Genomic DNA, 71,266 nt, shown 5'->3' on the forward strand with positions numbered 1-71,266 from the left:
TTTTTGCAGGTACCTCCTGGGAGAGAATAGTGAGAGGTGGAAAGTGTGTTCATTACCGCAGCTGACTCCTCCACATCCTTGTGCTGCATGGGGTTTCTTGATTGCAGGGGAGACTGTGTCACATTGTGGGGAAAGAAGGCTGATGTGGGAGCTCAGCAAGGGGAGCACAGAAAGACCCAAATGCATTACAGGAAGCAAAGCACCACAGTTGGGAAGCACAAGTTAATGTGGAACCTCACCAGATTGACCTCTGGGGTCATTTCAACACACCAAACCATATGAATTCAGACTGACCTGAAATACCTGCCTGTCAGGAAGAATTAGATCATTTTGAAAATATCAGCAAGATTTATTTTTTCCCTTGGAAGAAAATAAATATTTTGTAGTCACTGAATTGCTATCAAATATACAATGCAGTAGTTCTATTGAAGCACCAATGCATAGGGAGGGATTTCATTATAAAAATGCCAGATGTATGATGATCTAGTTTTGTTTTCCATTCTTATCTCTAGCATATGGTTTTATATCCCACCCCTAACCATAATGTACAAAGCACTAAAAACTGTTAGCCTTTCTTTTCTTAATTTTAACTTTCAAACTCTTATTCTTGCACTGCCCTGAATTGCATTTTGCTGTGGTATATATTTGTTAAAGTTTGTTCCTTCCTTCTGTACAATCTTCCTTTTCTATATCACTTGCAAGCAGGTGTATTTTGCAATTTCAGTAGATCCTTTGGATTTGAGCATTTATGTTTCTGTCATCGACTCACAAGAATGTCTTTCCTCCCTTTGCAGTGCCTGTTTTCCTAAGAAGTCCTTTTAAAGGAAGGGTCATTGAGCACCTGGTCAAATTCTCACACTAAAATACCTATTTGCAGTCCTAGCTGAAACAGCCAGGGATTTTACAAGGTGCAAGAATTTAAATGGCATAGTTAGTCTATCCACCATCAATGGCGTTGTCATTCCAGCAACCTCCAAAGTGTTCGCTTTCATTTTGACTGCTGGMGTTGGAGGTCTACTTTTCTGGAAGCGCCCTTTGAAACATGGATCAAGGATGGCATAGTGTGAAAACACTCAGAATGACTTGTTACTTGGTAGGGAAGTGTTTCATCTGGTGGCGCATCCAGTAAGACATCTTCCAGGAGGCATTCCTTCATGGAAAGCCTTACAACCTATCAAGATGCAGCATGGCCCTGCGACTCTCAGTATGGGAACAACTTGGGAGGGGTTGGGGAGAGGGATACCTGATTAAACATCTCCAGGATATCGAATCATAGGCAGTAAGAGGTTTCAAAGACTACTTTTGCCATTTGATTACTTTTTGGATGGATTACACAATTAGTGGATGAAAGTAGCACAAGACATCCAATGTGTTTGGATTTTGTAAGTGAAGAAATTAGTTAAAATTGGCTTGGGAAAAGAAGTATTAACATATAGACTGAAAACTGGCTGGAAGACCAGAAACAAAGGGTAATGATAAACAGCAAGGAAACAAATAGCAAGTAGTGAGGTCTTTTTCTCTCCTGAGGTGTTAAAATGATCAGTACTAGTACCAATGTTATTAAACTGCATTCAGGATGTGACCAAGCATGAATGAATGATCAGGGCATGAATGAGATTAGGGTGAAAAGTAAATACAAGCAAGGAATTTTAATAAAGTCAGAGGCATTAAGGATTTTTGGCTGGCATCCGGAAAACGAGGGGTAGGAGAAGAATCAGGTGGGGATCTGGGCTAGAGCAGTGATAGAGGGAGGATAACAGTACAGAACTGAAAAGTTAAAAATGGACCTGATCCTGGGGGTGCTGAGCATTCAGCCCCCAATCCAGCAAAATCCCTGAGCACAAGCTTAATTTTAGGCATGCAAATAATTATTGAGACATTGAGAATGAAATTAATCTTGCTAAGAGCTTTGCTGAATTAAGACCAGGCTGCTCAGCACCTTGTCAGACTGAGTCCTTCTATATTTTTCCCCATGAAGCATCTTCCATTCAGAACCTAGAACTGGCCAGTAGCTTTTGCCTTCCCACCTCAGCAGAAACTTCACTTACAGTTTTGCCGGGCCCTGAAAATTCTAGACTTTGTCACTTTGTTCAAAACATTTGTGCTATGTACTGTTAAAGACTTCATAGCCTTCTAATTTCTCCTGGTAAAGAAATAGTCTCACATCATAGATCATCCTTTTCATCTTCTCTTGTAGAGTTCTGTTACATATTTTTTTTTTTTTTTTTGGCAAGGATGCCAAAACTGAGCCTGGATTTACTCTTTATCATAATGACTTTTGACTTTGCATCTTTTATTCTCTATTAAGCTCTTAATATTCTATTTGTCTTTTTGATTCCCACTGCATATTAAGTAGGTATTCTTACAGGGCTATGGACAACATGGAAGCACCCAATTTAGATTGCATCATTATGTGTGTGCATATATATAAATGGGTATGCGTGTATGAACACATTTATATAATACATACACATATACATAAATATGTATGGATATTTATTTTTCTTTAAGTGCGCTACTTTGCATTTATTAACAATGAATTTCACCTGCTACTTTAAAAGTTGATGATTTGCTATTACAAGATCCTCTATAACTCTGTGCTGGGTCAACCTTTCATGAAACAAAGAGAAAATAGTATAGCTCTTCCCCTGCAGAGTCAGAATATCTAAGCTGTTTTATCAAATCTCATGGCTTTTTCTTACGGTCACAGGTCCTAGAGTCATTGATTACGGAAGAATCATCACCGTCACCCCCCCCCCAAAAAAAAAAAAAAAAAAAAAAAAAAACTTGAAATTAAGGGTTCAAGCTTTAAAAGGCACAAAATGTACTATTATTCTTAAGTTCATAAAGTTTATGTCATTCCTAATATTTGGGGGATTCTTGTTCAGGGTTCTAAGGTTTGAGTTAAAGTAAAGTTGGCAGTGTAGCAACTATCACACCAAGATACCAGCTAGCAACATGCTATATTACTACATTATCTTAAAAAAAAATGTATGGCATTAGCTACCTAGAGTATCTCTTGAGTTTCATAATGTAGGATGTTGAAGTAAATGTTGCCCTTTGCATGTCATCTGTCTGAATCTATCCACCTCATTTTGGCTTTGCTATAATTCTGCTATGGGATTTCTGCAGACCACAAGTGGTTAAGACATTGGCTGCATCTGAAATAAAATGTTCTTAGGAGTACAGAAACTGTTTRAGCTACTAATGCTTTAGCACTAGCCAGAAAGAAGACATTATTTTCTAAATCTCTAGCAAGATTTCCTCAGCTACCTTAAGTTTTGCTTCCTTATCTCCCACCCAAACAACAGCCAGGACCTACATTGCTTGACTCCCCAGCTCAGCACAAAGGTACAGATGAAGGTCATATGAGGTTAACTGTTTGGTTATATTTCAGAAAAAATGCAATTAGTCAAGCTGTTTAAAGCTTCCTGGGAGATTAAAGCATGTGACGTGTCAAAGTTCCCAAGACAGCTTTGAAAATTTTCACTCATGGCCATTATCCACATTGTAAGCACAATGTGAGAAAATAAATATAAGCATTGCAGAATAAAGTGTCTTTCTTCAGCCCCTTCTGTCCAACAGAAATAAAGCATAGGAATCCTTAAGCTAAAAAATGCATTTGGCTTCCCCTCACCACCCAAACTTCAAGGAGTTTGAAATGCCTTCCCTAGATGCCCTGCAAGAAGGCACTGCCATCTATATTCCCCAGTTCTGCAAAGGAAACATTATGTGAAAAGGGACAGGCTGCTAGCTCAGGAAGGCACAACAGCAGCTTACCTAGCCAAACCGTAAGTAAAATACCTGGTGGTACTCAGCTTCCCATCTGCCAGAGTAAATGAGCTATCTCATTTTTCCTTCTTTTTCTTCCCTCTCTGCCACAGGACATGGGTGTTTTTCATGACCATGCATAGCACAAACCCAGAGCTTTGGTACCTCCTGTGAACCATGCCCATATGCACAGGAGCTGCACAGCTGAGCCCTGTCCTGCAACAGTCCAACCTCACATAGCCCAGTGCAGCCTCAGTAAGGCCAACACAGCCTGAAGCAGCTACCTGGGCATGCAGTCCAATCTGCTACTGTCCTTCCTGCCCCTGGTAGAAGGCTTCCTGATACCACCTGCTATCTCAAAGTCCCCATCACAGCTCTTGTGCTAACATCCAGTGCGCAGCATGACTGCACAAAGAAACCCCTGTAATTCAGAGGAGAAAACAAGCTGGAAGTCTTTGGGTAACTTTTTAGTTACTCTCCAYTTAGTTATTCTCCATGCCCAGCTAATTTGCAGTTGCTTCCACTGTATAGTGACTCAAATTGTCACCACAGGACTTCTGGTTAGAAAGCTTATGCAAATTAAGCTCTAGCACCTGTTACCTCTTAATCACCCATAGATGGGAGCAGAGAGCTCCTTCATCAAAGCAGCTGTCAGTCTGGCAGTGTCTCCCAGCTTYCCTCTGGTTACAGGCCTCCTTGGAGAGGGGTATCTTCATGTCACCCTAGATATTGGTAGATAAAACTCAGTTGCTATTACACTTGCAGCTTCATCCATACTCCACTTAAGGTTGTGGTCTTTAACCTGGAAATCATTGTCATGGCCTTACTAAGGCAAAGGAAAAAAAATTTATATATATATATATACACACACACACATATATATATATATATATAAAAGTACATAATTAAATATCTTAAAAGTGGTTAAAACTGAGTAGGAGTGTAGAAGCCTCACCCTACCACCAAAAGGAGCTTCGTCTCCCAGAGACTTTTAGGGACTCATCGGGACATCTTTTCTTATTCAATACCTTCCATTAGGCAAAGTTAAATTCAATCTACTCTTCCAGTCTTCTTCCCTTTATTTCTCTCCAGTGAAGATAAAGTTCTAGAAACTTATGAAAAGGAGATGTATTGGCAAATGGGATAATTCCTGGAGGAAGGGGATAATGCCTGATTTGAATCCATAGGTATAAACATCTCCATACGCATTTGAAAAAAAACAGTGACTTGTTCTTTGTTTGCACCAGCTGATGAACCCCGTGTTTCAGGTATGGCTGCCTGGGGATCAGAATGAAGAAACTGTTTCCTCCCTTTTTTTCTCCACTGGGTCTTTTGGGTAAGGTGTTTTGCCTTTCCTTGCAGCATTAAAGGTCAACTACAGTTTGAGGGAAGATGAAGGTCTCCAGGTAGTGCTCTTCAGAGCACTGAAACCTCTCACATTCCTGGCTGATGGACATGATGACTTTCTCTGAACATAAGCACTATACTGATAGGCAGAACCTTTGGAGGCTGTTTGAGGCAAGACCCAGCTTTTAAGGATCTTGTTTGTGCTGAAGCTGAGCATACTGGCAAAGTCCTTCATCTTTTCCATGACACAGCCTTCCTGTAGCTTTGCTTTGATCTTTCCTGCAGGTTTTTGTTATGGAGTGCTAATGTGGGTTCATTGAGCCTTTTCGAACTCAACATTTTTGTTCAGTAGTCTGTGATTTGCAGATGACTGATTCTGGTGATCAGGTTATGCCTTCCAATAGTATGTTACTTTTTAGAGCAAGTATTTCATTTCTTGCCTGTTTGCAAAGTACTCTCCCACTAATAAGGCTGTATACATTGTCATAATTACTCAGTACAAATTTTTAATCCATAAAAATTACTCTATGAGTCCCCAACACATTTGCTTCCTTTAAAATTTCTAGCTAAAAGTATTTTATGATGATTAGATTGTCTCTGAAACTGTTCCTTCACCTCAGATCCTTAATTTGCTCAGATCACTGCCAGATTTCTTAATTCCACCTCATGTCAACTGAGATGACGCAGTATCTCTGGGCCAGTACCATGTTGCAGCCTGTCAAAATGTGATGGAAGATGGCCTTGAATCCTTCCTTGACTTAAACCACAGCTGTCATTTTCCATCAGTGCTCACTGCTGTAGATTAGCTCCTGTTGGCACAGCATCCTTTTGCAGAGCCTAAACTGTGCTTTTCTCTGCAAGCCTCCACTTTTCACAAAATTGATAAAGATATTTTGCTTTTAACCCCACACTCACCCCTGCCATTCAGCTTCCTCTTGCTCCTTTGACTTTGTGTCTCYGTTTCTGTTCTCTCTTCACCTAAGCTCCCTCACTTACATTGCTACATCCATGCTTTCAGCACAGCAGTTTTCTACATTAAGCCAGTAGTTAGTGAAAGTAGAAAAGAAAAGGATTCAGAGTAACCTTTTCCTGTGCTCTCATTATCATCATGACAAGTGTTTGCAGTATAGTAGGGCTAGCAGTAACATCTCCCCAGCTGGCAATTCTACCCTTAGGATCACTTCACCTACACTGGCTGGGTAGCACTGTCCCAAGCAGGGTTGGCAACTACAGCCCAGGCTCCTATTATGTCAGGTACCTGACACACGTGCAGCATTATAATGAGAGGCAGCAGGTGGGTCTGAACTGAAAGGCAGGGAGCCCAAGGAAGGAATTAGATGGTACCATTCTGCCTGCTGAGCAGCATTCACAGGACACCAGATGCATTACCTCTGCCAAGTTTCTGTAGAAGCTTAGTCAGAGCGGACCTGCATGGAAACCTCTGAGGGACAGTAAAGAGATTCTGCTATGTTTTATAAGAAGCACTTTCCCTCTGTAAGGGCCAGCAGAGGAGAAAGTATGCCTTTGTTGGGAAGTACTGACAAAGGACCAGCTGTGTCCCATGTTCCACGTACCCCTTCACCCTTTTTTTTTCATTCCTTCCTCTCAATTGTGTGTCRTATTATCACAGATCGAATGAAAATGGGGAATACTCCTCCAGAGCAGAAACTGCTGCTCTGGCTTTATATGAGTCTATGTGACAGCTAGTTCAGTCATAGTATTGCACATCTTCAGTCAGCTGCAAGATAAATGTCTCTCAAGCTTGAACCCTCTCAATAAGGCCATAATACACGTAAGACCTGCACCAATAGAGTAATGTGCCTTGGCAGGCTGGTATCTGCCCAAGGTTGGCCTCACTGTCTTAAGCTGTTAAAATCATGTAATATCTTCATTCTGCCTAGTGTTTTCTATCTGTCCCAAGTATTTTGTACAGCAGGTGAATGCCACGGAAGACAATATATTTCTCCTCACAGCTCTCCTGTTGCTAGGGAAGTGGAACACAGGTCTAAAATGACCAGGCTGCCCTAATAGAAGGTGGACCTGAAAGTAGGTCTCCTTGCTGGCACCTGAACTTGAGTCTCTGGATGTGATCTCCACTGCCTGAACTGCTGCACAAACATAAACCTATGGTATAGTCTTTTCCCCAGAAACCTTGCCATTTCAATGCATCACACAAAGCAAACCAGGAAAACAGTGGGACACCTCAGCCAATTCAGACCAATGATCTAACTAACTCAGTGTCTAGCTTTCAACTATGCCCATCTCTCTCTCTCTTTTTTTTTTTTTTTTTTTTTTTTTTTTTTTTTTTTTTTTTTTTTGCCTTCTTTTTCTCTCCCAGCCCCAGGGTTTGGTACCTCCTCCCATGCCACCATGTTCACCCCTAAGCCTGTACCGGCAGTGTTCCAAGCAGCTGTGACACAGGGCTCTCTCAGGGAGACTAAGCAGTGCTGGGCATAACCCTGCTACCCTCCCTTGTCCATCTGTCTGCATATTTCCCCCTGCCCCTCACCCCAAGCCCACACTGCTCCCCACAACATACACACGCACAAATGTCCATGCTGGCAAAGCCGCTTGGCAGAGAGGGCAAAGGGTAGCCAGCTTGTGCCAAGCCCATCCCACCCTGGCCTTCCTCTTCCCTCCTCAGGAAAGCCTCTTGAGCTTTAGTGGGGGTGGACTGTGCAGGAGTCTCCACCTGGTGCCCCCCACTGGGAGCCTCTGTTGCTCTCCTTGTGCCCATTGGTACAAGAGTGGACACTGTGCTATGCCAACTGAATTGGTCAGTTATTGGCACAGTTATTGCTGTGCTTTTTTTGTTATGTGTGGAAAAATTACAGAATTTCCATTCTTGGAAAAAATAAGGCAAGATAAGGAAATTCAGGAAAAACAAACAAAACAACAAATACAGCTGATGTCCCTAAGGTCCACAGGCAAAATCCAAAGCCCAGTGACTGCAAGGAAATGCAAGTGACACAAGAACAGGACAAGTGTACATGGTATTTCCCCATATATGCACCCATTGCTGCTCTGCACAGGGGACAATAGCAGCCAGTGTGTCTAGCTGGGACCATCCTTCCCTGCCTGCCAAATGGCTGGCAAACTTTGCTGAATTATACCTCCTAATATACCTGAGATGGACATATCTAGAGATAATTAAATCTAGTTTCATTGTAGGCAGAGGGAAGCTATGTGATTTGCACATGTCAGAGCTGGAACAATCTGGGAACCCCTGCCCCCTGCTTACAGCTATGATCACTAGAAATTGAGTGTCCCATTAGAAAGGAAAAATCAAATTAAATAGCATACCAAAATGTAAGCACTGGGCTGTGAGATAATATTTCCCTGTCACATGAAAGATTAGTTCATTTTAGAACATCCTCTCTCAAGCCTGTAGGGAAAAGCTTGGAGGCTCACAGATAAAACACATTGAGTTATTTCTTCCTTCGCTTTAAGAGAGTACAAGGATTTTTATTGTCTGCAATGTTAGTAACATTACAAAAGACCTTGTTCATTTATCAGCTTTCTTAAAAATCTTTTGTTCACAAGCCTGCTTGTATGTGAACACAGAAAAAAAAACCCAGCTCTATCTAGTATCAGCCTGCAGCTGTTCAGTGACAGAAGGACTCAAAAGCCACAGATTTGAACATGGGAAAATCCACCCAAAGCAGAAGGAAGACACTGTAAGCAACAGCTGCATGACAAGAATATGCTGTTTCTGCAGTGTGAGGGGGGAAAAAAAGAAAAAGCTACAATTACAGTAAGCATCAGAAAGTTGTCAGCAAACATTGTAATTGTGATTCAGTCCAGAAGAGAAGCAAAATTACTTCTTCTAACTTTCTCTAGGTATCTGATGCTCTCCTGGACATATGCTATGATTCCCAGCAGGGTTTGGAAAGTCTGAGCCAGCAGCTGGGTCCTACAAACCACCTTCTAGGAGCTGGAGTCAGCAAATTTCAATCTGCCCCTGATTTTCACAGGAACAAAAGGAAGAAGTGAGCAAAAAGGCCACAGCACCAAAAACTTGCCAAATGCTTTCAAAACCCTACATAATTTCTGAATATTCATAATACTGCCGTGTCTGGGTCACAGCATGTTGAACTTGGGTACTTTTTATGCTTCCTTAAACCAAACGGACCCCAGGCACTGCTTTGAACAATATATTTGCAAGCATGTCTCAGAGCCCAGGTCCTTACTTCATTGCTTCTTCCTGGGATCCCATGGACAGAACTGGGGTCTCAGGTTGGCTTTTCTCGAGGGTCTCGAGGAGCTTCAGCCTGTATTTCTCCACGAACTCCATCCTTGCAGGCCCTCCCTTATACAATTTACCACCTCAGGGATAGACCACGGATAAAATACATAATAGACTACATAACATTTGTAAAACTAATCACTGTGTACTTGACATGCACAAGAAGTATGAACAGATAACAAAGTAGTAGAAAAACCTACATATATTTCTCTGTCTCTGGTTCTTTGTCATTTTTTTGTCTTACTTCAGTTCTGTCCAGATTCTCTCAAGAAGACCTTCTTTCTCTCCTGCACAAGATACATCCACATGAAATTGAAGTCTTTCCACTGCAGCTGTCATGCTGAGGTGAAGTGTCATTACAAAGACCCCTTCTTTTACTAAAGTGTGTTCCTCTGTTCCAGTCTTTATTTTTTTAATCCCAAGCTTTCTTAGCATATGGCTTTTTAGCCCTGTTTCTAAGGGAATGCTTTTCCTTCAATCCCAGCCTGGTTCACAGAACCTGAATAACTCCACCTTTCTTTAGAATGAAGCAATTCCTTTGTCTTCCTTCCTTGCTTGTTAAGGAAGCCATTTAGATGCCAATAGTCTTTAATGATCCACCATCTATCCATTGACAGGGAAACAGGCACCACTCCCTTCTTTCCTAGCAGGAGACTTGTGAGATAAGGACAAAACACAGTCCTAAAACATAAGGGTACAAATAGCATAAAAAATGAAATTAGGATTCTATTTTATGCATAGATTCTCTAAAAATACTACCTAGCAAATGCACTCTGATGTATGAGATGTTTCTTTTCAGATACTACTCTAAAAAGTAATACAACATTATTGCAGGCTGTGCTGTGAAGCTCCTGCAGGTTGTTCAGTGCCTCAGTTTCCCATCTTAAAAACAGAAATTATGCCTTCGTTCATTGTGAAGCAGCCGTTCTGAAGAACATGATTGCTACCAATGAGCCTGTAAATAACAAACCCAAGAAAGAAAACGTTCATGTCTGGACATCAAAACAGCCACTCAGAATCAGACAAGAAGGCACTAGCCCAGTGCCCTCACTCTGACAGTAGATAGTATCTAGGGAAGAATGTAAGAATAGAGCAAGAAGATAGCAACATTACCCCAGGAACCCCCTGTTAAGAGTGGCCCTTGCCACATCAGGAAGAGGTGAAAGCCCAGGTGGGAGTTTCAGCACATGGGGATATGAGACAAGGACACAGCAGCTTTGGTCTAGGGGTGCAGGTTTGCAAGTACCAGGGACGAGGAAAGAACAGAGCTCACAATTAAGAGTGGAGCCAAGACAGGAGACAATAGAGGAGCTCTGGAGGCTTCAATGAAACACAGCAGAACCAGTGACGATGGGCATCTTAGCTAAAGTGCCCATTTAATTCCATTTGCTGATAAAATCCACACCTACAGACCTTCTGCACTGCATCCTGCGCTATGCATATGGAGTTACGTCAGTGGACGGTATGCACCTATCACTGCTTCTTGCTGTTCTTCAAACATTCAGGAACCTTTAAGGCAATGGATAGAAGTTGCAACCATGCAAGTTCTGACTGGACACAAGGAGAAGATCCTTCCTCCATGAGAGCGGTCTAGAGCTGAAATGAGTGCCCAGGAAGGCTGGGGGATCCCCGTCCTCAGAGATTTTCAAAGATCAGCTAGACAACCTGACCCAGTTTTGAAGTTGTGCCTGCAGTGGATTGAACTAGACAACTTCCAGAGGCCTTTTCCAACCAGAATCTTTATATGGGTCTGATGTTTCTTTCAGATCTGTGCATATTTATGTTCAAGTAGACAGCTTAAGCACCGGTGAAGGGCAGCACCACTCTTAAGTGGGCATCACAGCATGTATACAAAGTCATACACATCTCTGAACAGCAACTTTGGAATTAGAGAAAACAATAATCAAGAAGAAAAGGTTTCCTAGACAGGAAGAAAAGAAACTACTGTAGAGGCGAGGCGGGAGAGCTGCAAAGATGAGAGAAAGAGAATTGTTCTGATGTCCTTGAGGCTCAGAGGGCTCTTGAGAGGTTGCATTTAGGCTGCCATGCACTATGGCCTTGCTGCTGCTAGGTTTTTGGCCCCTGTGGGGTGATGTAGGAGCTCTGGGCACTCTCAAGGAGCCACCAGCCATGGATTTTGCAAAGACTTAACCTCTTCACTTCAGAGTCTTTTCACTTCAGCAGGAGAGCAGTCATCAATTCAGATGCTTTCCTGTCTCAGACCCTAGACAAGGGACCCACACCCATGAGAGTTTTGCCCAACGGACTGAACAGGAACCTCTTTAGGTATTGGCCATAACTCAGGCAAGACAGACATGACTTTCACCATGTCTATCAAGACGCATCGGTCAGCCAAAAACTACCTGCATGAAAGTGCTCGGGACTTTGATTTGAAGCAGGTGGATGGCAGGCCGTGTGGGTATGGTTCACTGTTACTGAGAAAACTACAAGAATAAAATATCACTTTCCCAAAAGAGGAGAGAAAAAGGAAGCAAGTGACAGTATTACCTTCAGAGGGTCATTGATATTACATGCAATGTTATTATTTTAGGCTGTTAATATTTTTAAAAATAATTAATTTTCCTAGGCATGGGTGTAATTCCATAGATCAGGGAGTAAAATACCTAAAATACTTTTCTGGGGAAAAATCTTACAATTCTGCAGTTTTTGCAAGATGAAATCGACAAGCTAAGCTGTCAATTCAGTGAGGGATATTTATTTCAGGTGTTTTATTTTGGCTGCTTTTTTATTTTATTTTTTGCTTGTCAGTCAATTAAACTTTCTTCATTCTGTTTGGTGTTCAACCATATTAGGAAGACCTAAATCAACAGATTTGGGGAGTATTCCATAGTCCCAGGAATGCAAAGGGGAGATCCACAATATTGTATCAATGATTATTTGAACCAGGATATTTGTGAAATTAGTATTTTCTTATATATTTGATGCTTTTACAGAGGAAATAAGCAGAGTGCTGAGGATAAACCTCACTTTTCTTCCCTTTAAAAATCCACTTACTTTCACATTTCAGACTATTCAACAAGGTAATCTGTGTAAGGATAATTCTCTTAGTGCAGATTAACAGAACCATTACATTTCTCTTTAAAATACAGCTGCTTCTGGGGATAAATATCATGATTACTTAACGGCTTCCAGCAATGAAGACATACACGGCATGCAGTATCTCTTCCCAGCTCCCTGTAAAAGAAGTGTTCTGAAGGTCTTATTTTCTCTCACCTTCCCTGTTTTTATATACCTGGGCATATTCCACACATATATTAAATGCAAAATTTCAGTGTAGACAGATATAAAATAAAACTAAACTAAAGCACCACATTTATTTTGATAAGAGCAAAAATACATATGTCAGATAAGAACTGAGAGACCCTAGAGAAAGTCAGATCATCACTTTTGAAAGAAGGTTTATAACACCAGCATGCTTCAAAAATTAGAGATCAGCTTAACGTTTGCAAATAGATGTATTTTTTTTTAATCACTCTGGAACCAAAAAGAAAAGGGCACATTTAATGTTGAAGCCATTTTGGAAATAACGTCTCTTATAAACACCCCAGAGGGCAAGGAAATCACACAAGGAGATGCAAGAGGTTCACAACAGCAAAGTAAATTTCAAGCAGAAAAAATGCATGCTGATTCATAAGCAGAACAAAAAGCGGGGAAAAAAGTATTATGTCACTATGAGATCCTGTCATATTAATACTGAGATATTAATTGTATCTATAATTTGTCAGAACTTGTTCTCGACCTTTCAAACAGCTGCTCTAAGAGCCAACTTTACCTCACGCCACTTCTCAAAAAAGAATGGCAAAGTTTATGTAAGGTGCTGCATACCAAGGGTCTGATCCTGTGCAAATGTCAAGTGCTCTCTGTTTCAGCTGATTTCCTTGGGTGTGGGAGGCACCTGCTCCCTGTAAACGAACGGCAGCCTTATCACCGAGCTCACCAAGGAGAAGATCAAGTCAGCAGCACTTGCTGGGAAGTAAATGGTACCCCAGCAAGAAAAGGCTGTGGCACCAGGAGAGTTAGGAAAGACAGAAATTTCCGTGTCCCCTGTGCAGTGAGAACAACCACATTTTCAGAGCTGTAGCTCACTCAGCAGAAATTTTTCACCAATTTCATCTGCCTTCTCTCAAGGAAAAAATGCAAAATCTAGCCCTAATTCCGTATGTGCTCATGTTACTGGAAATTATAGGTTCTGTATAGAGTCATAGATCCATTGGTTTTAAGGCCAGAAAATGTCATAGGGACTATGTCTCTGATTTCTTCTGTAATATCAGTCACAGAATCGTATATAGTAACTTCTGCTTCAACTCTGCAACTTCAGTTTGCTGTGGACTTTTTAGATATTGATATAGTCTAACCAAAAGATGCTATCCTAAATGAAATAGAGAGGGGCTAATAAACATGCATCTGAAAAGTTCAGTTTGTTGTCTGCCAGAATGCACCACTGCCATCTCTACTATCCTGAAACTCTCAGCATTTTTCTGTGATTATGTCCATGTCAGCCTCTGACATGTCCAAGAGCTGTGATGAACTTGCAAAGTCTTCCAGTACAAGACACAACTTCCAGGTGCTTGGTCATTTTTGTAGCTCTTTTTTGAGTGCTATCTAATCTCACCTAATATGTGGAGTTGTATACACTTTGCATCAGACATTGTAAAAACACAAGTTGTAAGTTACTTCTCCAAAGAAGTTAAAACTAAAGAATGAAAAAGGATAATGAAGAAACTGCATAAAACAGAAAGGAGTAATTCATTAAAAATATATGAAGCAATCATCTAGAATTCTTTAGTTAATGCTGTAACAACTGTTGTGTCTGTATCAAATCCCCCTCCTAAGGCAAGTATAGTTTTATTAGAAGATATATTTCTTCTGCTTAGTCATAATGTTACTTAGGGCAGCTACCAATGATAAAGCTCCTGCTACACAGATATTAGAAGTCAAAAAATGCCAGTATAATTAAAATAACTCCTTGGAAATACATGCAGCAGTTTCTGTGGTATCCAAATCCTTCTCCAACCTTAGGGAAAACAGAGTAAAAAGATATTTTTTATCACGCTGTTCCTGTCCCTCTTGAATGCACAGCATGGAACTTAACTTTGAATAGGTAAAAATCCGATATTCAAAAACAAAACACAAAGACAGATTGCTTCTGGTGACTGAAAGTGGATTCATTTTCTTTTAAATCTAATATACACTATATTATTCATGGTACTTGTTTACTTTCAGGGCTTTCCTTAGCTTGGACAACGGAAATATGTTGTTTCTTTTTTGGCTTTCAATCGGTTTCACTTTCAGTTCTCATGTTTCACACTCTGGTCTTCAGCTTTCAAGTACTGCCAGAGAATACTTTTTTTTCATTTAAACATGCAAACAAACAAACAACAGAACAGTGTCCACCAGGCTTTTAGGAAAAGGGATTTAAGAAAATGCCTACTGGTCTGAGGTTTAAATGCAAATCTTGATCCCAGACCATCCCCTAAGGCACCTTCAGGATTGTTCTCTGTGATTTTCCCACGGAAGGAAAAAAGAAATAAAATGTGAGTGATGATGAATTAAGCATCTATATATATAAAAAGGAATCGCACTGTTCTGCAGAGCTGTCTAACACGAGTAAAATGCCACTGCATTTGACATATTTAGTATTAACTGCGTGTCAGTTTAATAAATAAGAGCAATGGCACGCGGCATCCTGGCAAACTGAAGAAGGTGAGCTCCAAAAACATAACCAGGGATGGAGTTATTGCCTCCCCAGCAGCCGCGGCGGGGCTGGGAGCAGGCCAGCACCCCGCAGCTGGGCCGCGCCGGGCGCGGCAGCGCGAGGAAGCCGCGGAGCTGCTTTCCCGGGAAAACAGGAGCTCCGCGGCGCGGCAATTCCGCGGAGCACACAGCGCGGCTCCCACAGGAACGTCCCACCCGGGGCGGCGCGCACCACTTCTCCAGGAACTGGCGTCCCGGTGCCAGCGGAATTGAAGTGGGGGAAAAAAAGTAAAAAGAAAACCCTACTGACAATGTTTGATTCAATCATTCATGCTTTTAAACGGCCAAAGCAGCTCATCAAAAGAAGGAAATAGAGTGTGAAAAGATTTTCTTTTTTCCAAAGGGAAGGTGGCATTTAACATATGGCACTCGATAATCTCTACTCGGAGGCTGTTAAAACATCTGCTGTCTCCAAACCCACGCGGCACTGCCCAGGGGCACGGCGACAACGCGAAAAAGCGGAGCGGGTGCGCGGCTTCCGCGGCCGCGGGGCCCAGGGCACTCGTCGCCCCCTAACCGCCCACCCCCGCCTCCCGTGGTGACGGGGCCGCCGCCGCCCAGAGCCGGCATGGGGAAACCGACACCGAGCATAAAAGCGGTCGCATGGGAAGGGTTTTCTCACGGCGTCGCTGCAGGTCGACGGCACCTCCGCGTGCAGAACTGGCCTATATCTATTTATTAATTTGGGGGATTTAATTTAATGGGATCCCTCCTCCCGCACCGCGTCGGTGTCCCACTGTCCCACGATGTCTGCCCCATCGCGATCCCCTCTGCGCAGCTGCTCCCGACACGGTGGCTCCCCGCTGCCCTCGGCCGTGCCCTGCCCCAGACATCACCCCACTTGGAAAGTCCGTGTTGGGCAATTAGGACACCCGGTGGCCGCCCCCCGCAGGAACCCCGTAAATCACAATCGCGCCATTGTCGGGAGCGCTCAAGAATTTAAGTTTGGAGAAGGAAAACGTGCACCCACACAACACTCTCCCTGTTCACAGGAGTAGCCAGGAAGGGGAAATAAATGGTGGAAGCTAAAGAGCCTTTCATCGCGGAGCACGCCGCGCTGCCACGGCTCGCCGCCCTAAATGGGCGGCGGGAGGTGCCCCTCTTCTCTCCCTTCCCTCTCCGTCTTAAAGAGCGACCCATATTCAGTGTTGCCTGCCGCGGGCTCGTCTCCGGTAAGCTCCTGCCCCGCAGCCACGCACGATACGCAGCAACTCCCCGACGGCGCCTGCCACCCTGGCGGCTAGCAGCCGCTCGCTTCGTGGAGGGGGCGACAGTGTATGGGGCGGGAGAATGCTATTAGCAGTGCCTTGAGGGCTCAGCTGTCCCTACCCGGGACTAGTCCTGGTGGCTTTTGGGGGGAGAAGGAGCCTTTGGCTCCGACGGGCTAAAACGACCTGGCTAAGTGCGGGACCGTCCCGACCGCTTTCTGCACGGAGCCCTCGCGGCTGTACTTCGCGGAGATACAAAGCATGGCGAGGTCGGTCCCATGGCTCCTTTCTGTTGGCTTCAGGGCTGGCGAGGGAGGGGGCGCGGTTGCCCGTCTGGTGGCGGCAGTGGCCCGCGGGCCCACGTTGCTTGGGGTCGGAGGCGCGGCCAGGTAAGGAGGGCGCGCCTCGCCCCCTCTGTTGCCGGCTACTTCCGATGTCGTGCTCCAGGCGCCCTTAAAATATAATCTGCCCGGTAACCATCAGCGCGCAGCGGCGAGAGCCCCAGAGCTATTGGCTATGCAAATCGCGGGAGGGGCGTCGGAGCCCCAAACTCCGCGCCCGCGCGTTTAGGGCGATATTGCGGCCGCAGAAGCCCGCTGCGCGGCGCTGGTGTTGGGGGGGAAGGGGGAGGCTGCTGGCGGGGTGCGTCCTTTGCAGGCATCGCGGGGTTGCCCGCTAGCTGTGCCCCGTGGGCTCCCGAGCCCGACAGCAGGCAGCTCCTTCCCCCGCGGGAGCCTCTGCCTCTTAGCGGGCTGCGGCAGAGACCGCGCAAAGTTAACACACTTTCCAAGCGGTTTTGCGCGGGCCGAGAGGTAGGCACGGAGCGTAGGTGTGCTGCAGGGCGTAGCCCAGCGCGCAAGCCTTGCGCAAAAGGCAGCGGGGAGCATACCGGGCYGTTGGGGCGCGATGGGTGCGCACCTCTGGCTCGGCGTCCTGCCCGTCGCCTCCCCCTCCCCCAAGGCGGCCGCGCAGCAGGGCAGCGCACGCAGGATGGCAGTCACGGAGTGCAGGACAGGCTCCTCTCCCTCCCCCGCTGCGTTTCCTAGAAAGTTATATCAGTGTGACCATGCAGTGCTAAAACAACTCGCCTGCTAGCAATACGCGTATATACCGGCGGAAGCAGCATTGCGATTATTGCTAGATGTCGCCCTGAAAACACGGCGGAACGCAACCCCCAAGAAGGTGCTGGATCTTAGAGTTTGCTTTTAGTTCGTCGTGAGCTCTTTTTTTTCCCCAGCTGCAGATTTAGCGGGTGTCAGAGGGGGACGAAGATGGGACATACCTCTGGCACCTTGCAGAGGCATGACATTGCATCCCTACCCCACATAATCTCAATGAGTATGAGGGGAGCCTTTACTTTCTTGAAATAACAGAGAAAGAAAGGCTATAGGTTCAGGCTGGCAGCCGCAAAAGGAAAGTTTGGTCGCTGTAAGAAAGAAAAAAGGAAGCTGTCATTTGTGTGAGTTGTGTCCCTATACAAGGGCCTCCTGGTTCCTTGTTAGCTTATAGAGAGGAGAAAAAAAAAAAGGCGTTTGATGTTACGTCTGACCAGCTGCTGTTCTCCATAATAACAAGAGAGAGAACTGCCTGCTCTGGCGAGTTGCGTCACTTTGCTTCAACTTTAGGCTAGAAATCAAGAGAGGGAGAGACGAGTTTCAGAGGAGGCAGGAGAGAGCTGGAAAGCCCTGCCGTCCTCCTCCCACCTACCCACCCACCCCTCCTCCTTTACCCCTCTCCTTTCCCCACCCCTTCCCCCCACCCTCCAAAAAAAAAAACTTTTCCATCAGAGAAAGAGGGAGATCTCTTTGGTAACATGGAGCTGCTGTGCTGCGAGGTGGATCCCATGAGGAGAGCGCTGCCCGACCCCAACTTGCTGTACGACGACCGCGTTTTGCACAACTTACTAACCATAGAGGAGAGGTATCTACCCCAATGCTCCTACTTCAAATGCGTGCAGAAGGACATCCAGCCCTTCATGAGGAGGATGGTGGCCACTTGGATGCTGGAGGTTTGTCGCTGGGGGCCCCCCTTTTCCCCTCGTTTCCCCCCGCGCCGCGGCGGGGTTCCCCGGCGCCCCACGGCCTGCGCGCCCCGTGCAGCACAGTTGCTCCCTGCTGTCCCTTCTCTTCCTTTTCGCCTCTCTGATTGCGATGGGGTGGGTGGGTTTTCTTAATTTTTTTTTTCCTTTCTTTCTCCTTTTCCTGCCCCTGCAGGGTTTGCCGGCGCCCGCGTGGGCGCCGTGGGGGAAGGGGCGCATAACGCTCAGCTCGTGCTGGGAATGGCTCTTGTGGGGGGTGCTTCTCCTGCAAAGCCATGCAGGGGGTGCAGGCAGAGACGAAGCGGGCCGGGGGGGGGGGAAGCTGGAAGAGGCATTTGCAATTAAAAAGCAAAGAAATGCCGCCTCTTGTTCCCGGCGGCTGCAGCGCCCGAGATTGAAGCTTTTCGTGGGAAGGAAGCTGCCCCCGGGGCAGGGCGAAAGAAAGGGGGTGATCGGTGTCCCCTGCATTTTGCCCCACAAGTATTCCAGTGCCCACGTATACAGTGGTTAGGACGTGCCTTTTTTTCGCCATGTTGTGCTGCATGCAACTCTGCTCGGAGGCGCTGAGCCCGACTCTCCCCCCCCCCCTTCCCAAGAAGACATTTGGAAATGCCCCCCAGCCCTACGCCCCGCGTCCTCCAGCCTGACCAGCGGCTGCCGGGCAGCTCGAGGGGGCGGTGACACCCTCCTGTCACCCCAAAACTTACCCAGGGCGGCTGCGGGCCAATTTCCCTGCAGACTTGCCTGCCTTGCCCTGGCTGCACCATCATTATTTGCCCCCTCCGATTTCCTTTGGGGGGGACTTTTACCAGACCACCTTCTTGAAGCTGAGAAGATCAGACCCTCCGCTTGGTTTTCATGTGCTATTTGTGCTTTTTCTTTCTGGCGTTGATTTTTGGTAAATTTTTAAAATATTTTTTTCTCACTAAAGCGATTCAGGCTCTTCGAGCTCTCCCCACCCCACCTCGCGCCCGCTGTGTCTCCCGTCTGCCTCCTCCCCCCTCGGCGGATCGCAGGCATAGGGCTGGGGGACACCCCCCCCGCGGAAATTTTTGCAATTGTCAGAAACGATGGGGGACCGCCTTGGGATGCCGCCGGGACTAAAACCGGGACCCCCGGGGCAATTCTGGTATTTTTATTGTCTTTTTTTTTTTTTTGAAAATATGACGAAATCAAAAAAATGGATAGCAAAGAAAAAAAAGAAAAAGAAAAAGAGGCTGCTCGCTTACTGCTGGATGGGGCTTTTCGGCTCTCCCACACACTGTCTTGAATTCATTTCTTACTGAATGAACTAAAGGAATGTGAAAGCCGATTGACAGCCTTCCCAGTCTCTCCAGAGATCTCCCCCTCCCCCTAAATTTAGCTCCTTGGGAAACAAAAATAGCAGGAGCCATAGCACGGATCCCATTATTTTTATGGGATCATTCATTTATTTTTTCTCTCTTGTCTCTTGCTCTCTGCCCTCCCCCTACCACCATGCCCCCCTCCCTATGCTCCTCACTTGCAGGTCTGCGAAGAGCAGAAGTGTGAAGAAGAAGTTTTCCCTCTGGCCATGAATTACTTGGACAGATTCTTAGCTGTGGTGCCCACTCGAAAGTGCCATCTGCAACTTCTGGGGGCAGTATGCATGTTCCTGGCCTCCAAGCTGAAAGAGACAATTCCCCTCACAGCAGAGAAACTGTGCATATATACGGACAATTCCATCAAACCCCAAGAGCTGCTGGTAAGCAGCCCCCTACCACCTTTAGCACATCTCACCCTCTCTCCATCAACTCTCACACTGACAACCTTTACCTTCTCTTTCCCCTCCTTCCACAGCAAACCACCACTTTTGCCCCCCCTTAAAATTACGCTTTCCATGTTTTTTTTATACTCTGAATTGTCAAAAGTGCTAAAAACAACCATGTGCCTGAAAGGGGTCCATGCAAAGCTGCAGTTGCCTGATTCCTTAGGTGGGAGTGGGAGTGGTTCTCCTCTTGTTGGTACTGCCTTTCCTGAAACTGCCTCCTGCACAATATGCAGCTCCTTCTCATATGAACAGTAGTTAGGGTAGTGCACCTGGAGATGATCTGTCGAGCTGGCTTTTGTATTTTTTTATTCCTCAACGTGCAGATTTTTCTGCAGGAGGCGGAAAGACGGAAAGGCATAAGTGTGTGTGTGTGTGTGCGCGCGCACCCGCGCGTGTGTGCGTGTGCAGATGGGTGCATATGTATATGTGTGTGTGCATATATATATAGGTGCGTGTATATATATAACATAGATAGATAGATGGATAGATGGATAGACGGACGGACAGACATAGATGCATGGGTTTCAGCGGCAGCGATGTGGGTGCGGGGCCGGCGGCGCCCCGGCAGGGCTGCGCGGCGCGGCGGCGCCACCTGGCGGTAGCCACGCGCGTCCGGGCATGACTTCACCCCTTGAAGCGCTGCCAGCGCCGCTCCCGCCCGGCAGCCGCACTCCTGCCAGCAAACCGGGAGAAGCTGGGTCCTGAGCAGTCTGCCGCCGGGCTAGGGGGGCCCGGAACTCTTTCCCAGAGCATGCAGTCGGAGCAGGGCCAGGGCCCATGCACAGTGCAGCCAATAAGCAGCTGATCTGAGCGCTTCTTTAACCGCTGGGAAGTTGTGGCCTTGTTCTGGTGGTTTTTGTGAGTCTGGTTCCCAGTAGGTTATCAGCCAAGCAGGTGGCACGATGGAAATCCAGCGCAGTTGAGCATTGCTGCAAATGAAACACCYTGCTTCACTGATGGGTTTGAGATCAGATCTGACATAGCAAAAGCAGAAATAAAAATAATTGAAATCACTTGATGCAATAATTGATATTTGCAAAGCACTTCAGTGTGTAGTGCACCAGGCAATTATTAAGCCTTTTGATGAGTTGTACATTCAGTCTGTTCTCACAGATCCTAGTGAATATGCGTAGCAAGCCAAATCCCATGAGAATTTCTCCTATGAATCACTCGGCAAAGCCAGTGGGAATTCCCCACAGGGAGGGGCTGGGAGCTTGGGCCACTGCAGAATAAAGAGCTTTGCATTACAAACTCTGTCATGGCTGTCACAGACATTAGGTGTCCCATTGATGGGATCAACTGTTACAGGAAACATAGTGGCTACTGTGCAAGAAGACTCAGAAAGATGTGTCTATGTTTTTATGTCAAGTGGAATGAAATGTGTTTGAATGYATCCCTGTATCCAGCCTTCTGGATTAAGCGTTTTTCTGTATTGTAGCCTATCACATTAGTAATGTTGTGAAGATTAGTTTTTAGAAAATGTAACTGTCATTATGTTAAAACATTTTACTTTTTTTAAGAAACATCTGTTTTCTGGGGCCTGTTACATAAGTGAATGTGAGATTCTCAAGATATGGAGGGCTCTGTCTGTCATAATCCAGCAGGAATGTCTGTAGGAAAGGAACTTGCTGTTAAAGTGGGCATCTATTCAGAGAAACGACTGTAGAAATGGCATTGTGGGGTTCATGTTTATGGTTTCTCAGCAACGCTCATTGACGTCTTCTCGGCTGCAAAATTTAAGGACGTTTTTCCAACTTGCCAGCTCTACAAGCTGGGACTCCCTGTCAACTGGGCTCCATCAGCCTAATGCATCATCAGGACGCAGGAATCAGGACATGGAATTTAGTTAATAGCTAATAGTTGATGCATGAGACAGAAATGAGTCCAAGGCCAGAGCTTTGGTGGTTCTCCAGGGGGCTATAAGGTATTCAAAACTTGTTCTAAATTCTAAAGCATGCAGCTCTAAGCTTGTCTGAATTCCTTGGTCAGATCTGTTGATTAGGTACCGTTTTTACATGTAATCACATTCCAGGGAATGGCCAGTCATTAAATATGCACTCAAGTTTTCTTTTGATTTTACCAGGAGCTTTGATTGTGCAAAGAGTGTGGGATTGGATTCTACGTGATTTACTGACAGATAATTTACACAGGCTACTTCTTGGCAGTGTTGTATACATTTCCTTTCTGCAAAGCCTGTCTTGGAGTAGATTAAGCGCCATCGGATTTATCTGCAGACGCTTTTGAAAACAGCTTTCAGGAGAATGTCATCAAACTAACTTCTCCAGTTTTGAAGAAAGAATGTATATCTAGGTTATTTTTGTGCATAGTTATCCCCAGGGCTTTAAATGGCTATAAAGTAAGGACCATAGCCATTTAAAAGAAGTTACTAGGAAAGGACCACAGTGACCTTGGCAATATCTAATTGCAGGCTAAACTTTCTGGGTGGGCATTCAGCACTGGATACAAAAAAAAGTAAAATCTTGGCAGGAGCTGCCAGGTCTCATTATTTTCGGTAGAGCTTGACATTTCCAGTGGTTTTTTTTTTTTTTTTTTTTTTTTTTAAATAAATAAAAAGAATAAAGTCAACAACTTCAAAGGAGTAGAGGCATACTGAAAAAAAGTGAGCAAAACCATTCTAGCAATGATATAGTTACAATGAGTAATTATGGTTTTTCTTTTCTTCTCCCCTGCCCAGGAATGGGAGCTCGTGGTATTGGGAAAGTTGAAGTGGAATCTTGCTGCTGTCACCCCACACGATTTCATTGAACACATTCTGAGGAAGTTGCCTCTACCTAAAGACAAGTTACTTTTGATCCGGAAGCATGCACAAACATTTATCGCCCTTTGTGCCACAGGTATGCCAAAGTGCTTCAGGGATGCCTGCTGCTTACATTGTGATTAAAAAGGCAAATTAGTCACTGGTCATTCAAAGGCTCTTCATCTCTTACAGCCTTATCTGCTGTAGGAAGAGCCTGTTCACACCAGTGGGACCCCTTGCGTGGAGTGTTCTGGATCAGGTCCTGAAACTGTTAATTGTTGTAATTAGGAGTCATAATGCCCTTGAAGTCGCATTAACATAGATTCTGCTTTTGTAGTAAAGTCAATAAGACTGGATTAGACCATTTTGTATTTTGCCCATTCATTTATTTTTTTAAAGGATTGCAGATCATTTATAAGGACAGATATGGTACAACCAAACATTACAGTATATTAGCCCAAATTTTTTGTTCAACAGACACTGACAGAGTAAAACATAACATTACATTTGACCATGTGTGTGATACCACTATATTAATGAAGTAGAGGGAATGACATTTTTAAGTTTTTTTTTAACATTTGGATTCTTAACTTCACTCCAAGTAAGCAAAAACTAGTCTAAACTAGTCTAAAACTAGTCTATTTGATAAGGAACCATTGCGGTCTTTATTTGGCCTGTGTTTGACTGAGTACAGTCTCTGAAGAATTAAATGAGAATAATTGCTTGTAAGTGAGGCTTTTAATTTATACCTACTTGTGCAATGCTATTGTTTTTTTTGCAGTGGCTTTCTGAAAATATGTGTATCCTAATTTTCATTCAAAGGACTAAATGTTAGACTAGCTAGACCTGGAGTAGATAAACAGCATGAAATATTTTACAGGGTTATTGTGAAGTACTATTGGCTTAACGTTTGAGTTCACTGCCGTTTGATGTACTTAGTCCTTTGTAACAGGGAATATGTTCTACCTCTGTGTTTGTGTGGACAAAGGAAAATGAGGCGTAAGTTTTGGGTGTTACCACAGTATGAATATTTACTGCTATAGCTATTCCATGTAGTATTTACAAAGTAGACTGTTTTTCACTGCCTCAGTTATATGTTGTAGCAAATGCTTGTATGGACTATGTAGGGTAGTGATAAGCTTTTTGGTTACCAAGATGCTAAAGCTTTCCYTTTTTTTTCCACTGTTGTGTGATTCTTTTCAGACACAATGCCATAGAATGTGATAGAAATATTGCTTAAAGTCTACAGATCATTCTTGGTAATTTTTCAGATGTTTCTGGCCTAATCAGTATTTTTCTTTAGGTTTGATTTGCTACATCAGCTATGTAATGGCTTTGCTTTCTCCCTCTACTCAGGATTTGTTCACACTATGCTTTTTCTTACGGAAAAGGCAGCCTTTCCCATATGCATTCCTCTGGATCTTCACACCATCCACCAAAAGTCTTTCAATGTATCTGAATGTGTTCTTCCAAACCAGCCCGATACTCCCTCTCTTTTGTTGCTTTCACGTCCTAAAACCTATTTTGTTTATTTTGTTGTATTTCAGAGGACACTTTCCAAAGTGATACAAATTTCATTATGGATTTAACTTTTCAGACTCTAGTCTCCAGTCTCTCGCCCTTGAAGCTTTCTATATAACCAAACCATTGTAGGACGGTGGACCATAGAAGTGTCTGAAGTTCACAGCTTCCGTCCAGTCTTTCTCCATTAATTCCTTGATAGTTAAAGCTCTATACTTTACTAGTCCATTTACTGATACTCCTCTTTTCAACCCTCAATGAAATCATGCAATGTGTTCCCCCTGAACGATCCCCTTTCCTTGTTACGTATTTCAGCCGCATGAACCGGAGTCCTTTACATACAGTTTGATGAGGCAGCAAGTCAGAGTTTCCTGTCTTGCAGGTGATATGGAAAGACTTCATTGATTGCGTATGGACCTTCCTGAAAGACAGGACATCATAGTTCCAATTGTGGATTTTCTTTTCTTCCCCTGCCATTTTCAACAAACTGCTGTGATGATACTTCCTTTCAAGCAGGGTCAGCAGCCCACTGCAGCTTTGAAAGCAGTGGTCTTACCCAAGCCCCCATTCCCTTTTTTTTTACCTCATTCCCAGTTTACCAGCAATCTACTACCCCCATATACAATGTTATTTGTGTTATAAACATGTCATGTTATTAATACAGTATTTCCCTTTCATTGTCAGTCTTCTCAAATTCATTCTTACCTAACTCTGTGAAGAAAAGCCCCTTCTCATCAGACTTCCTTCCAGCTCCAGTTGTTGTTTCCTTTTCTGATTTGGTGCAGAGCTGTCATCAGGTGCTGCATTTCTTCTTTCCCTTTCTCCCTCAAAGCTTCTGCTCTCACTCAGCTCAGACTGAGCCTGCTGTTTCATTTCCCCATTTGCCTTTTCTCAGCAAGATGACTTCCCTTGACATATTGCTGCCTCTTCCCTTTCTCTCTCCATGCATGTTTTTAGCCTGGTTTTGATTCTTTCCTATTACCAGACTTGACCTTTCCTGACTGACTTATGACCTTAGTTCTGAGCACAGCAGTGTCTCTTGACTTCCTGATTCATCTCAGTGCAGTTTTCTCTGCTCCCAAGTACTTTTTCTTCTTTAGTATCTTGAGCATTCTTCCTCTAGCTTAAGTCCAGCTGCTCTAACCACTCTGTTTTAATTTCTCTGTAAAAGCTTTATACAAGAAATTCCCACATGTTCCCTGCTTTCACAGAACTGGTTGTGATCTTCCTACAATACTTTTTGTCAGCAGATGGAGAGCATTATCAGTTCTGGGAAGGGGTATTGGTGGGTTGTTGGATTCTGTGTGATACTCAGGGTCATTTTAATACTCTCCTTTCCATTGGAATGTTGAACAAAAGGAGATGATACTTATTTCTTTTGAGTCTGCTCAGTCATGTTTTACTGTTTTGGCTCTCCCTTCTTGTTCTGTCTTCATTTAGAGCCCAATTTCTAAAACAAGCTGCATGGATATAAATCTGGATGCTCTCCCCACTTTGTGTAATTATTAATTCACATGAATATAAATGAAATTGGAACGTATCCTTCTTTGCTGCTGGTCCCATCTGAACAACTTACTACCAAGTGAGCCAGAAGCTCACTCTGTGGATAAAAAAATTTTCTGTGCTTCCTCTGCTCTGCACTTGTCACACTTTCCAAAGCCTCAGTCTCAACCAGAAAGGTCTGGAAACAGAGCTCCATCTTCAGCCTCTCTCTGCTTTAATGCTTCCAAAGCAATGGCTGTGTGAACAGAAGACTGCGATAAGGGCATATAGACCGAGAGTCACAGATCTGTCCTGCTCTATTGCCACATCATTGTTTTCTCATCCCACTGATTGCTACCTATGTATACTGAAATCTTCTTCTTTAAGTCTTCTGAATTTTAAAGGCATTAAACACTATGCCTAGACTCCCTGTCCTACTCATACGATTCAATAATACCAATGCTTACCTGTTTTTCAGCTTGAGAGGAGCCCCTGATTTTCTGTGAGGCCAACTCAGATGGTCCTGCTTATGCCCAGGAAGTGTGGGTTAGATGAGTAGACAGTGAGGTGGATTGAGAAATGGCTGAAAGGCAGAGCTCAGAGGGTTGTCTGTGCCACACTCAGTGGCACAGAGTCTGGTTGGAGGCCTGTGGCTAGTGGCGACCCCCAGGGTTCATTACTGGGTCCCAACTTGTTCAACTTATTCATCAATGACCTGGATGAAGGGACAGAGTGCCTCCTCAGCAAGTTTGCCAATGATACCAATCTGGGAGGAGTGGCTGATACACCAGAGGGCTGTGCTGCCATTCAGAGAGACCTGGACAGGCTGGAGAGCTGGGTGGAGAGGAACCTCCTGGGGTTCAACAAGGGCAAGGGCAGAGTCCTGCACCTAGGGAGGAATAACCCTAAGCACCGGTACAAGCTGGGGGCTGCACTGCTGGAAAGCAGCTCTGCAGAGAAGGACCTGGGAGTGCTGGTGGATGACAAGTTGACCATGAGCCAGCAATGTGCCCTTGTGGCCAAGAAGGCCAATGGTCTCGTGGGGTGCATTGGGAAGAGTGTTGCCAGCAGGTCGAGGGAGGTGATCCTGCCCCTCTACTCAGCCCTGCTGAGGCCTCATCTGGAGTACTGTATCCAGTTCTGGGCTCCCCAGGACAAGAGAGACATGGGTCTGCTGGAGAGAGACCGGCGTAGGGCTACAAAGATGATCAGAGGGCTGGAGCACCTGCCCTATGAGGAAAGGCTGCAAAAGCTGGGCCTGTTTAGCCTGGAGAAGAGAAGACTGAAGGGGGATCTTGTCAATGTGTATAAGTACTTGCAGGGAGGGTGTCAAGGGGACAGGGACAAACTCTTTTCAGTTGTCCCATGTGACAGAACAAGAGGCAATGTGCAGAAATTGAAGCACAGGAAGTTCCGCCTGAACGTGAGGGGGAATTTCTTCACTGTGAGAGTGACGGAGCACTGGCACAGGTTGCCCAGAGAGGTTGTGGAGTCTTCTTCTCTGGAGATCTTCAAGGCCCRCCTGGATGCAACCCTGTCTAACATGCTCTAAGTGACCCTGGTTGAGTGGGGAGGTTGGACTAGATGATCTCCAGAGGTCCCTTCCGACCTTACTGATTCTATGATTCTGTGCTCTCTTAAATCATGTCACTTGGCCTCTCTGAGCTTGTCTCCAGCTATTCCACTGCTTTTCATCCTTCATTCCTCCTGCCTTGGACCTGCCTCTGTCCCTTCCCACAGCGCTCCACAGTTTGAGACTATTTTCACTGAGGTTGCCTGTTTTGCTTGCACTTCCCATACTCCAAACCATGGAATTGAACCTGAAGGAGTAACAGGAAACCAAGCAGTGTGCAGAATGTGCCACACTGCAGATGAGACGAGGACAGTTTGTTATTTCCCAGACTTTGGCTTGTCATTCACATATCATTCTTCCATATTGTTCTGAGTCACAAATACCTGGCTTCTCCCTCGTGCCATGTGCTCTTAGGACCTGTATTCTTGGAGGCTGTATGTGCCTCTGTTTTGGCACAGGATGCCCTTTTTTATCTCAGTACCTACAGATGAACAGCTTTTTAGGCAGAAGAGGCTGTGCAGGAGAGGTTTTCAATAAGAGCTCTGCATCTTTGGACAGTTCTAATGGAGAGACTAGTCACAGTGAGGAGATTTTTCTGTGTTAGATTTAAGTGGTGTGCAAAACCTGGACGCACAAGGTTTTGCCTACTTGCAGAGATAGAAGGTAACTGTATAGATCCCAAGTCTCAGCCCTTTGCGTGGTCTCTTCTGTGTTTCAGCTGGATCACATGGCAGACGAGATGTTACCATGGTAGACAAAATGGAACATCTCACAGAGCAGAGGCTTTCAAAATTTGTGTTTGCAAAGAGCTTAAGAAAGAGGAGGAAGATTCCAGCTTTAAGTCAGTTTGTAACGTGTACCAAATTTCTGCCCACTGTTACTGGGACATTCACCATCTATATTTGCAAGCAGAGAAGGCTATTCTTATATTATTCCTGGACCAAATCCTGAAATCCTTACACAGGCAGAAGTCCTCTGGAAGTCAGTGGGGGTGTTTTCTGAGCAAAGGCTGTGAGGTGAGGCCTGTAACCCTAGTGATCTGGAGGGTAACCACACAGAATGCTTCATTATGCCAAGAGGCACACTTAGCCTGCAGGACACCTGCCGGGCACTTCTGTATGAATCCTTCCCCTTCTGGCCTGTGTCAGAGCCATTGGGCTCTGTCCCTGCAAAGGATAAAAGCATATTCTGTATTTCAGCTGGGACTGGCTCTTTGCAGAGGGAAAGAGGGAAGCCCACAGATGCTTTGCTTTGTGGATTAATCTCTCAGAAAGAAAATAAATGCTGGGAAGTGGCAGTGGTTGCGTGAATATTTCTTCCATGACATTTGTCAGAAAAAGGAATAACCCGCACCATTGTATTGGCAGATGAAAGAAGGCTCATTCTTTTTCCTGGGAAAGGCTGCTTGTATTAGTATATTCAGCTCTCCAGCAGAACAAATGAGGGTCCTGTCCTCCTGCAGTTAACATTTCACCCTCAACTTCCTTAGGATTAGGCTCTTACAGTGTGATAACTTAATTGAGTAACTACATACGACACACTGGATACCACATTGTCCCACCTGCTCTCCTTACTTTCCTGTGGTTTCTGTGTAGGACTAACAGCAATTGATGTGAAGATGTAACAGGAGCTGTCAGCACACAGTCAGCAGATAGGCAGGGCCTGTGAAGCATTTCATATGAGCAGACTTGCTCCTAAATGCACCTAGGGGTGCACTGGGAAGAGTGTTGCCAGCAGGTCGAGGGAGGTGATCCTGCCCCTCTACTCAGCCCTGCTGAGGCCTCATCTCAAGTACTGTGTCCAGTTCTGGGCTCCCCAGGACAAGAGAGACATGGGTCTGCTGGAGAGAGACCGGCGTAGGGCTACAAAGATGATCAGAGGGCTGGAGCACCTGCCCTATGAGGAAAGGCTGCAAAAGCTGGGCCTGTTTAGCCTGGAGAAGAGAAGACTGAGGGGGGATCTTGTCAATGTGTATAAGTACTTGCAGGGAGGGTGTCAAGGGGACAGGGACAAACTCTTTTCAGTTGTCCCATGTGACAGAACAAGAGGCAATGTGCAGAAATTGAAGCACAGGAAGTTCCGCCTGAACGTGAGGGGGAATTTCTTCACTGTGAGAGTGACGGAGCACTGGCACAGGTTGCCCAGAGAGGTTGTGGAGTCTTCTTCTCTGGAGATCTTCAAGGCCCACCTGGATGCAACCCTGTCTAACATGCTCTAGGTGATCCTGCTGAGCGGGGAGGTTGGACTAGATGATCTCCAGACGTCCCTTCCAACCTTACTGATTCTATGATTCTAAAGCTGTAGGACTCACCAAACTCAAGAAGATGAAGTGGAAGAAGGAAGTTAAGGAGAACCTTTGCTGATACGTGATTCCTGTGCTGTTGGATAAACTGTCCACCTTCCTAGCAGCTTCAGATCTGACACTTYGGTGTTTCAAGCAGTAACTAAATCCTAATCCTTCATTAGGCCTTACTAAAGGTGTAAAACAAATAAAATTAATAATCTGTACCAATAGTAATTGTTCAGAAATAGCATTTATGATCGGTTAATAAGCATGTCTTCTTACGTAGACTGTTCAACGTATTTTTATGTCTTTACCTCTGCTGGAAGGTTGTGCTGTAACACTAGCAATTAAGATGTTCTAGAAACATTCATAAAAAGGCCAAATTCTTTTTGCCTTACTCAAGCCTAAGAACAGACTTAGGTGTCTACCTCCTGCCTGCTCAAAGAATAGAAGCACTTATGTCTGCATCCTATTTTGCTTGATAGCTTTTTCTTGGTCGTAATTTGCACTGGTATACTCTTTTTTTTGGAGTCAGTTGGTTTTGACTTTAAAAGCAGCATAGTTAACATAGGGAAAAATTGCTGTGTCTTGTAGAAATATAAAAGCAAGAGACAAAGTGGCCAACTCAGTTAAAGCCAACTGCATTTGAGAAAAAAGCAGCACACTGACACTGGAATTACCTTTGGATCAAACAGGCAAGAAATAAATTTACTACTTAAGTTTTTTCCTTTAAATCTTTCTTTCAAACTTATTTGTTAAAATGTAGATCCTCATAGTAAACTCACTGTCTGGTTGAAATTTAAGGTTGGCTGAATTTGGATCATTATCTTTTTGTGGGCATTTAAATACTATTTTATAAACAGAAGTGATTACTATCACGATTCTGTTCTCCCGGTGGAGGTTACAGTCCTTTCTTTTTTTCATGGGAAATTTTGCATTCCTCAAGGCAGCAGCTCCCAGTTCTGCAACTGAAACTGTGAAAACAAACCTCTGTCAAATTCTGAAGATTAAAACTAGCTGTTAAAAATCCCCCAAACCAGAACAGTAACAAGGGTCATTGTAAGAAGGCACAGGTTCCCACCTGGCTTTGGCACACTGAGCACGTTCAGTCCGGGTATTTGTCAGTGCTCTCTTTTCCTTCCGGCTGTTTTCCTTTATTGGCTGCTAGTTAGGGCTTCCCCTTACAGGACCTCTCTGGGTTGTTGCCTCTGATTCCCTCCTGCCTCAGACAGCCTGTCAGGCTTTCCTTTTCCTGGCTCTGAGGTAGTGTGGTCYACTGGATCTGCCTGCAGGAGCAAGCAAGCACAACAGCTCTGCAGCAGCACACAGGGTCCTGGGACCTGACATGCAGCTGTGCTGGCTGCACATTTGGAGCAGTATCCTTGGCATATGCACACACGTGCCCCAGCTGCCAGTTTGAGCTCTGGTGCAGCATGCGTTTTCTGCAAAAAGGACATGGATTGTCCCAGCCACCCTGGATTTCCTTGGTAGCGATGTCTAGGAATAGGAGGTAAAACAAGTCCTGTTTTCTGACGATCATTCCTGTCTTTAGTGTGTTCGTGTGTTCAGGTGTTCTTAGAGCACACATTGTCAGGCTGCTCCCTTCTCTTTTCCTGAGAGTCGTTTGTACTTTGCCTTCAATTTGCATAAATCACAGTAAAAGTTTAGAGTTGGTCCAGTGCAGGCATTGGTCCCAGTTAACTAAAGTCACATATACATCTGAAAGAAAGACTGAGCAAATAGCCTTGCCTTTCTTATGAGATGCCCTCTGTAAGCCAATGTTCCTCATCTCTAACAAGAATTTAAAGTAAAAGCATATGTTTCAAAATCAGATGTTTATGCCCTCTTTCTCCTTTATTTTGATTTTTACTTAGTGCTCAGAGCATGCTTTTGACTTAGCTCTAGGGGCAGTTTTGCATGGGTGAAAACTGAGTGAGGATGGTAGGATTTGACTTGATGTCATGAGGGGAACAGAAATAGAGGTTTGTAATCAAAAATAATGTTGCATAAAAACTTGTGTTGAATTTCTCAATGGAATGTAAGAGACCTGGAGGGATGGGGGCTCTGCATCCCGTCAGATCTAATGCTTAGTATTTATGCTGTCATTGCACCTTGACAAATATTTCATGTAGTTATTGCTTTGCTTGAATATGGAAATATGTTAATTACAGCCTTTATTCCACTGCCTGCTCTTTTCCTTAGCCTTTTCTATTCAACCCTCTAGGTGGCCCAGCACAATGTGGCTTCTTTTCTTTGAATGAGCTCTTTCCCCACTAATAGGGTCCAGGGTGATGTGGAGAACCATGTGCACAAAATTGGTGTGCCACCCCCCACCCCTTTGTGGGCATGTCAGGTTAAATTCATATCAGCAGGAGAGTCGCTGCCATGATTTTCAATAGCGCGCGATGAGGTGATGACTTCAGACAATGGTGCCACACTCTCCAGTTGGAGACACTTGCCTCACCAGTTGCAGTAGTTAATTAATATGCTAAAAATAGAAGCCAGTGATACAAATCACTGCCTGTTGTACAACAAAAGCTGGGCATGTGTAGCTTTGATAGCCAAGTTTATGGTGCTTGTTATGGAGGGAAGTTAGTTTAGAGCTAGCGGCAATGTAAGACTTTCTGGATGCTGAGCTTTAGTCACCCCGGGCCTCTGGCCATTTGCTAGCTGTCTCATTTGCATTATGAATGACATTAAGGGAACTAACAAGGTTATTGGGCATAGAAATGTTCTCATGTGACCCCACGTGGAAGCAGACCTACAGCAGTGCTAGTTGGCAGGGGTACTGTGGCTCTTTATTCAGCTTCCTAGGAAGATGGTTTCTGGAAGTACATAACACAGAGATATAAAATAAACCACGAGACAGCCAGCATTCAAATAATGTGCAGGGCCTGATGTCTGCCCCTTGAGGGCAAGGAGGTTGAGAGAGGAGGCTGGAAAGATCCCCCTTACTCAGCCTGTTGTGTCCAGGTAGTGCTAAACATTGGGCAGGAGGCATACAAACTCTGTTTTGCTTAGGGCCTTCTCATTAGCCATTTYGAGCAGCTCTGCATGTGGATCTGCAGCATGTTTCGTGGCGCTCGTGAAGGCTTGGTCCATCTCGTCCCCAGAACGGCTTCATTTCTCTCTGTTGCTGGCACAAGAGGGTGGGTGAAAGGGGCTACAGCTTCACTCTTGCCCACTGCGTCTTAGCTTCCATATGGGCTGTCCAAACTCTGTCAGAGTTTGAGAAGGTTTGCAGTATTTTTCTGTTACATCTTCCTCAAAACTTGAGACAAGGAGTGGTAAATTATGGCAAATCCATGGTGCCCATAGTTTACCTGCATAATTAGAACACAGTTTGGTATCTTCAAATATTGAAGGCTGGAGTCACACTTCAAATTTGGGCCACACTGGTCAAATGTAACCAGGTTCACACCGCTGCTGTTACACAGGGCTTACACTTGTGAGGTGGACATCCTTGGCCTTGTATGCCCATACATAGTTCAGCAGTTGTTGTGTCTCAGCTGCCTCACATGCTGCTGTCCCGTGGCACCAGCCAGGAACATTGTGGTAGGACGACAGCTGGTCTCCGGGGAGCTCTGTTGGGTGCCCACATGCACCCAAGTGATACTCACTGCTGTGACAGGCCTGCAGGAATTGGTTCCAGGTGAGGAGCTAGGCCTCAATAAGTGTGGTTTGTATGAGAGGAGAAACGCCTCTATTGTGCTGTATTCTTCTTTAATTTTGCCCTTTCATAATCTAAAGAAATGAGTGGAATTATTCATTATATACTCTGTGTAGATGAGAGCAGATTTTTCAGACACTATGTCTCTTATATAAATGGTTTTGAACATTTTTCAATGTTATAAACATTTTTTACTCATTCCATAGAGTAAGAGAAGACTCTAGACAGTCACAAATGCACACAAACATTTACGTTTTTTTTTTTTTTTTAAATCTATGTGAGTCCTGGAACCATTTAATTTTTTTCATATTGGACTTCATAAACAAGTGGTTATGAAGCGGTCCTTAGTGGAACTAAAGGATTTACAAATAAGTTTCATATTAGGAAGATACCAAGAAAATCTCTTGAGGAAAAAAAGATAGATAAACCAGCAGTATCAAAAACCCATGAACAAGCCTTATAAAGGTCACAACAACATTCAGTTTTATCCTTTTTCTCTCTCAATCTCCACAGATGCCTGAGAAGAAGTTTGGAAATGCATTTCAACTTGTTTATTAAAAAATGGTAGTAATGACAAATATGGTCTTTTCTGTTTTTTTCTGCATTTATTTAGCTATGGGCTGTAAGTGTTCTGACTTCCTAATTGCAAAGATGTTAAACATAGAATGGTGAAGATGAATTCTTAGTTAAGATCTTTTTCCCAGACAGTTTTTTAAGAGCTTGAGTTAATTAAGTCTGTAAAAACTGACTTGATTAAAAATCTCAGTTTAATCTGTTGTGATACCTTACTTCAGTTAGTTTCTGGTTGTACATAGAGCTCTAATGTGAGCAAGACCCAAATTTCTGACGTAACCTACAGAAAGCCTCCCTTATCTTCTCTGTTCTCTAAACTAAGAAAAACTTGTAAAAATTGTCCAGGTGTTCTTTATGCATCAGTGAGAATAAAAGAACAAACTGCATTTCCATTTTAATTTGCAGTTCTATTACATCTCCTTTGACTACTGGTGATGAGTAGTGTGACTAATGAGCTCAGTCAGAGCAAAAAAAAGTGGCACTTTTTCCTTTCTTCTGCTTTCCCAATTTTTTATTCTTGGATGTGGTTTTTATGTTTATCGCCTCTGATGTTTGTAGCTTTTCTGGCTTGTGCTTAGACTAATTGCTAGATCTGTTCTTGCAGATTTTAACTTTGCCATGTACCCACCATCAATGATAGCAACTGGAAGTGTGGGAGCAGCCATCTGTGGCCTTCAGCTCGATGATGGAGAAAGCTCACTCTTCGGTGACAGACTAACAGAGCTCCTGGCAAAGATCACAAACACAGATGTGGTGAGTGTTCTGCACTGCTCCTTTTGTTTTACTTCTGAGAGTGCTGGGAAAACTAAGTCATCAAATTTGACCTGATCCCAAAAGCCCAGTCAAGCCAAGGTGTGGGGGGCTCCTTGAGCAGGGCGCACTTGCAGGGGCAGCACTGTCGTGGCAAAGCTTTGCACATTCAAAACTTCATGGCCTCTTGTGAATTAGTTTTGATTCACGTTTTACGTGGTGGCTTTACGGAGGGCAGATGGAGGGAGCTCTCCTGCCTGCTCTGGCTCTACCTGGCTGAATGGTGGGCCCAGCTCTACCTGCTGGTTGTCAGGCCAGTTGCAGAGTGGGGAGCTGCCTGTGGCATCCTGCTGTGTGGTGATGTGAACATGCAGTCAGCCCTCCTGTGTGGCATGAGATCAACTACGATGTAAACCAGAACAGCAATCCTGTGTTTGCAATCTTCAGAGAAACTGCTGTTTTGACCCTCACGGAGGTATCTTCTAAAAATCTTGGATTTAAAGGAAGTCAGTAATGAGCTAATCTTCAGGCACTGGCAATCTGTGAGGCAGGTGTAACCCAGGCTGTCTAGTTTTTGTGCAGGACATGATACACAGGGAAAAAGACTGTAACTCCACCAAGTTCACTTCATGTGGAGACCTGTTGTAAATAGCTGAGGTGAATCCAACAGCAGTTAAAGGTGGCTGAGAAGTGAGTTTGGTGGCCTGGAGTCAGCATATAGCAGGCACATCAGTAAAAACAGCCCCTGGCAACTCTGGCTGGCAGTTGGAGCAGAAAGTCTGGAGGATTGAAAGGAGCAGAGTGATGTGCCTTGTTTCCCCTGGAGATGGTCCTCAATATCTGGGCTGCAGTGTCGATGGGGCACTGTGGAGAGAGCTTACTCTACTGCAGATCAAAATTGTTTAGTCTATGGATGAACAGGATTTTCATCTCTTGTGAAGCTGATATGTTTTGCCATGCTGAAATTCACTCAAAAGGGAAGAAAATGAGTGAGAATTTCTGAAATGCAGACTGCAAATAAGATAATGCTCTTTTATCATAAAAGTAAAAGTTCCAGTGTATTGTGTTAACTATAAATTATTTTAATTACTTTTACTTTGCAGAGTAAATACTCTGCAATGATGAGATCTGTGATAACATTGTCAAGAGAAAGTTGGCTTTTTTTCCTAACAAATGTTAGATTTTGGTTAAAAAAAAGTCTAGCTTCACAAAAAGTGAAGAATTTAACTTTTTCCCCCTTTCATTCAGACTGAGCATACATACACTCCTTTCAGTGGAAATGAAATTTTCTAAAAATTTAAAAATTTTACTCCAATGATTTTCTTAAAATTTTGTGTCTGAGGCTGAGGGGTGATCCATAGCAGTAAGTGCAGGATCATGCAAGAAGAAAAATTCCAAATACAAATTCAGTGTGCATGTCCTGATGCAAGTAGTGCACAACGCTCATTTGGACAGTTGTTCCATAGAGACTGAGTAAATGGGATCCATTAAGTTTACTTCATTGATATGGTTAACTAAATTGTCAGGGAATGTCCTAGGCATCAAGTGGGTGGATGTGAGGGTCTTCAGAAGACTGAATAGAGGAAGTCAAGGGTTTGGGGGGAGCCTAAAATCATGTTAGCACAGGTGTCCTTCAGCAAAGTCTGTGAATATTCACAGAATAAGGAAAGCAGTTGGTATCAACCATTAAGAGCTTCTTGTGTAACTATAAGCAGTATTAATTCCAAGGAGTGTCTAGAAGGTGGATGTCCCACAACCATGCTTTTGTTTGTTGTACAGCAACTCCAGGTTAAATTGTTCCTACTTGGCTGCTGCTTCTTTTCCTGCTTGTTTTTGGTGACATGCACTCACAAAACTGTACATGCCCCAGTGTTTGAAACCTCATCCTCAAAGGGATCTAATTTAAAGAAGTAGAGAGAAATGACTTTTTTTAGTTTTGGAGTTGAGAGTCATAGTTGTAGGGTTTTCTTTTTTTTTTTTTCTTTATTTTTTTTCCCTCCAGTTTTGGAGTTTGGAGGCATGCAGAGTGAAGGAGAAGAAATTAATTGAAAAGTTTAGGGGGAGCTTTCTCAAGGTTAATGCCTGCTTCTGTTGCTGTGTAGCCAAAGAGAGTACGTCACTGCTTTTAAAAATTCCTGGGCAATCCTTTGGATGTACCTTTCCTGAAGGCAGAAGCAAGTGGTACTTGGGTACCACTAAAACCCAAATCCGGACCAGGTACTTCAGCAGAGTTCATCACTTTGTCCCTGCAGTGCCTGAGTCAGAGAGTTTTAAAGCTTCATTTTTCCATCACTAGACCATGTCCTCCAGAATGGTGAACTCTGGATAAACTTCTCATCCTATTTCTACAGTATTCAGTATTTGTCAGAAGGAGACACCACTGTAGCCCTTGCTGATAGACTGGATGTATTTGACAAATTTTGACTCATGACTGAGTAACTGGCCTCTGTCTGGAGAAGCCAAGGAGTGGTGCAAGATAGTTCTTCATCTCCTGTAGGAGTTCCTTGGTGCAGACTCCAAGATCTTCTCATTGCTCACTCTTTCTCAGCATGAGTAGGAGGTTTGGGTTGCAGTGACAGCAAGCAGCTGGTGATACTCAAGTGCCACAAAGGTTGCATCATTAAAGTCTTGCAAGATACTTAGCTGTTCCTGCATTCCCAAGTAACAGGGAGAAGTATTTTCTTCCCTCACCCATCATTTTTGTCAGCAAAGAGGTTTTGAGAGTTCTCATCTGATACAGCCCTTGCCACAGTAGTCTGTTCCTCAGTCACCTTTAGACTGGATAGTTGCAATTCACTCTGAACATGGCTCCTTTGGGTAACATTCAGAGACTCCAGCTAGCCTAAAATGCAGCTGCTTACTTGCGAAATGGCTTCCAGCAGGGAGGTGAAACCTGTAGTTTTTCTTCCTGCGCCTTTTCAAGTGCTTCTGACTGGTTTCTGTTTGATGCCTTGCTATTCCACCTGCAGATCCCTGTGTGAGTCCAGATCCTAGCTGATGTGGAAGCTGACTCTTCTATGCCCAGTTTATGTATTGGGGTGGTCTGTGAAGRCTTCTAGGAGTGCAAGAAAAGACACAGCAGGGTGTCTTTCTGGTGGTATTTTCTTTCTCCGTGATCTTTTAGAGCCCATGTTAATTTACTTTCAGAGCATGTTACAAGCATATTACACAAGACCATGGGAATATATGAATTTTTTGCTGTCTTGGAAGTTTTCCTGGGTTCTCTTTCTTCAGCAGTCATGGCTTTACATTTTAAGCTCATGTTCTTCATTATAGGAGGTATTCAAAGCTTTCTTAGGAATCCTAACATTTCCTTGTGTAAGGTCTTGCTGCAGCATCTTACAGTTTTGACACTGTCTTGTGTTGCATTTTTCTGTCTTATCTTGATTGTTTCAATCTGAAAAAAAAATACCTGCCTGAACAGCGCAGTAGTTCCTAAGTAGTTAGAACAATAAGGATGTGGTTCTTCTCATTGAAAAACTCTTCATGCCTTTTCTTTGAAATTTAGCAGATAGGTTTTTTTTATGTCTGAAATGTATTCTTTGCCACCTAAGTGAAAGTCTTTCCAAATTTGAATGCGATTATGTGCCTTTGGAAAAAAAAAAAAAAACACACTATTCCCAAACAACAAAGAAATCTAACATTTAGTAGTCACATCTTCTCCAAGAGTCTGTCTGCACTGGCTAGAGACAGTCTCTCTTCTCTTTGCTCCTGGTCTCAGATCATAGTAGTGCCGACAGCTGGCAGAATCTCCTTCAGCGCCAAATTCAGTACAAATGGAGCTTCTGTACAACTTAGTTGCTAAAATTTTAAGTCTATGGAGAACATAGATATATAAAAAATTTTCAGTACATTTCCATGTGGCCAAATTTCGAGGATTTTCATTGAAGTGGCGAAGATGGCCTTAACAGAAAGTTTGTCTTCTGTGAAATTTGAATTCCCTGCTCAACCAAAGGTCACCAGAATTTTTCACTTGGTCAAAATAGTGTATTTTTCATTAGCCAGAGAGTTGGAAATGGCAGAAATGTTTTGGCAGATATTTTCCTTCTGTCTTTTGTGTGGAATCAGTGCCCAGGACTGGAAGAGTTCATCCCACATGTTAAAGTTTGAGAAAAATAAACAACTGAAACCAGATCCATCAGTCTTAATAATAGGTAGTAGTATCAGCCCCATCTATAAAATGTATTACTAGAAAAAATACACTGGCTAGATTGTGTAAGAGTTAGCTCAAGCCTATGTTAATGAAGAGTAAAGACTACTGTAATATATTTTACCATGGGACTTTAATTAAAATTGAATGAACAACTTCAGCTCTCTCACTTCCCAATTTCTGATGCCTGAAAGCTGTTCCTGCAGTGAAACAATTAATTCATCTTCACTGTGTGAAGGATTTTGTTTTTAAATGGGAGGTTAGGGAAGAGGAAGGATCTTTGRTTTCAGTACCATCACATCATGGAGAAGAGAGTTACATTTCTCAAGGAAAAGGGTTTTGCCTTCTCATTCCTACCTCCTCATCTGCTACAGAAGCATGCAGGGAGTGAGGGGAGAGCCCTTCCTGTTGGCTGCTCCCAGAGGCAGAGCCCAGCAGGGTTGCTGCTCTGCTGTGGTAGCAGGGTTTCACATGGGTCCTGCTTTGATGTAGCCAACCTCCCAGCTCAGTTTTGCTACTTTTCAGCTCAGGAAGCCTGAGGAATGCAAGGACATTTCCTGGATTAGCCAGCCTGGATGCTTCCAGTCTTTGAAACTGCTTTTGAGTTACTCAGGAGCAAAGAGGTATCTTAAAACCCCATCAGGGAGTAGTTTTTTCTTTTTTCCCTATGGCCTAACAGAGAAACAACTGATAGGATTTTTTCATTGGCTTTGCAAAAAATTCGCTGTCTGAGGTGAAGCTGCAAAGTTTCAGCTTCAAAGGTACAGGCATATGAAAATGGAGAATGATAATAAAATCCTGATGCAGCTCATCTGCAATGAGGTTTTCTAAATTTTTGCTATTCAGTAATGATAATTTCAAGATGCTATTTACTAGGAAATAGCCATACTTGGGCAGCATAAACTGAGAGGCTGAAATCAATGGAGTTATTTTACATTTACGCTGGTGTAACTGAGAATGGCACTTGGCATGCAATGCTGTTATGTTTTTAGTGGATGTTTCGTTAAAAATTAAAATGAAAAATATGTTATTAATAAACAGTATTTAATTTAAAATCGTGCTGTTAGGTAAACAAACAATCAATACATGAGTGTTTCTTTCAAAAATGTAAGGAGTAATAAACATCAGTTATCCTTGTATGAATCCAAAGCAGTGCTCTAGACTTCAGAGGAGATATTACAAGGCACCATGCTGATATCATTTTAGTGATAACAGTTATTTCTGATAAATAGCTGCTCTGGACCATTTGGTAGAGATTGAGTTGCAGTCTGAAGAGAAGGCAGCAATGGGGCCGTGCAAAGCTCAGTTTCATTACTCCTTCTGCTACCTTGGAGAAACTAAGAAGCCCAACAGCATTATAGGTAGTGAAAGTAGCTCTATATGGTATATCTGAATTGCCTATTCTGGTTATTACTGAAAAGAGTCAATGAGAGCTGGTCCAGTCTAGCCTCATGCAGTACTGTAGGATGGTTCTGCTCTGTTTTGCTGCAAGAGGGTGGGAACATTTCCTTTGTTATTTCTTGAAGAGGAAAGGAGATTGATGGTCAAAGAGTTTAAAAAAAACCTACTCACAGGAAGTGAACTGAGTTCTCTCTGCATCTCTTGGTGGATCATTTCAATGGAAAAATAAACAACTCAGGAAGTCAGGAATTTTCATAGCATCCCAGAGCAGCATTCCAGCAAGCGCAGTATCCTGTCTGCAGTGTGACCAGATGCTTTGGAGGAGACCACAAGCATCCCTGCCTCTGCTACCTACAGCTAAAAGATACGAGAGTAGCTCAGTGGCTAAGGCACATGCCTGGCCCTCTGAGGACTTGTGACCAGTGCTCTGCTTTGTCATAGGTCTGCGTTGGGCAAATCTCTCTCTTCAGCTCCAGCCGTTAGAAGAGCAACTGTTATCTCAGTGTGTCCACTTGCTGTTCATGCATCTGAAAACTGCCTCTCTGGCTGTTCCTGGAAGCATCATCATACATCACACATGGATCATGCATACTCTGATGTGGTCATTGTTTACATCTCCCTGAATCTGCTCCTGAGCCTGCCCTTAAGTTTTCTTGTGCCCCAGCTCTCCATGGGGAGGAGAAGTATATTAAGGAATCTGAAGAGCTCGAGAGACTACTACGGTGGTATGTAGGTGAGGTGCCAAAGCACCTTGGAGAAGAATTTTATAGGTTAAAGTTGATGAGAATAAGACACACAATTACATTTCGAAGCTTTGAGCACAGGGTTGAACTAAATTACTTCTGGAAGTCCCCTCCAACCTAAATCTTTCAGTGAGTCAAAAATTGCTCTCTGATATTAAAAATACATTCAGTTTTCATAATCCTTGATAAAAGTTGACAAGGTTAGATCCCAAATTAAGCATGTTTTAGTTATTTTTGTTGTAAACTTTGTGGGATGATAGCAACCAGAAGGGCTGGCCACATTCGCTCTTTGTGCTAAAGAGGGTTATATGCCCAACAAGTGTTTCACCAGCATCATCATTAAGGAAAGGATTTTCAGGCAGAGCCAGCATGTAGTTTAGTACATGGGTACAAGTCCCTTCTATAAATTTGTTCACAAATTGGAATTGGTGTGTTCTGAGTGGTTTCAAAAATCCAAAGCGTATTTAAGAGCCTGAAGTAAAGAGAAAAAAGGAACCAAGCTTTTCTTAAAGTCATGTCAAAACAGCTGGCTTTAAGTGCTTGAAAATACAGAGTCGGGCTGTTTCAAAAATTGGATCCATAATAAATAATATTTAAAATGTCTTAATTTAAATGTACTACATATGTTAGTTCTGGGGATTTTTTTCCAGGGTCTGAAAAGACCCCATAACGACACTTGAAAATTTCTGCACAGAAATGAAGATCAGAACAATCACATTCAAGAATTCATTTTTTTATTGAGCTGTAGTATAAAATCATGAAAATCTCAAATGGATAGCATTTGAACATTGTCTCTAAAGCACATACACCATTTATTCTCTCCTTTGTAGTATTTAGGGCCTGTGGTTTTGGAACCAAGTAACAGGACTTGCTGTATCTTATCCTGCCTTATTTGTTATAGACCACATTTTGTATGCAAGGAAACAACAGACAAAATAGCCTCCAAAGAAAGGAAGAATGAGATAGTTTCCTAAGTTGTCTTTGCCTGAGTTGGCAGCTGCTCGGGTTCATTCAGTGTTTTGTTCCCCAGTGAGTGCTGTGCGTGTGTAGTAACAATGGGGTGATGCAGTTACACTGGAGGCTAATCGCCGAGTTCCGTCAAGTCCATTCATAAATGCAGCAGAGGGTGCCACGGCACCGGAGCCAGCCAGCACTCAGAGGAAGTGAAGCGAGGCCCCCAAGTAATGAGCTCCACATCACAAACAGCGCTGTCAAGTCTCTGGGGCTGCTGATGGACTGCCATCATCTGGCTGGAGCCTTGCCCCGACCTACACTACTGCAGATGTGGGATCTGTGCAAGCTGACAGGAGACACTGTTAATGGCCAGCAGAGATTTTCTTGTACAGGCCGTCTGCCCTCACAGAGCTCCATGTAATGCAGGCAGATTATTACAGCTTTTCTAAAATCCCATTTTTAATAACTGACTGTGATGTATTACAGCAGGGTAAGAACAGTAAACTCTTTTTAATCTGACAATTGCTAAATATTCTCATACTGGTACTGGTTAGAGACAATCAGCTTGAAATCACAAGTCACATTAAGTGGGGAGTATAATTGCAAACAGGGCATCTGCCCCTGGATTGCCCCACCAGTGTTTTGGCTTTACTCTCACTTTTTCCAGTTCTGAAAACATTGTTCTCTCCTGTTGCTATGAGAAATACCCACATGAGCAACAGGAAATCAACACACTGACTGTTTAAGCACGCAGTGGAACTGAATCTAAAAAGCATACTRTTCAAAGTGCTGAAAAGACTGAAAAATTAGAGAGAAAAATGTACCATTATTCAGATTCCTTAATGTTAGTCATCTTATATCTTACATTAGTACAATAATGTAATAATAATTTAAGAAATTGTGGCATAGATGTGGGGGGGGTTAGGTGAGATGTACCCATTAGTCTACATGAAATACCCTTTGGAAGAGCAAATCAGTGTTTTCTTTACTTGTAGATGGGAAAACAGAGACATAGAAGCTTATTTATAATTGATACTATTTGTTATAGTAGCAAAAATAGGCACATTTAGGAGGGAAAATATTTCTGTTTTTGAACTGCATCCATTAGATATGAGATCACTGAGATATGATAAATGTAGTAAACAGGCATGATATTCCCACAGCTGCTTTTCAGACTCTTGTTTTGGAGAATGTCGAAGTGTTTAAGGCCAGTGTTCTGCAAGTGAGGGCCCCAGTTGGGAAAGAGTACCCATTTATGTCAACAGTGAAGCCTGTGCTTTGGAGGAGTTTGAATCAGCAGAGGAATCCAGCCACCTTTTGTATTTGTAAGTGCAGGTCACATGCCCTACACGGGATCTGATGGAAATCCCAGCTCTTCAGTACATGACTAGTTGCTGCTTTCTTAGATCCAAGCAATGCGTACATGACAGATGAAGAGTACTACTACTTCAGGTATCTATCTCTGGCATCCTTTCCATTTATCTTATCAGGTCTTGCTCCTGAAAGAAGTCCTTTTCTGATTGCCCCTTTTCAGTTTGTTTCTATTTAGTTTGACGAAAGAGAAAGAGATCTTTAGAGGAGTCATCAGTGGTATTAACAGTTACTTGTGGAGTAGCGAAAGTATAGGGAAAATCGCCTTTTAACAACAACAAAGCTATAAGAATTTTACTGTGTTCTTGGCTTTTGGAATTACAGCACACAGATAAGTGCCCAGAGTTTGGGTCTAGGCTTCTAAATTTTGCCAGGGAATGTAGGAGTATAAAAAAGTACCAGTAGAGTTAGAGCGCAGTGTTTTGGATCATTTGTGTACATACATTATATAAAACAAAAGCCCTAGTGTTGTTCTGCTAGTGATTGTAAGAGAGAGCAGTGTCATGGTTTAGTTTTTGAAAGTCTTTGAGAAATAAATGACCCATGGGTTTATTTAGCATGATTGTACTCAGACTTGTCATTGTATAGGATTTCATGACTCTCCCTTGCTGTTGGCCTGACCACAGTGCAGCTTGGACTGCATTAGCAATGGCAGGCGTACTGATCCACGCTGGTTGGAGTCCTTTCCTCTCTGAAGTTACCTGCTTGTGCTCAGAGAACTAGAGATATGTTCTTCCATGGTAGAATTCAAAATTATAATGTCACTTCTCTGAAATGATTTCTCATTGGCTTGATCAAAGCTGTTCAATGGATCAACCTTCTGGTGATATTGGTATTATTCTGTGGTTGGTGATGAAAARCTGCATTATAAAGCTAACATCTTGCTCAGAGTCATGCTATATTTATTTATTCATATAACATAATTAAGATGGAATCTTTTTAAAGAGCAGTTTTGCAGCCTTTGGTTTCTTTCTTAAATGCTGCCCATAGGAAATGTTCCCTGTATGAGGACTGCCATGCTGGTACTCTCAAACGAATACAGTTTCAGATGGGCAAAAGCTAGATAGCTGCAACCTTCAGACCAGTTTCCATGCACCCAGATGTTTCCCTACAGGTCATCTTTAATGAACTAAACAAACAAACATCAGGAGGCTTGCTGGGGTAAGCTTGCTTGGTTCTATTCCAAGGCAAGACCAAAACTTAGATGCCAAAGGGCATCTAAAAATCATGATGCAGAAAGTACTGAGTCCTAGTGCAATTCTCCCCTCCCCTCCTTTTTTTATTTTTGAACAATGGTAAAAAAGCAGAGAGGAATTTAACATGCAGCGCTCACTCTTGCAAGGCATACCCTGCTGCCTGCTGAAGTCAATGGGCATCGAGGCTGACAGCGTCTGGCACAGGCAGCTTGAAGCCAGGCAGAAGTAAGGGTTACAGTTGTGGATCTGGGGGTGCTTTAGCGATTTACACCACTGCTTGGCTGTGAAATGTATCTGGTGGTTTGAGTCTGTTCTAGTGTGTCTGTCTCCATTGGAATAGATACAATAAATATACAGCCATAGTGGTCATGTGGTCCTAATAGCTCTAGAAAAATTTAGAATGGCTAAAGAGAAAAGATTTATGATTGAAATGATTACCTTATTATTACATTCCATTATTGACATTTGAGAAGAGTTATGTTTTTCTTTGTGGAGAATGTGGTGGTACGATTGCTCTCTTGTGGAAGGATCTAATGCAAAGATCATTGTCATCCAAAAAGTACAATCTGACAGGTTCAGTGGTCTTTGGAGCAGGCACCGAGGAAGACATGTATATGGCTAGGTAAAATCCATGGCAGAAACCCATGTAAGTTACTAAAACAGTTACAAAATATATTTTCATTACCTACCTCTGCCCTTTATTTTTTTTCTAATTTATCTTTCTAGTGATGATCTTGCAAGATGGAGAGGATGTGCTGTATCTGTTTGACTCAATATATTAGGGAGAACAGAGTGCCCTGTGTAATTGGGTTGCATGAGGCACTGTGAGATAGTTCCACAGCTTAGAGGAGTTCGGTAGAAATCCCACTGATAACCAGTGCAAAGTGAGAATCTCATTGCTGAGTTGAGTGGAATGCCTCATGTAATAGATCACCGAATGGCAAACATTTTCATAATACCATATTAAACATAAAACTGGAAGTCTAGTAGGGGGGCACAARGTGTATGTATTATAGAGGTGTTGAAAAGTTCAAGAAAATGAATTATGTATAATATTATGAATGATCTTTCCTCATGTTTGTGTTTTCTTTGAAGATTGTCATGCTGGAAAACTGATTCCTCAATTATTGTTGACCTGAATAAGTCAATCCTGCCATAGTGCTGCTTATTTCTCCTTCCAGTCATTTTCACTGTCTACATTTCCATCAAAGCCATGAGGTTATTCTTCATCAAACACAGAAAAGCATTTCTTTTCCTTCATATGTTTTTTGAATGTGCTAGTAAAATTACCCAGGGGTAAAAAAATTTCAGAAAAAAAAAAGTTAATTGTTTTCTTAGTTCTGCAATGCTGAAGTAAAAATAAAACTATGGAATGGAAAGTACCTGAAGTATTTTAATCATTAAAACTACTAGACTATGAAGAAGAATGAGGAAGTTGATCCATATGACACATACTTTAAAAAACTTCTTTATAAAAACATTACCAACCCTAAGCCATTCTGAAGAAATGGTCCAATCTCTGTGTTTTAAAATCTTGGGTCATTACTTCCGTACATTATAGTGTTCTTTTAAGGAAAATTTGTTGAAAGTAGTGGAATTGCTGTTTTTATTTTGATTTGAATTTTAAAGCTTTAGTTCTCTCTTATCAGTAGTATATAGGGCTTGCAAAATGAAAGCTGCACAAGAAAATATGTATACCTGCAGCAAATCCACATGAAACCTTCAGGGGAAAAAACACTTCATCATGGGAAGGCCAGGTTATTGGCTCCAATAGACTGGGTTTTATTTTGTGTTATATGATTTACTTTGAATTGACAGGAAGTTCCACTGAGGCAAACAGAAGTGGTAGCCCCATCTACAAAATAAGCCACTTAGTGTGTCATACTCTGATGGTTGGGCTGATAATATAATATACTCATTCTTTATTTTCACCTGTAAGATTACCATGTACTTGGCTTACTTCATACTTGAAGCTAATTGCAGACTGGGACTGTTTAAAGTGTACCACAAATAGGTTGTTAGGATTTTTAATACAAGATTAAAAGCCCTTTGCTCACATGCCATATTGGCTGGGGGTAAACCTCCTCTGCCAACTACAGTTTATTAAAAACAGATTGACAGGTTTATTTAGTATCTTATCTGGCATAAAGCTTGTTGCTCCAGTTTGCCCTTACCACTCTGACTTGGTGTTGTGTAAGGTGTCACCTGTTGTCCCACAGCTAGTGTAGTGAGTGAGCACCCATCATGTAGTGGGAATACTTTGACAGAAGTATTGTAGGTCTCTGCTTGCTCTTCATAAAATTGGTATGGTTGGCTGGTCAACCTGGATCTGAGCAGGACCCAGGTGCAGGATTAATGATTGCACAGCCCCAGCCTCAGGTGGACAATCCTGTAGTATCTCAGTCATCAGTGCAGAAGAGTTTGAGCTAGATCTGCTGGTACGTTCCAGCTTGTCTTGCTGCGTGACTGAGGTGCACTCAGGAGTCTGGCTGTGTTTTTTTTTTAACCTTGCTAGATTTTCATTGTAGAACAGGACAGCCTGCAAAATAAAATTTCACCAGTGTAAGTTTCTGCTAGCCAGGCAATTTCAAACTCATGCGTAGATGCTTTGTAGACAAGACTAATTAAATAGAATATATTATCCAGATTAATGAAAACCAAGCTTAGTATGCTAATAGTAACAACTTTTTTTTTGGAAGCTATTACACATTGAATGCAAGATGCTGGTCATTTTACTGTATTTTTATTTAAGAACTTCAGTGGTACATTATGTACAAAATGTGAGCACTAACCCATGACAGAATCAATATGCCAGCCAGTGGCTTGCGGATCCCTGTGTAAAACAAAATTCATGCAAACTGTGCTAATTCCAGCCTGGGCTGCTTTGTTGGTTTTATCTACAAAATGAAATCATTGAAAATGACCGATTTCTATATAAGAAGAGTTAGAGATTTTAGGCTCTTCATAAATTAATTGAAGCATTGTAGTGACTGTTGCAAAGCTTTTATAATTACAGTACAAATGATAGTGCGTAAGGGTATTTGGAAACAAGATAAAACTGGCTGCAAATATGGCCTTATGTTGTGTGTGTCACCACCTCTTCCTTCCCCATGCCTGGGTTTAGGAAATTGCCTCATTTAGTTCTCCAGTCTGTAGCTGCTTGTAAAAAATCTGGCTTATTTTCAGAAGGACATACTGTTTTCAGGTTTTGCACTATTGTGCTTTAAAAGAATGCTGAATGCCCTTGTACAAAAAGTGCATTAGTCTGTTAAAATATTCTTCAAATAATGTCCCTGCTCTTTTCTCCATTTCTGGGTCTGATCCTGCTCAATTCAGCCATTGATTTAAATGGGAACAGCTTCAGGATCTGCTCCGAAAACTTCTAGCAGCTAGGAAATGAGAGGCCATAGAGAGATGGTGTTAAAGGACTGTGCACGCTGCATGAAATTCCCCTTATCTGGGAGCTCCGTCTGTGCCAACCGAACCTCCACTTTTGGAGAATGCTGGCTCCCAGATTATCCTCAAGGGCAGAATAAACAACCATATGGGCAGCATGTGTCCTCCACCACAGCCAGATCCTGCTCTCCAGAGCATGCTGAAGCCCATACCTGCACATGTTGTCTGCAGGCGTGAGGTCTGCAAGTGAGCGTGAGGTCCACAGTCCACTCTTTGAACAAGCATCACTATATCGAGTGGAGGTGCTCAAAACCAGATCTGATCTGATCGTCTTTGGAAAGCAAGTTGCAGAAAGAAACAGTGCAGGGAGGGTTGCTTCTTTGAGGGAAGCTGCTCTTAAAACGTTGATTACCTCTCATACATTTTCCCAGAATCTATTCAGGAAATCTTAGTGCCTGATTTCACAGAATCACAGAATCGGCAAGGTTGGAAGGGACCTCTGGAGATCATCTAGTCAACCCCCCCGCTYAAGCAGGGTCATGTAGACAGGGTTGCATCCGGGCAGGCTTTGAATATCTCCAGAGAAGGAGACTCCACAACTCTCTGCACAACCTGTTCCAGTGCTCTGTCACTCTCACAGTGAAGAAATTCATCCTCACATTCAGGCAGAACTTTGTGTGGTTCATTTTTTTGCCCATTGCCTCTTGTCCTGTTGCATGGGACAACTGAAAAGAGTTTAGCCCAATCTCCTTGACACCCTCCCTTCAGGTACTCGTAGACATTGATGAGATCCCCTCTCAGTCTTCTCTTCCTCAGGCTAAACAGGCCCAGCTCTCGCAGCCATTCCTCCTAGGGCAGGTGTTCCAGCCCCTTGATCATCTTCGTAGCCCTACGCTGGACTCTCTCCAGTAGCTCCATATCTCTCTTGTCCTGGGGAGCCCAGAACTGGACACAGTACTTGAGATGTGGCCTCAGCAGGGCTGAGTAGAGGGGCAGGATCACCTCCTTCAGTATGCTTGCAATACTCTTCCCAATGCACTCTTCCTAATGCATCCATTTCCCAAGCAAGAAGCAGTTTCTACAAGCAACAGGCAGTTTCAGTTATCTGCCTGCCTACATACCCTCAAAACAACGCATGACTATTGCCTCAAATAGGGGAACACTGGTTCGGTAACAGACCTAAAACCTGGCCAAATTAATAATTAGGACTTTTCTTTGTCTGAGTTTCTGATAGCTTCTAGCCGTCATGTACTTGTACTAAGGAAATTGCCCAGCTCCCATTGTTAAGCAATCGATTGCAGTATTAGAAAATCCCTAAGCCCTCAATATTACAAGAACAAGCCCCTGGCTATACAAAAAAGCTTTTACCTGATTAAATAAAAGTACATAATCTTACCTTAAAATAATCAGATGGAATGTCAGCAGCAGCAGGAAAGTGGAAACACAGAGAAGCACTTCTTACCTTTCATTAAAAGGAAGGAAAAGGAAGAACCCTAGGAGGGGTATAGAGGGATAGAGGAAGCATGCTAGATCTTGCTTGTCTGTTCCGTGTCTCAGCAGCTGAAATCCACCATGCTCACATTTTACTGCATCTTTAGAGACATTTGTCTTGTTCACTCGCTTCTGAGACTTCTGCACAGTTCTTAGCACACTACGTGTTAAAACTTCACATCTCTCTAAGAACAGGAGTCCAGTGGACTCTTCAGCCCTGTACCTTCTGTTAGGAATGAAGCACAGCTGCATGGCCCAAGCAGAGATGGACTGCCCCATGTTCTGACTGCTTGGAAGGTCTAATTTTAGGCATATCCTTCTTGATTGAACTCCGTCTGTAATTAAGCAAATCCATAAACCATGTGTTTGGTAACTGCATTTTTTTGATTAACCTCCTGCTGATAGAGTTGCCACATCAGACATTTTACAGTGCCACATCCTAGGAAAGCCAGCTCCTCTGGCAAGGGATGAAGACAGTGTAAGGGAATCCTTGCCAGAATGGAGCCTAGGTCACATCCACCCTGTGGTTCAGCCCATATGCTGTGAAGAGCTGGTGTCTGCTGTTGCAAGGGATTCAAACAATGCTCAAGAGACCGATACTTCACATGACTGCCTGTGTGATAAATGGCAAGCCACTGGACGAGCTTATTCAAATGTGGTCTTCCAGCCTGAGTTTCTCTTGAATYGTTGTTTCTTTAATATGCTGGTATTTCTTGTATCCCTGGGAATTTACTTGGCATTTTAGGTGCTCCAAGGTTCTGAGCCCTACAGGTGTTCRCTGTGCTCTGTGGAACAAGGTGTCTACAACCACTCACCTGAATTCGGTGCTCAGTATTCCCAGAGCCATCTTAACCTGTCAGTGTCGCAGCTCTCTAGCTTCAGGATGATGCTTTATACATATCCTGACCCCACGTCAGTGATGACATATATATCTGTAATCTGGTGTCCAAAAGACAGATATGTGTGTGCATGGGCTGGCAGGGACCTCGCTTTGGTCAATCAGGGAAAAGAATTGTATCCCCGTGGTTTAGCTACAAACTCTGCTCTTCTCTCTAAAATAGGAGCAGAATGACTTGTCTTCGTCCAAAGTATAGACCTTCTCAATCATAAGGACTATGAATGAAGTTTGCCAAACTGTGGTTTACTGACATCTGTGAGTATGAGTAGTCATTCGAGACTGGTTTTAAAGCCTTCTTCTGTTGTCATGCTAAAAGCAAACTAAGCAGGAACCAAGGGAAGTGGTCTTCCCTGTGGTCTTCCCTGTGGTCCTGAGAACAGCACTTCTCTTCGTTTTGGCTTCAGTCTTCTAATAGACTGAGGAGGCAACAGCTACCATAGTTTTGCTTCTGCAGATCTGCCTTGTACGTTCAGTGTTATGGAAGTTAACTGAACATGTGCAAAATGCAGTTTTCCAAGCTGTGTATCTTGGCTAAACATGAGATGTGTTTTGTTGAGGAAATCGAAGAGTATCTGACCTCTACATATTCCATGCTAAATCCTGTTTATGCTTTATCTTATCAAAAAAAAAAAAAAAAAGAAAAGAAAAGAAAAGAAAAGAAAAGAAAAAAAAGAAAGGAGAAAGGAAACTGTGGTTAATATCTGGCTAACATTGGTAAAATTGCCTGTTTTCCTTAACCACTTTCTTGGAAACAGCAGCATTTTTGTTGGTGGTGGTTATATCTGCTTTAATAAAAAAAAATCAGAAAATTTGTTTGAAACGGAGGGTAAAGCATGGAAAAGTTTAGCACTAGTGACTAAAACGTAGGAAAGTTACAAGCACATAATGGAGCTGTACTTGGGTAGAAATGGTGTGTCCACAAGCTGATGTACTTGAACACAGTCACTTTTTCATGGGCAATCTCACAATTCCCTGCTCTCAGGATGAAAGACAAACCCAAGGAATGCTCACTGTGCCCACCATCTGTGTCATATGAATGTGACGTTGCAGCAGCTATTTTCAGCAACACTGTGCCTTGTACTCTGCTTCACCATGGTGTTGCTGACTATGATTACTCTTCCAGAGGGAACAAATTTCTGCATTTAATTGCATACAGGTAGCCCAGATACTCCAGTGACTTAGATGGCATATCTTTCTAGTTGAACAGTGTTGGCTTTGGCTGGGGTCATCCATATTACTATGAATATTTTTTTCTCTACCGTAGCTAGCATCTTGAAGAAGGTGGGTGTTGCTGATCAGAGCCCAGCTTCCCCGAGTTGTACTCCTAAGCCATGTACTGTCCCAGGGCTGGCACCAGTGCCGATGTGACACTCTAGAGCTCAGCGTACAACTATTCTGCAACTTCCCTGCTTGGATGTGGGAACAGTGATGCCAGTTCAGACTGCCCTGCCAAGTGCTGCAAGATTTATACTTAAAACACTCTGTTGTAAAATGTACTACCAAAAACTGCATTTCTCTGCTGCCTGAAGTCTCTGAGAGAGCACCTAGTTGTTAATGAGCTCTTACGTAGACTAAGGCTTCAGTGAGTTCACAGCATTCGTACTTTTTTCAGTATTTTACTGCTCAGGGCTGCTTTTGGAACAAAAACATAATGATATACTACATGCCTACATACACAGTATCATTTTGATTCCCTCTCACAATCCCAGTTTTTAATGTCATAGTCTGCATTTTATTTTTAAATTTCTGCTGTAACTGGATGTTTTGCATCCTCCTTTTATTATTTATTATTTTATTATTGCATTTCTCCTTTTATTAACCACATTATTTGGTCAATAATATGGACTATCCTGTAATAGTTGAAGATCTTATTCTTTGTCACTGGCTTTTTTGTCACTTTGGCTTAAGTGTGGCAAATTTGTCCCATTTGCTTGTGTACTTATACTTCATAATTGTTACAGGACTCCTAATGCATAATGCTTCCAAATTTGTGTGGCTATATTTTGCGCTTGTCTTTCTCCAAGTCCTATAAGGAATAATCTGCAGTGTAGTAGTCTTTGAGGACTGGTTGTCCATTTTTTGACTTACATCGTTTTCTGGTAGTTGTCTTTGCTTTAGTATCTTGTAAAAATTATTTCTAATTGTTTACCTAGGGCTGTTTCAACAGCTCAGAATTAAGATGTGGGAGTTTGCCTTCTACCTTTTCCTCTTTCGCTGCTAAAATCTTTTTTCTTCTTTGGAAAGCACTCAGGGAGTGGGTTTGTGGCTTTATGTCTGGGACTGTGTGGCCAGTTCCTTCTTGATGGACAAGGACCTAGTTCCTTTACAGAGCTCAGTTATAGAGCAGTGTGATTTGTACTGTATTAACGTTTGATTGCCTTTTTCAGAGTCTGGGTACAGGATTTTCATTTGGGGACTCAGCACAAAGATGGCTCTTTTTTGCTTCTTCAGAAAAGACTTTTTAAAGGAAAGTTCCAAAATGTGTTCAAGTAATGACCTATGCCACAGCCATGATCTAAGATGTATTTGGAAGTAGTACTTTTCAACACTAAGTTTTTTTTTTTTTTTTTTTTTTTTTTGTTATGGGCCTTTTCTTCTTGCATAGACTTTCACAGATAAACAGACCCTTCTTTTGCCCTTATTTGGCAAGGTGCCAAATGCAGGCCCTATAACACAATCATAAAGTATTTTTGAGGGGAGCTCAAACCTCCTCCTTCATCTGAATGTGGTGAATTTGCATGACAGTGAAACTGAAGTGTCACTGTATGTATTACCTTGGTATATAGCACATGCTGGTTACTTCAGGAGAAAAATATAGCCGCCTTTTTATAGCGAAGACAAATCCAGAACACTTAACACTGTATAAGAGAACACAAAAATTCCTCTACCCTGTCCTGCATTATACACAAGGGTGCTGAGGAATACTCTTGAGTTTCTGCCCAGAAAGACAACACAAATGACCAAGAAGAGGTAAGATACTAAAATTTGGAGGTTATGATAAACATGGAATTTGCATTTTTYGACCCAAGGGAATTTGTAAACAGTGGTTACTTTTGAGCATTCTAGGTCATTTTCTGTCACAGCAGATGTTTCTCAGGAATGTCTTGATTTCCACTCTTCCAACTTTTACTAGTTCAGCAAGAAAAAAAAATCCACTAACATTAATTTGCTTTCTGTTTTTCTAGGACTGCCTTAAAGCTTGTCAAGAGCAGATTGAGTCGGTGCTAGTAAGCAACCTTAGGCAGGTCCGGCAGCAGCAACAGCAAAGCAATCCTTCTAAGACAGTGGATGAACTGGACCAGGCCAGCACTCCCACAGATGTGAGAGATATCAACCTGTGAGGACATCAGCACAGAAAAGTCACGCTTGCTCCCCTAGCCCTTCTATTTTTGTTATTTAGAGTGATCTTTTTTAATCTACTCCAACATAGAACATATTTAAAGCTCTTTTAGGTAAAGAAAAAACAAAAACTGAATAATGAAAAAAATGCATTTGGTGCCTCTGATGTTCTACAGAAGGGAATCCCACAATATATTTGGTAACTGCTATTTGATTATGTATCAGTGATATTAAATGCTTATAAAAGCATACAAAGTAGCTAGATAAATGTAAGCCTGCATTTGTGGGAACAAAGTAGAGTATACTTGTCTGTGTATTATGACCTAGTGCATACACCCCTTTTTTAGAATTAAGAAAGGAATTGTGTGTGCGATTTTATGGCTTGACTAGATTGCAAAGCAATAGAATAAGGGGTTAGGGCAAAGTGGGAAAAGATCCCTGAAGCAATTGAATCATTTTGAATGCAGAAGAGATTTGCTGATCTGTAACCTCTGTTATTAGTCAGAAGTGTTTGATGGATCTCTGTGTGTTAGTTTTGTTTACTCTTGCTGTCTGTGGTAGCTGCTACCTAAGAAAGAAGATGCTTTATTTTGCCAGCCAGAAGAGCAGGTGGGTTTTTTTTTTTTTTTTTTTCCTTCCCCAGTCTACGACTTTTTCTACTTTTCCTTCAGAAATGGTTCATTCTAAACACAGCAGCATCTTTGGCATAAGGGCAATCCCACTTACCCAATTGTGGGCCAATCCAAAGTACCAAATGTTCACATTAGATGGGGAAAATGCACCAATTAATTCCGACCATTCAGCCAGTCAGACCACCTCCAGCCTTTGRATTGCAAGATGCAGTGGATCATCTGTGAAAAGCATTATATTCATTTACAGCATCAACGTTAAGTTTTGGCAGCTCCGTAGCTTGTTGTAAAGACAATTAAAGCTCTGTCCATCTTCCTTTTTAACATATCCTCGCTGTGTTAAAGAAGATGAGATGTGGTTTGATCCCTCCTCTCGATATCCAGCTTCCCCCCCCGCCACACACACATACACACACAAGGACATACACACACATGCACACACACTCATTTTCAGCATTTTATTAACTTTATTGGTCCACAGTGAGCATTATTATAAACCATTTCATTCGAAAAGCACTTTGAAAATTGTTCCTAAGGGATTAAATGAGATGGTTTATGACAATTTTGCCAAGCAAAAATAAAAAAAAAAAAAAAAANGTCACAAAAGCTAAGTATATAGCTTTTTGTAGTCAATATTTTCCAGTATCTGGTGTATTTCGTTAGTTGTGGTGTTGCTGGAAATACCAACACCTGCTTCAGATGACATTCCTGTCATGACATTCCGGATAAAAGCCTGATGATTTGTATTGTTCAGTGTCACAGAAGGATCTTAATACCACCTGCATGCTTATCTATGGACAATGAAAGAAAATTGCTGGTGCAAAAGACACAAATGGTAAACATCAAAGTGTATGACTTGGAATTTTATTACAAAGCTGTATTCAGTGTACTTGAATTTATTTTTCTGCTCCGTCTGTAAAGAAGAGGCATTTAGATGGCAAAGGAGTTGGAGCAATTTTTTTWTTTTTGCACAATTGTATTAACAGTTTGCAAATATACAGTATGAAGCTGTTGGTTGAAATGTTAATGTTTGCATTTTTAAGACAAAAATCCAGAAAGAACATGCTACTTTGAAGAATATTTTATGAACGGACTCAGCCGTATTTGGCTAGATGAGGGTAGAAAATGGATTAAGAGTCTAAAGTTTTGTTGTTTTTTGGTTTGGGGGGGTGGGTTTTTTTGTTTTTGTTTTTTTTTTTTTTTTTTTTTTTTTTTTTTTTTTTAATTTTTTTTTTTTTTTTTTTTTTTTTGCGCTGCTAAGAAGCTATGATTTGTTTCATTCTTATTCACATTAACAGTACTTAGCTGTATTGTTTCACTGAGTGTGCTGCTATTTTATAAACATTTTTATAATATATTATTTTACTGCTTAAATTTCAAATCCTGAAGTAGATGGTTAAGTGGAGATATGATGAGTTCTTTGATTTACTGGAAATGCCCTGTACAGTTTTTTTCTAATAGCGTGTTCATGATTTTTTTATTTTATTTTTTCCTTTTTTCTTTCTTTTTTTTTTCCTTCCTGATCACATCCTGCAAAGACAGTATACTATTTACCTCAGGTTTACTGGACAAAACAAAATGGTTCCCATTTTCACAATACCTCACAACTTGACAGTTTTTTCTGCTGGGAGCCTCAATGGAATGGTCAATGCAAAAGGCAACTTGGAGCCTGTGTTTTGGTGAACAGAGCATGGTCACTCTGGTTGCGTTGGGGAAAAATTGTAGAAAGCAGGGGCATTGGCTCCCTTTTGGTCTTAGGTATCCTTTTCATAGTGGAAAAAATACATTAATCCAAGGACCTGTCCAAGAGAAATTTCTATATACTTAGGCCTTGATCCTGGAAGCACTTGCAACATGAGTCTTCACTGCCTCCCCTGCACATGGTTGTGCATATCTAACCTGGATGCAAAGTGCTACCTCTGGTAGCATTTCACATCCATTTTTATCAGCTGCCAAATGACTTCTCAGCATGCTAGGCAATGGGAACAGCTGTCTTACTGCCTAGAGTCACATTTGTAATGCTTGCTACAGTAAGTAATCCCAGAGGGCTAACTGCCTGTCAGCATTGCCTGGCTGCCCTTGGAGCTGGCTGGGAGACAGGATCCCCAGAGGAGTTGGATACTGTTCTTCTGGTATTCCCATTTGCTCTAAAAGAGAAGAAAGCAGCAGCAGTTACCTATGTGCCATAGCATAGGCTCCTCCGTTCACCAGCATGGATGTCACTGGGCAATTCATGGTGGTGGAGAAAAGACTGACCTTTCTTTCACACCTGTGCTGCGAGGGATGTGGCAGCCTTTATGCCTCCTTGCAGTTGTTCTGCAATTGTTACACAGGCCTCAGAGCAGCTAGAAAAGTCCTCAGGATTACTTGCAGCAATGAGCATAAACAGTGTTTGCAAAATCAGACCTTTAGAAATAATTGACATAGTCCTACAACCCTCAGTGTAAAGCAGAAGATCAGATCTAGCAGTCCTGTCTCAGTGGCTAGGTGCCAAACCTCTTTCTCCCGAATAGAAACCTGAATAATATTGCTGAGCTGTTTGAACCACAGCTTTTACATGCTTTAATGCTCTATGTGAAACAAAGAATACCATCTTACTAGGTAATATTAAATACTCCTAAAGAAATTTGAAAACTGAAGTGCTCCTTCCACAACTGTTTCAGTGATTGTGGATAGTTTTGTCAAGGCATTAGCACTTGAGATGTTGCAGATCTCCAAAACAGTGACAGAATTGAATAGATTGCAGTGTTTTTAAAACATTGTAAGATCTTTGTTCTCACAGTGATGATTTTTCTCCTTGACTATTCACATTGAGAACATGGAAAATTTAGAAATTGAGTCTTTCTTGGATGGAAAATAGTTACCTTGTAGAAGTGTTTTGGTAAGCAAGACTTGAACCATATATATATGAGGTAATGTTTTGTGACAGATCAGATGATAATTCCTTGACAGTTTTTGTATGCAAGAGATTTTACATTAATATTTGTTGTTTTATAGGGGAGCATACCTGAGAAGTTCACAGATGCGGACTAAATTTTGTGTTTGCTGTCTTAAAACATCATTGGTTTTAGTGTTGGTCTACACAAGAAGTGTAAGTCAGTATAGTATGCATCACATTTAAAGGGTCTGCATCACTTTATTCGGGCTTGGAGCACTGTAGACAGTGTCTCAACAAYACTAAGCAACTGTAGCATTGGAATTGCAAGGAGCATATAAATCAGCATGTTTGGTTATAGGTGGAAGTAGTAGTTATATTGGTGTCTGCTTAAGGCCTGTCATTAAGGTGCAATTCTGAACCACCTAAGTTTAGGAGTTGAAGTCAGACAGGATAAACATTCCCTACAGTCAGCTATGCTAGATTATGACCAAGATAGCTTGCTTTTAATGATGATTAAAAGTGTTGTGGGAACTTTAATAATCACAGTGATCGGGACTTTCAGTTCTCATCTCATTTGAAAGACAACATAGAGAACTGACACACTTACCATATTGCCACCCTTGGGTTTATTTGGACTCAGAGGGAAATATACCACCTGATGAACCATTTTACCGCTTCCTGCAGTATTTTAATTCTCTGCAGAGGTTTCCTCAGGAAGGCTTCTCTTCTATAGTTTCATCTCTACAGATGAATCTCTGTCCATTCAAGTTCCATAGATTTCACTGGAAGCTGGTGTAAGTGTGGAGGTCTGCTCTTCTAGTTGTGATTACAGGAGTAAGGAATGGGTGTAAAAATTGTGTTGAAAGTCTCAGTGCCATTTGCAATCCCAATACATAGTAGGCAGATCTGTGCACCATCTCAACAGTTCTGCACAGTCACAGTGAGCGTTAACAGTGTTCTCATTGCAATGACATTTTAAAAATACCAATGATCTAATAAAATGAGAAGTGTATTGTATTTAAAGTATGTAAAACCTAGAACTTAGTTTCACAGTAGCATTCAAATTAAAAATACGGTATGTTAATATAGCACCCATTTTATCTGGCATTTAAAAAAAAATCCAGTATCATTATTGCAAATGAAGTGTGAATTTTTTCCCTCAAATTATAGAAAACTTCCTGTTGACGAATGAAAAAAGTACGTTTCTGACTATACCTTTGTATGTGCCAAGTGACTGGTGCAATTGCTGAAAGCATTTCTCTTTCAGCTTCCTATTGATGGTACTTTGATTATGTTCTCCCTCCATCCCATTACTGTAGAACAGGAGCACCTCATAATCAATTTATTTATATTCCCAACATGCTGTTGAAAGAGAAAAATATTTTAAATCTCATTTTAATGTGGATGATTTACGTTTGAATAATTGGACAGCTCTTAAGCACTCAGCAAACCACCTGGTCACTGGATTTTTTCCACTATGTTTACTACCATGTTCTCATGTACCTCAGAAATCACTCTTGGTTGCACAGTTTCTGTTCTCAAATTCTTTTTTTTTTTTTTTTTTTTTTTTTTTTTTTTTTTTTTTTTTTTTTTTTTTTTTTTTTTGCTTTAATGAGTGTGATGCCATATCAAGTCAATGTTATTCTCTCACAATGTGCTCCTTAAGAGGTGTGGATGTTTATATGGTCAGGGATGCTAGAAAGTGAGGTGGTAGACATGATCAGTGTAAACAGGAGTATTTAGAAAGTATGTGAGATTGTTTTTGATGGATAAGACTCTGAAACAGTGTAGTCTTGATTACCTTATAAAAGGTCTTTTCTGTTCAGTGTTGTCATTTTTATTAATAATCTGTTGTTTTGACTAGTGTAAAGATGGTTTTAAGAAAAGTGTTTTGGCGGGATTAGGTATGATGTATGGACAATAAACTCACCTTGACCTAAATTTGCCTGTCTCGTTTTCATCTATTCAATATGAAGATTGTGCAAAATGAATTGTCATTCTAAAGCCCCTAATGTAGATAGATCATGTCAGCCTGCATCTAAATTTTGAACTGTTGAATGTTGCTGTTGTAGAACAAGTTTTCTTTATAAGAGAGCTCATCATTGCCTACTGAATTGGCAAATTCTGGCATCTTTTTTGTGCGAAATTTATATGATATTTTAAAAGATATTTAAACAATAAATGATATTTAAAAAGAGCAAAGCCCTAATAAAAGGAAAGTTGCTGGATTAAAATATTTCGTGGAAATTAAATAGAAATGATGGAAAAGTCCTCTTAAGTATACAGAGTGGACATTTCCACAATTTTGTTTAAATTTTATTTAAATCTATTCAGTTATTCATTATATTGAAAAAATAAGAAAACTAGCATATTGCAATTCTTTTTCTTTTTTTTTCTAAACTTTGGACTAAATAGATGTAAAAGGAGAGGGTTTGCAGTGAAGCCACTAAGAAGAAATGAGCCTCCATGCACTGAATCTCGTACCTTAGCATATGACCCTCTCCCTCTTCCACTTTCATCATATTTCATGCTTGTGGATACTTACTGTAAATTGACCAACCTCACATCTGACTTGCTTGGCCTGACCTTAGAGTTTCTTCTCCACAGCACTATATAAAGAGACACTGCAAAGATTGCTTGATCTTTGGTGTGGCCTTTACATTGCTGGTTCACAGATCAAACAACAGACCAAAGTTCTCCACTGTTCTAAAATAGTAGTGTTCTTCTGTGTTCTTCTTTCTACTTAATTTACACCTTTGGGAGCCCTTGGAGAGAACAAAGATGCAACAAAGAATGAAGAACAAGTGTTTGGTTGGACATACTGGAGAAAAAGTAACATTAGCATAAAATTAATAGTATGACAGGTAGAAGAGAAATGAAGGGGAAAAAAGGCCAACATTTGAACAGGAAGAACAAAAATTACTCAAAAACATACATTGCTGAAACGAAGAAACAAGCAAAAACGAAGAAACAGATACGAATAAATAGAAAAAGAAATAATGGACAGGATAAGAAACATGATAGAAATCATGAGGCTGTGCATCAGGCTATACAGATCTTTCCAGTCAATATCACACAAAGTTGGGAGCTATGGCTTCAGGTTAAGTCTCTTAAAACTTCCTTGCAAAGTGATCTGTGAGCCTCTCATTTAACAGGTTATTCACAGCAGAGATACAGATTTTAAAACATAATGAATCTTTGTGTTCCTCTGGCAGCCACTTTAACATTTCCAGGAATCTCCAGCACTTTCTATGCTTAACTTAGAGCCTCAGAACTGGAATACGTGAGAGTTGTTCTTATACCTTCCATTTGTAGTATAAAGCTCAAAGAGGTATCCTCTGACCTGACTTCAGGTCTTGGTGGATTTTGTGACACTACTTGCTGTAGTGCCACTAATAGTCTTCCTGAAACCTCAGGGATATGCTCTGCAGTTTTGTGCATCAAAGCTAAATCTAGATTTATCAGAAAAGAGGTTTTGTGTTGTGGTTTAAATAAATGTATGTTTTCAAAATCAGTTAATAGATTTAATGCCCAGAAACTAAAATTCCAGTTCATTGGAGACAAGCCTGTTCTCTTGCTTTAAAGAAAGCTGACTGAATGCTGAGAAGCCAGAACAGAGTTAAGTTCCATTTTTATGTGGCCTTTGAAACAAATTTCTATTGTCATTTTCTTACCATCTACAAACAATTTCAGCCCATCATGATCCTATACTTTACATAAGGCAGTCTCAGGATTTTAAGAGACAGCATAGCAAAATCATACTTTAAGATTGCTATGTTCAGGACTGATTGTTTTTTATGTTTAAGAGAATTGTGGAGGCAGATAACAAAAGAAACTCAGTATCTAAGTTTATAAACTCAGTGTATGTATTAGATTATGTTTTAGTTTATATTTCCCAGCGGTATTCCRTAGAGACCAGAAATTCAGTCTGCCTTTCAAAGCAAGGAGTTTTCCTTTGCGTTTCAAGAGAGTATCCTTAATACTTGTTTCAGGAGTCTTTTCAGATACTTCTATTGCAATAGATATATTTTTAAACTTTTCTATGAACTACAGAGCTAAGGCAAGCAGAATGAGATTCTCTGTCTACTGAAGACAGTGGGAGTTCCACTGTTGACTTTTAGTAAGATTTCACCCCAACCGACCCCTGCTCATTCTTGCTGTGAACTGTTTACTTGTATGTAAATTACCATTTACATCGATAAATGCAAAGCTGATGTAAAAGCAGCTGRAATTTCTTTTAAGCATGGAAGTGAACAAACTACTTTGGAAAGCCAAATCATTTCCTTTTTTCAAAAGGAAAAGTTACGATCTAGCTGATAGGTTTTGTGAGGGATTAGAGGTGTGGAGTCCCTCTTTCTCAATATGATGTTAACCCTTGAGCATTACAATAGTGCTTTATCCTCTTATAATCAGCACACAGGACAGTCTAGGTCACTGAACCCAGCTGTCTGCAGTCATAGGCCATCGTTTATTCATACTCTGTCTAGAAAGATACACAGAACATCTCTACACTGCATAAATTACAAGCACTTACAATGTAACTACAATGTCCGATGGGTAAAGAGTGGGAGACATGAAGGGCACCTGGATTGCTTAAGAGTAATCTAGATAATAAGACAAAAAAAGCTGCATTTTAATCTTACATTTCACAGAGAAGAAACTGAGGCCAAGAAAGAATATGGTCTTGCTCATGCTGTTAACTGTATTGTCGATATACTTTTGCACCATTCTACAGTTGTTTGCAAGTATAACATAAAGTATTGCATTCATATTTTAGAGAATAATATTAGTGCAATCTCTGCATTGCTTTGCAAATAGAAACCATCCAGCTGGCACTAAAGGAAACAAGCTATGCTCTAGTTCTTTGCAGCCCACAGCACACTGAATATTTTCTCCCAATTAAGGGAAAGTTTATTTTAGAAGACTTCGGGGATCCCTTCAGACCTTTAGAGAAAGTTGACTGTACTATATTTGCTTTGTATCTCCCTGCAATATTAAAAAAACTCTCATTTTTCTTAATATCATAATGATCTATTAAAAGTGGTCTCAAAAGTGACTTTCATTTCAGCTGTGTGCAGTTCCAGGAGCACGTATACCACARTATTTTTACACTAAAAAGAATCACAGAGTCACAGAAAGGTTGAGGTTGGAAGGGACCTCTGGAGATCATTTAGACCAATTCCTCTGCTTAAGCAGGGTCACCTACAGCACGTTAGACAGGATCACATCCAGGCAGGTCTTGAATATCTCCAGAGAAGGAGACTCCCCAACCTCCCTGGGCAACCTGGTCCAGTACTCCGTCACTCTCATATTAAAGAAGTTCTTCTCATATTCAGGTGGAACTGCCTGTGTTCAGTTTGACCCCATTGCCTCTTGTCCTGCCACCTGGCACCACTGAAAAGAGTCTAGCCCCATCCCCTTCACACCCTCCCTTCAGGTACTTGCAGACATTGATAAGATCCCCCTCTCAGTCTTCTCGTCTCCAGGCTAAAGAGGCCCAGCTCTCGCAGCCTTGCCTCATAGGATAGATGCTCCAGCCCCTTCATAATCTTCATAGCCCTACACTGGACTCTCTCCGGTAGTTCCATGTCTCTCTTGTACTGAGGAGCCCAGAACCAGACACAGTACTCCAGGTGTGGCCTCACCAGTTGACTTTTGTAACCCAGGCTTCCATTGGCCTTCTTGGCTAGAAAGGCACCTTGCTGGCTCATAGTTAACTTGCTGTTCACCAGCACTCCCAGGTCCCTCTCCACACAGCTGCTTTCCAACAGGTCAACCCCCAGCCTGCACTGGTCAGGGCATGGGGTTACTCCTCCCTAAGTGTGGGACCCGGCACTCGCCATTGTGGAACTACATGAGGTTCCTCTCCACCCAATTCTCCAGCCTGTCCAAATCTCTCTGAATGGCAGCACAGACCTCCACTGTATCAGCCACTCCTCCTGGTTTGGTATTGTCAGCAAACTTGCTGCGGAGACACTCTGTCCCTTCATTCAGGTCACTAATGAATAAGTTGAACAAGACTGGAGCCGGTACTGACTCCTGGCAGACACTGCTAGCTACAGGCCTCCAGCTAGACTCTGTGCCACTGATGACAACCCTCTGAGCTCTGCCTTTCAGCCAGCTCTCCATCCATCTCACTGTCCACTCACCTAGCCGGCACTTCCTGAGCTTGCCTAGGAGGATGTTACGGGAGACGGTGTCAAAAGCCTCGCTCAAGTCAAGGCAGACAACATCCACTGCTCTGCCCTCCTCTCCCCAGCCAGTCATTCCATCCTAAAAGGCTATCAGATTGGTTAAGCAGGATTTCCCCTTGGGGAAGTCACGCTGACTACTCCTGATCACCTTCTCTTCCTTCACACGCTTAGAGATGACATCCAGGAGGAGCTGTTCCAGCACCTTTCCAGGCATGGAGGTGAGGCTGACTGGCCTGGAGTTGCCTGGGTCCTCCTTCTTGTCCTTTTTGAAGACTGGGGTGACACTGGCTTTCTTCTAGACCTCAGGCACCTCTCCTGTTCTCCATGACCTCTCAGAAGTGAGAGAGAGCAGCCTGGCAACAACATCTACCAGCTCCCTCAGTACTCGTGTGAGCATCCCATCAGGGTCCATGGATCTGTGGATGTCAAGTTTGTCTAAATGATCTCTAACCTGATCCTTTTGATTTCTACACTACAGATATGCAATTCGCCATCATACTGATTAACTGACCCCATTCAGCTCTGGGCCTCCATTTTCCCCTGTCTTCCTCTTGCCACCAATGTATTTGAAGAAGCCCTTCTTGTTGTTCTTGACATCCCTTGCCAGATTTAATTCCAAATGGGCCTTAGCCTTCCTCGTCACATCCCTGCATACTCTGACAACATTCTTATAATCCTCCGAAGTGGCCTGTCCCCTCTTCCACATTCTATAAGAATAAGGAGTGCTTGGCAGCTGACACTACTGTTGGTACTTCCAGCCAAAGGAAATCTGTGTACCTTGAAATTCAAAAATTGTGGGGATCTTATTACTTACATCTGTTAGCTAACAGGGATAAATTCAGTCCAAAGGGCAGTGTGGGCTTCAGGTGCTGTTTTTTTCCTGTGAGAAAAGCAATTGAATGGGGAAGGCTAGGTCTCTGTGGCAAGTATGTTAAATCAAAACCTGTTAAATTTACACATTAAAGTGAATAAGGTGAGATATTTTTGCTTGGGCAAGAGCTTTATATGTAATGTGACTGGTATGAGGGGCTGTTCTGAGTTCTGCTGCAACTAGTTCTAGTGAGATAAAAGAGTCCTTGCAAAATAAAATGAGGAAAGAAGTGAAAGAAAAGGGGAAACTTTTTGTTTCCTTAAAACTTTCTTCTCTTGTGGAAACAATTTGGTGATGGCTACATATTACTAATGATTTTTCTCTGAAAAAGCTAGGATGCTKTTTGATCTATTGGAAAATGTAGCATGCAGAAACTATATGAATTAGGACAGAGTGGTGAAGGAGAGAGATAAAGGTCACCAGACTGGCCATATTGGGAGCTGAGGTTACTCAGGTTACTCAGTAATGCTTCTAAGAGCAAAAATGCTGGTTCATGTAATTAAAAACCTATTAGCATCCCTTGAGAGCAATAGGTTGGCCTATCTGATGGTTAAGTTTTGCAAAACTTGAACAAACCTGTAAGTGGAACATAACCTGATGGAGGATTACAAGTGAGTTCAGGATTGTTTCCAAACATCCTTGAACGGAAGGAGTTTCACTTAAGTCATTCAACTTCCCAAGGTTACTCTTTTTCAATCTGTTTGCCTTCCCAGGAACTTATTTATTTCAACCTATTTGGATTTGCTTCTTACAAATATTGAAGAATTGCTCTTTCTGCAGTGCCCAAACAATATTATTTAGTTTCCCAAATTAAGGGATTAAGACTTGACTGAACATCATACAAATTTGCAGCAGAAATGCTGGATATGACTCTGATGGCTAGCAGCACTAGAGCAAGAGATTGCCTATGTAATCAAGTTAAATACAAAACTTGTATGGGGAGTTACTGAATGAGACTGTGGAATCCAAAGGTGCGTATTTCATGTCGACCACTAGATGACAGTAATGTCATGTTACAACTGCAGCTATTCTGGGAGCTCCTTGAGGAGCCTCATGGGATTTAGTGTCCTTCAGAAAGATAAAATGCTTAACTAAATTTTTTCACTTATCTTGCAATCCACCTGAACACCTTTATCAGCCAGAATGCATGAACCCATGACTTGAAATTTTACACTTTGGGGTTTGCACCAAAAGGTCTCAAGTGCTGCTGCAGAAGCGCTGGAAGTTTTCTCTTCCGTGGACAGTCACACGTGGCTGGCTCTGCTTCCTGTTTGCAGCTGGTGTGTCACAGTGAAAGATGATTTAGGAATAATTAAACACTTTCCTAGTATTATTTTTTCATGAAAGCAATGAATGTAAGTTGTCATAAAGGTATTACAGAACCATATCTCCAGATAGTTAAATTTGAGGACAACTGTCCTTTGTACAATCTCTGCATTAGCATTTGATCAAGTTAAGAATATCCTAGTGGCAACACACTCTCAAGAAGCGTATTAGATAGGGAGAGGTAGGGGAGAGGGGAGAGGGAGAGGAAGGGAAGAAAGCATACAGAAAAAAAACAGCCTAAGTTTCTGATGGGTTGGTGTGTTTCTAAAAGCTGGAAGAGATGAAATCCTGAAACCACAAGTGGTCTGTAGAAAATACAGCCCATCTTATGATTTCAGTTTTACATTTCTAATTGTTAACTGTTGTTTCATGTGAATTAGATTAACTCTCTCTGGACTGCTGATATTATCTGATGTCAGTGCTAAGCATTCCATATACGATGATGACTTTACTGGTTGGTCAACATTATTCAAGTTTCAAAACTTATTTTGAGTAAAATTTTCTAATTTGAAAATTTTCAATTTGCAGCTCCACAAAAGACTTTTTTTYCTAAGAGGACTTCTTCAAAATACTTACTCCTCCTTGAATGAGCTTCTTGTCTTGTGTTAGTAGCTATATTCTATAAACATTTGTTTTATTGGGTTAATTCCAAAAATAGGCTCCTCAACACAGACTGACATGACATGCTACAGCAGATCAGTGAAATTACTGAAGAGGAAGGAAAGAAAAGTAAGAAGGGTGAAATATTCAGAAAAGGATAAAGGAGAAAACAGGAGCAAAGATAGAGAAATAAATAATGGAAAGAGAAAACAATCTTGTAGTCCAAAAAGGTTACAAAATAGAAGTTATAGGCCATTCAAGCTCTTTCACTCACAAAATTGAAATGTGTGATGTCACAATGACGTCAAATGACAAAGTCTCTTAAAACTTCTTTGCCTGAGGGGCTGTCGCTTTGGCAGAGTGACCTTAATTCACATTTGTTTCTCACTCATTTGTTTCTTGTACTTTTAAAAGTACATGCTTGAAACACAGGTTGAGGCTCTTCATCATAGCAAAATACAGTTGTTTTTAATGGTGATATAATAGAAATAAGTTAGAGCTGAATCATTTGGCACTGGATCATTTAGAAGCTAGACATGTCATTAATTTCTCCATTTGAAAATGACAGTTTGAAATCYGCAGAGGAAAAGCATTATAGAAATACAAAGTTGTATCACACTGTCAAAGGATGATAAAAAGGGAATGAAACAGACTCACTGTTGTATTTAAATATTCTCTGTTTTAAACTGCTAATCATGTTTTAGTTTTGATTCAGCATTTTCATCTGTTAAAACATAAACCAAGTTCAAAAGTTAGGGCAAGTCCCTGGGCAACCCAGAATAATTCCTCCATTTCTCGAATGACTGATTTTTGGATGGTATTTATTTCATCCTGTTGTGAAAATCTGAAAGGATCTGAAAGCTATCAGACCAAATAATATTTTGATTAATTAATCAGATTGTCTGCAATCTATAAAGCCTTATCTAGACCAGCTTTCTGAGGGAAAAGGATGATTTGAAACTGTTTCTTCCATCACTTTGTCCATTTTGCCAGCAGTGTTAAACAGCAGTGGGATTGTTACTTTGATTGTCTGCTAGAAATCACTATTAGCAAAATGATTAAAGTATTAATTTTAAACTCTGTTTTCTCAGTTCTTTGGCACTATTATTATTTATAACTCATTGGATGGTTTTGTTCACCCTAAGTGACTTTCCTATTTCTTTCTCTGCTTCTTGCCTCCATAAAATACATATTACCTGTTATCCTATTCTACATCAATAATCATAGAATGGTAAGGTTGGAAGGGACCTCTGGAGATCATCTAGTCCAACYCTCAGTGTAGCCCATAGAGGGACTGAACCCATGACCTTGGCATTAGCAGTGCCATGCTCTAACCAACTGAGCTAAACCTGCCCCCCAATAAAACCATGATTTGTTCAATTTTTAATGTCCATTTTTCTATAATATCAACCATTTCAAAGCCTTAATATTTTTGGCTATGGAGGCATTTCCTGGGGTGAATGTTCTACTTCTGCTAAGAAAACATATCCATGCACGCTTGCAGTTTGCTGAGATGTAAGTGCAATTTTTCATAACTGTTTAAAACCAGGAGGTGAGGAAGGAACAGCAGTGATTTCTATCTGTGCAAGACTTTTTTTTTTTTTTGCTTTGTTTATTCTCACTAAGTGACAGCTTGAACATCAAACCCTAACAACTGAAGAATCCCTCCATTTACCCACACATGGAGTACTGCATAGGCAACAGAAGTATTAACCACAAAATGCAGATATATCCTGTAACTTCCCACAAATACTTTCAGTTGGCCCCAAAAGAATACTGCTAGAGAAAAATGTAGAGCTGATTTATTTAGCTCAGATGTTAGCTTTATTTCTGAGTTTCCAAACATCACAGTGATATGTGTATTTGTCTGCTTGAGTGGGGAGGGCGATCAGTAGGTGGACATGTTCAGTTCAGTTTTTCTCCCACCTCTATTCCTCCTCTCTATTATTTCACAAGAATGGTGGTAATTGCTGAGCAAAATCTTCGATTTTTAAAAACAAATATTCTAAGCATGTAGGGTTTTTTTAGGGTTAACTCACCTGCATTAGTATTTGCAGCCACATAAAGCTAGATTTTCCCCAGCCTAACAAATTTCCAAGCCAAACACATTTTCAAGCTGCATCTATCCCATACTTTCTGCCAAATATGAAGATGATGAATCCATGTGCTGCAGCTTCAAACATATTTCATGTGGAAAAAAACTCACTGTTCAGGAAAGCAGGCAAGTAATTGTGCATTTGAGCATCTGCTTSTTGTTGTGATGAGGTTTTGGAATGGACACAGGTAGGTTTTGACGCGAAGGAAGTTCTTACACAAAGTGTTTTTGCAGCTGAAGCAAGCACTCAGCATTAAATAAACTGTAGCTTTCTTCGTGAAACAACTCACTTTTAACCATTTTTTTTCCATGTGTACCAATGAAAGATTTGTAAATATGGTAAGTTACGTGCATCCCTTATAAAACATGGAATGCTGAACAGATGACTCCAGGACTTGTTTCACTGGAGTGCCTTTACCCAGTATATCTAGTGACCTGTTGCTGTGCCTGATCCTTTTTCATGCTGCTTGTAAACCTTGCACATACCTGGCCACAGGAAGGGGGCAGAGGGATGGCGAGTCCATACTGAGGAGGATGCCCTCTAACAGGGCTCTTYTGCATTCAGATTGGCGTCAAGCTGTACTCACGCAGTCGCTTTAAACTAGCATAAATCCGAGGGTTAGTGAGCAGCGGGTTCCCACTTCTTTCTCCTCCCTCCACCTCCCTAACGCGGCTGCTAGGACGACCGCGCAGCGTCGGGGACGCGCGCAGGACCAAGTTCCCTGGGTAGGGGAGGAGCAGCGGGCCCAACGGCCGGGCGCACGCGCAGCCGCCGGAGGCCCGCGCGGCGGGTGGAGGCGGTGACGTCACCTGAGACAGAGGGGCCAATAGGCGAGCGGGGACGGGGAAGTGGGGCGGTGCAGTGCAGGCACAAGGAGCTGGGGGCTCTCTGGCGCGTGTGTGGATGTGAGACGCGCCGCGGGGTGGCGGTGCCATGGCGCACTTCGGGTTGACCATCGTGCGGCAGTGAGTACTGCGGGTGCTCCAGAGCCACTGCTTCGAGCTGTCTCCTCCCGTGGGGGCGTCTTGTAGCACCGGGGTGTGTGTGTGTGGGGGGGTGGGGGACTGTTACCCTTCCTGCGCTTGCACCTCCCCTGCCGGTTTGGGGCTGGCCTGGGCCTGTGACGTCAGTGGGGCCTACGGCCGGCTGTGGCTCAAGAAGGCCTCTGGGGCGGCGGAGGAACCGTGCGTGGGAGCTCTCCGGGGCGCCGGCTGCCCTTGGCTCGCTCGGGCGTTGCACTGGGGGTAGAGATAGCGACAGGAAAAAGCTGCGGCTGGAAACGTGGCGCCCGAGCCGTGCACAGGCGGGCGAGAGACGAGGGGCGACGGCTGCTCTGCACGGGGTCGAGGCTCGGGGAGCCCATCTCCGGCATCGGGGCCTCCGGTCGCTTACAGTGGCATGAGGCGGGTGGGGAGAGTTTCCATTAGGTGATTCTTTAACGCTCAAAGAGAAGAAAAAATCTGAATGCATGAGGAAGGGCTGAGAGTGATATCCGTGCATGAGACAAACTTTGCAATTCTTTCCATGGGCTGTGTTGTCTTTTCTGGAACTTTCTCATTTAAAAACTAATTCAGCTGAATGTAAGATTGTACGTGGTGGAGATTTTCTGGCTCGACCATGTAACTGCTTTGTAAAGTCCTCACCTCTTAATAATGATCTAAAGGCATGCAGTTCTTYTAAAAGTCAAATGTGATAAGTGAAGTTGTCATGTTAGTTTCACAGCTATCATCAATAACTAAATGTTTGACTCTTGAAGAAAGGATAAAAACAGTGCTGTGTGCCTTAATGATAGTTTTGCCCAAGTTCAGTTTGGTCAGGGAAGTATTTGACCTGGAGGGCCTTTTTAGCTGCCTCTGATTTTACTAGATCTTAGTAGGTAGATGAGTCTGATCTAGTTGATTTCAATTCACTATCAAGACAAGTCTAGCAATATTAGTATAGTTTAATATTGATTGAAGTACAATGCTATACATAAAATTAGGAAGAGCTATTTGTGGAGTCTTAAGTAATTGGTCATAAGACCTTTCCCCTGCCAAAACCACTATTGTGGGGTGAAGAGTTTATTTAGGAATGGTAATTTCTACTGTGAAATGTTAAAAGCAAGCACTGACATCTATGACTTCTTTAAAATGTATATAGTTATTTTTTTCTTTAAAGGTACAGTGGATATTGACAAAGATCTTCAGTTAACTTGACTAGGTTTTTCTGCTGGAAACATAAACATATATGGGAAAGCAAACACCAGCTTCAGCTTTCTGCAGCTGATAGCAGTTAACTGATTAATTTTTTTTAATGAAAATTATTTTTACTTTAGTACTTGATTAGTACCACTGAAGTAGTGGCTTCTAATTTTCCTTGTGTTAAGAATTACTTCTGACTTCCTTTGAAGACCTAAATTTGGTGACTTTAGATTTGAAATCCCCAAATGGGACTTCAATAGAAACTTCAGAAAGCTTCAAAATTACTCCAATAGGAAATGGATAGGCRCTCCATCAAATGTGGTAACTTAGATTGTGCTTGTGTGTGTTAGTCAATACTAGTGCTACCTGGAAAACTGCACATTCCTCCCTCCACCCAGATTTGTTATCTGTAGGATAGATCCTATTCAGGCCGTTCCATTTTCCTCAGGAAGATGGAAGTAGCTGTTGAAGACATGGGCAGAGCCTGAAGAGTAAATTGATGCATTTTATTTGGAAAGGAATTTAAAGCCTTCTAAAATACAATTTTTTTTTTCTTTCTGTGATTAGTTTTTTTTAATCATCTTGTGGGCTTCTGTCCAGCAGTGTTGATAGTTCTCCATTTAAGAAGCAAGCAACAAGTTTGGCCCTTGTACTGCAGAAACTCGGGGAGGTGGCACTTGACTCATGTGAGCAGTCTCAGTGAAGTCTGTATTCTTAACTTTATTCTTGCCAAATTTAGTTGCTAACTTTCCCTCATTAGATACATCT

At 42.3% G+C, this 71,266-nt stretch overlaps 2 protein-coding genes and 1 long non-coding RNA gene across 6 annotated transcripts in view; 2 read left to right on the plus strand and 1 right to left on the minus strand.

Moving 5' to 3' along the window:
• Positions 1 to 16,483: 16,483 nt before the first annotated feature.
• Positions 16,484 to 59,172, plus strand: CCND2 (cyclin D2). 3 transcript variants are annotated; one of them, XM_085298806.1, is made up of 6 exons: positions 16,484 to 16,616; positions 18,135 to 18,355; positions 19,893 to 20,108; positions 22,870 to 23,029; positions 34,640 to 34,788; positions 53,571 to 59,172. In XM_085298806.1, exons 2-6 carry the CDS (start codon positions 18,161 to 18,163, stop codon positions 53,724 to 53,726), a joined length of 876 nt encoding a protein of 291 aa, XP_085154932.1. In that variant the 5' UTR covers positions 16,484 to 16,616; positions 18,135 to 18,160; the 3' UTR covers positions 53,727 to 59,172. The 3 variants fall into 3 exon arrangements, with proteins under 3 accessions (XP_085154932.1, XP_085154933.1, XP_085154931.1); XM_085298807.1 differs by lacking the exon at positions 16,484 to 16,616 and adding an exon at positions 17,144 to 17,159; XM_085298805.1 differs by lacking the exons at positions 16,484 to 16,616; positions 53,571 to 59,172 and adding an exon at positions 40,778 to 45,888 and having other exon boundaries at positions 18,139 to 18,355.
• On the minus strand, positions 17,813 to 19,266 carry LOC146599265 (uncharacterized). Its single transcript, XR_014895054.1, has 2 exons — positions 19,093 to 19,266; positions 17,813 to 17,973 (listed from the first exon to the last, which is right to left on the minus strand). It is a non-coding gene; the product is annotated as an uncharacterized LOC146599265 (long non-coding RNA).
• A 9,991-nt stretch (positions 59,173 to 69,163) lies between the features above and the next one.
• Positions 69,164 to 71,266, plus strand: part of TIGAR (TP53 induced glycolysis regulatory phosphatase) — a 14,533-nt gene continuing 12,430 nt past the window's right edge. Inside the window, exon 1 of one of the 2 annotated variants that reach the window (XM_085298808.1) lies at positions 69,164 to 69,283. In XM_085298808.1, the coding sequence (XP_085154934.1) occupies positions 69,252 to 69,283 (32 nt within the window). In that variant the 5' untranslated portion in view covers positions 69,164 to 69,251. Of the gene's footprint in view, positions 69,284 to 69,447; positions 69,746 to 71,266 lie in introns of those variants that run through there. The other variant, XM_085298810.1, reaches the window with a different exon arrangement.

Source organism: Rhea americana, unplaced genomic scaffold (genome assembly GCF_003343005.1).
Source record: "Rhea americana isolate MKP2758 unplaced genomic scaffold, rheAme1 scaffold_142, whole genome shotgun sequence".
Taxonomy (NCBI): Eukaryota; Metazoa; Chordata; class Aves; order Rheiformes; family Rheidae; genus Rhea; species Rhea americana.

Excerpts from the sequence above, each read along its gene's own strand:
- CCND2 (XM_085298806.1), top strand. The coding sequence starts at position 18,161 with ATGGAGCTGCTGTGCTGCGAGGTGGATCCCATGAGGAGAGCGCTGCCC. Across the intron at positions 20,109-22,869 it reads TCAAACCCCAAGAGCTGCTG|GAATGGGAGCTCGTGGTATT; the intron begins GTAAGCAGCCCC and ends TCCCCTGCCCAG. Across the intron at positions 34,789-53,570 it reads AGATCACAAACACAGATGTG|GACTGCCTTAAAGCTTGTCA; the intron begins GTGAGTGTTCTG and ends CTGTTTTTCTAG.